This window comes from Myxine glutinosa, chromosome 8 (assembly GCF_964187855.1).
Source record: "Myxine glutinosa chromosome 8, kmMyxGlut1.1, whole genome shotgun sequence".
NCBI classification, from domain to species: domain Eukaryota; kingdom Metazoa; phylum Chordata; class Myxini; order Myxiniformes; family Myxinidae; genus Myxine; species Myxine glutinosa.
In genome coordinates this window covers 167,659,943-167,732,031 of record NC_136268.1, presented here as the reverse complement: position 1 = coordinate 167,732,031, position 72,089 = coordinate 167,659,943, and positions in this window count along the sequence as shown.

Genomic DNA, 72,089 nt, shown 5'->3' with positions numbered 1-72,089 from the left:
GATCATTGAATGGGGATCATTGAATTGGTATGATTGAATTTGGATCATTGAATTGGTATCATTGAATTGGTATCATTGAATTGGGATCATTGAATTGGTATCATTGAATTGGGATCATTGAATTGGGATCATTGAATTGGTATCATTGAATTGGTATCATTGAATTCGGATCATTGAAGTAGGATCATTGAATTGGGATCATTGAATTGGGATCATTGAATTGGGATCATTGAATTGGGATCATTGAATTGGTATCATTGAATTGGTATCATTGAATTCGGATCATTGAAGTAGGATCATTGAATTGGTATCATTGAATTGGTATCATTGAATTGGTATCATTGAATTCGGATCATTGAAGTAGGATCATTGAATTGGGATCATTGTATTGGGATCATTGAATTGGGATCATTGAATTCGGATCATTGAAGTAGGATCATTGAATTGGGATCATTGAATTGGTATCATTGAATTGGGATCATTGAATTCGGATCATTGAAGTAGGATCATTGAATTGGGATCATTGAATTGGTATGATTGAATTGGTCTCATTGAATTGGTGTCATTGAATTGGGATCATTGAATAGGGATCATTGAATTGGGATCATTGAATGGGGATCATTGAATTGGTGTCATTGAATTGGGATCATTGAATAGGGATCATTGAATTGGGATCATTGAATGGGGATCATTGAATTGGTATCATTGAATTGGGATCATTGAATTGGTGTCATTGAATTGGGATCATTGAATAGGGATCATTGAATTGGGATCATTGAATGGGGATCATTGAATTGGTGTCATTGAATTGGGATCATTGAATAGGGATCATTGAATTGGGATCATTGAATGGGGATCATTGAATTGGTATCATTGAATTGGGATCATTGAATTGGTGTCATTGAATTGGGATCATTGAATAGGGATCATTGAATTGGGATCATTGAATTGGTGTCATTGAATTGGTGTCATTGAATTGGGATCATTGAATTGGTGTCATTGAATTGGGATCATTGAATAGGGATCATTGAATTGGGATCATTGAATGGGGATCATTGAATTGGTGTCATTGAATTGGGATCATTGAATAGGGATCATTGAATTGGGATCATTGAATGGGGATCATTGAATTGGTATCATTGAATTGGGATCATTGAATTGGTGTCATTGAATTGGGATCATTGAATAGGGATCATTGAATTGGGATCATTGAATTGGGATGATTGAATTGGTGTCATTGAATTCGGATCATTGAATAGGGATCATTGAATTGGGATCATTGAATTGGGATAATTGCATTGGGATCATTGAATTGGTATCATCGAATTGGGATCATTGAATAGGGATCATTGAATTGGGATCATTGAATGGGGATCATTGAATTGGTGTCATTGAATTGGTATCATTGAATTGGTATCATTGAATTGGGATAATTGCATTGGGATCATTTAATTGGTATCATCGAATTGGGATCATTGAATAGGGATCATTGAATTGGGATCATTGAATTGGTATCATTGAATTGGTATCATCGAATTGGTATCATTGAATTGGGATCATTGAATAGGGATCATTGAATTGGTATAATTGAATTGGGATCATTGAATTGGTATCATCGAATTGGGATCATTGAATAGGGATCATTGAATTGGGATCATTGAATGGGGATCATTGAATTGGTGTCATTGAATTGGTATCATTGAATTGGTATCATTGAATTGGGATAATTGCATTGGGATCATTTAATTGGTATCATCGAATTGGGATCATTGAATAGGGATCATTGAATTGGTATCATCGAATTGGTATCATTGAATTGGGATCATTGAATAGGGATCATTGAATTGGGATAATTGCATTGGGATCATTGAAATGGTATCATCGAATTGGGATCATTGAATTGGTATCATTGAATTGGTATCATTTAATTGGGATAATTGCATTGGGATCATTGAATTGGTATCATTGAATTGGGATCATTGAATTGGGATCATTGAATTGGTATCATTGAATTGGTATCATTGAATTGGGATAATTGCATTGGGATCATTGAATTGGTATCATCGAATTGGGATCATTGAATAGGGATCATTGAATTGGGATCATTGAATTGGTATCACTGAATTGGTATAATCGAATTGGGATCATTGAATTGGTATCATCGAATTGGGATCATTGAATAGGGATCATCGAATTGGGATCATTGAATAGGGATCATTGAATTGGTATAATCGAATTGGTATCATTGAATTGGTATCATCGAATTGGGATCATTGAATAGGGATCATTGAATTGGGATCATTGAATTGGTATCACTGAATTGGTATCATCGAATTGGTATCATTGAATTGGGATCATTGAATTGGGATAATTGCATTGGGATCATTGAATAGGGATCATTGAATTGGGATCATTGAATGGGGATCATTGAATTGGTATCATTGAATTGGTATCATTGAATTGGTGTCATTGAATTGGGATCATTGAATAGGGATCATTGAATTGGGATCATTGAATGGGGATCATTGAATTGGTATCATTGAATTGGTATCATTGAATTGGTATCATTGAATTGGTATCATTGAATTGGGATCATTGAATTGGGATCATTGAATTGGTGTCATTGAATTGGGATCATTGAATAGGGATCATTGAATTGGGATCATTGAATTGGGATCATTGAATGGGGATCATTGAATTGGTATCATTGAATTGGTATCATTGAATTGGTATCATTGAATTGGTATCATTGAATTGGTATCATTGAATTGGGATCATTGAATTGGTGTCATTGAATTGGGATCATTGAATAGGGATCATTGAATTGGGATCATTGAATGGGGATCATTGAATTGGTGTCATTGAATTGGGATCATTGAATAGGGATCATTGAATTGGGATCATTGAATGGGGATCATTGAATTGGTATCATTGAATTGGGATCATTGAATTGGTGTCATTGAATTGGGATCATTGAATAGGGATCATTGAATTGGGATCATTGAATTGGGATCATTGAATTGGTGTCATTGAATTGGTGTCATTGAATTGGGATCATTGAATTGGTGTCATTGAATTGGGATCATTGAATAGGGATCATTGAATTGGGATCATTGAATGGGGATCATTGAATTGGTGTCATTGAATTGGGATCATTGAATAGGGATCATTGAATTGGGATCATTGAATGGGGATCATTGAATTGGTATCATTGAATTGGGATCATTGAATTGGTGTCATTGAATTGGGATCATTGAATAGGGATCATTGAATTGGGATCATTGAATTGGGATCATTGAATTGGTGTCATTGAATTCGGATCATTGAATAGGGATCATTGAATTGGGATCATTGAATTGGGATAATTGCATTGGGATCATTGAATTGGTATCATCGAATTGGGATCATTGAATAGGGATCATTGAATTGGGATCATTGAATGGGGATCATTGAATTGGTGTCATTGAATTGGTATCATTGAATTGGTATCATTGAATTGGGATAATTGCATTGGGATCATTTAATTGGTATCATCGAATTGGGATCATTGAATAGGAATCATTGAATTGGGATCATTGAATTGGTATCATTGAATTGGTATCATCGAATTGGTATCATTGAATTGGGATCATTGAATAGGGATCATTGAATTGGTATAATTGAATTGGGATCATTGAATTGGTATCATCGAATTGGGATCATTGAATAGGGATCATTGAATTGGGATCATTGAATGGGGATCATTGAATTGGTGTCATTGAATTGGTATCATTGAATTGGTATCATTGAATTGGGATAATTGCATTGGGATCATTTAATTGGTATCATCGAATTGGGATCATTGAATAGGGATCATTGAATTGGTATCATCGAATTGGTATCATTGAATTGGGATCATTGAATAGGGATCATTGAATTGGGATAATTGCATTGGGATCATTGAATTGGTATCATCGAATTGGGATCATTGAATTGGTATCATTGAATTGGTATCATTGAATTGGTATCATTGAATTGGGATAATTGCATTGGGATCATTGAATTGGTATCATTGAATTGGGATCATTGAATTGGGATCATTGAATTGGTATCATTGAATTGGTATCATTGAATTGGGATAATTGCATTGGGATCATTGAATTGGTATCATCGAATTGGGATCATTGAATAGGGATCATCGAATTGGGATCATTGAATAGGGATCATTGAATTGGTATAATCGAATTGGTATCATTGAATTGGTATCATCGAATTGGGATCATTGAATAGGGATCATTGAATTGGGATCATTGAATTGGTATCATTGAATTGGTATCATCGAATTGGTATCATTGAATTGGGATCATTGAATTGGGATAATTGCATTGGGATCATTGAATAAGGATCATTGAATTGGGATCATTGAATGGGGATCATTGAATTGGTATCATTGAATTGGTATCATTGAATTGGTGTCATTGAATTGGGATCATTGAATAGGGATCATTGAATTGGGATCATTGAATGGGGATCATTGAATTGGTATCATTGAATTGGTATCATTGAATTGGTATCATTGAATTGGTATCATTGAATTGGGATCATTGAATTGGTGTCATTGAATTGGGATCATTGAATTGGTATCATTGAATTGGTATCATTGAATTGGTATCATTGAATTGGTATCATTGAATTGGTATCATTGAATTGGGATCATTGAATTGGTATCATTGAATTGGGATCATTGAATTGGTGTCATTGAATTGGGATCATTGAATTGGTATCATTGAATTGGGATCATTGAATTGGTATCATTGAATTGGGATCATTGAATTGGTATCATTGAATTGGTATCATCGAATTGGTATCATTGAATTGGGATCATTGAATTGGTATCATTGAATTGGTATCATTGAATTGGGATCATTGAATTGGTATCATTGAATTGGTATCATTGAATTGGTATCATTGAATTGGTATCATTGAATTGGGATCATTGAATTGGTGTCATTGAATTGGGATCATTGAATTGGTATCATTGAATTGGGATCATTGAATTGGTATCATTGAATTGGTATCATCGAATTGGTATCATTGAATTGGTATCATCGAATTGGTGTCATTGAATTGGGATCATTGAATTGGTATCATTGAATTGGTATCATTGAATTGGGATCATTGAATTGGTATCATTGAATTGGTATCATTGAATTGGTATCATTGAATTGGTATCATTGAATTGGGATCATTGAATTGGTATCATTGAATTGGTATCATTGAATTGGTATCATTGAATTGGTATCATTGAATTGGTATCATTGAATTGGGATCATTGAATTGGTATCATTGAATTGGTATCATTGAATTGGTATCATTGAATTGGTATCATTGAATTGGTATCATTGAATTGGGATCATTGAATTGGTATCATTGAATTGGTATCATTGAATTGCTGTCATTGAATAGGGATCATTGAATTGGGATCATTGAATGGGGATCATTGAATTGGTATCATTGAATTGGTATCATTGAATTGGTATCATTGAAGTAGGATCATTGAATTGGTATCATTGAATTCGGATCATTGAAGTAGGATCATTGAATTGGGATCATTGAAGTAGGATCATTGAATTGGTATCATTGAATTGGTATCATTGAATTGGGATCATTGAATTGGTATCATTGAATTGGTATCATTGAATTGGTATCATTGAATTGGTATCATTGAATTCGGATCATTGAAGTAGGATCATTGAATTGGGATCATTGAAGTAGGATCATTGAATTGGTATCATTGAATTGGGATCATTGAAGTAGGATCATTGAATTGGTATCATTGAATTGGTATCATTGAATTGGGATCATTGAATTGGTATCATTGAATTGGTATCATTGAATTGGGATCATTGAATTGGTATCATTGAATTGGTATCATTGAATTGGGATCATTGAATTGGTATCATTGAATTGGTATCATTGAATTGGGATCATTGAATTGGTATCATTGAATTGGTATCATTGAATTGCTATCATTGAATTGGGATCATTGAATTGGTATCATTGAATTGGTATCATTGAATTGGGATCATTGAATTGGTATCATTGAATTGGTATCATTGAATTGGTATCATTGAATGGGGATCATTGAATTGGGATCATTGAATTGGTATCATTGAATTGGTATCATTGAATTGGGATCATTGAATTGGTATCATTGAATTGGGATCATTGAATTGGTATCATTGAATTGGTATCATTGAATTGGGATCATTGAATTGGTATCATTGAATTGGTATCATTGAATTGCTATCATTGAATTGGGATCATTGAATTGGTGTCATTGAATTGGGATCATTGAATTGGTATCATTGAATTGGGATCATTGAATTGGTATCATTGAATTGGGATCATTGAATTGGTATCATTGAATTGGTATCATTGAATTGGTATCATTGAATTGGGATCGTTGAATTGGTATCATTGAATTGGTATCATTGAATTGGGATCATTGAATTGGTATCATTGAATTGGGATCATTGAATTGGTATCATTGAATTGGTATCATTGAATTGGGATCATTGAATTGGGATCATTGAAGTAGGATCATTGAATTGGTATCATTGAAGTAGGATCATTGAAGTAGGATCATTGAATTGGTATCATTGAATTGGTATCATTGAATTGGGATCATTGAATTGGTATCATTGAATTGGTATCATTGAATTGGGATCATTGAATTGGTATCATTGAATTGGTATCATTGAATTGGTATCATTGAATTGGGATCATTGAATTGGTATCATTGAATTGGTATCATTGAATTGGGATCATTGAATTGGTATCATTGAATTGGTATCATTGAATTGGGATCATTGAATTGGTATCATTGAATTGGTATCATTGAATTGGTATCATTGAATTGGAATCATTGAATTGGGATCATTGAATTGGTATCATTGAATTGGTATCATTGAATTGCTATCATTGAATTGGGATCATTGAATTGGTATCATTGAATTGGTATCATTGAATTGGGATCATTGAATTGGTATCATTGAATTGGTATCATTGAATTGGGATCATTGAATTGGTATCATTGAATTGGGATCATTGAATTGGTATCATTGAATTGGTATCATTGAATTGGGATCATTGAATTGGTATCATTGAATTGGTATCATTGAATTGGGATCATTGAATTGGTATCATTGAATTGGGATCATTGAATTGGTATCATTGAATTGCGATCATTGAATTGGTATCATTGAATTGGGATCATTGAATTGGTGTCATTGAATTGGGATCATTGAATTGGTATCATTGAATTGGGATCATTGAATTGGTATCATTGAATTGGGATCATTGAATTGGGATCATTGAATTGGTATCATTGAATTGGGATCATTGAATTGGTATCATTGAATAGGGATCATTGAATTGGGATCATTGAATTGGGATCATTGAATTGGTGTCATTGAATTCGGATCATTGAATAGGGATCATTGAATTGGGATCATTGAATTGGGATAATTGCATTGGGATCATTGAATTGGTATCATCGAATTGGGATCATTGAATAGGGATCATTGAATTGGGATCATTGAATGGGGATCATTGAATTGGTGTCATTGAATTGGTATCATTGAATTGGTATCATTGAATTGGGATAATTGCATTGGGATCATTTAATTGGTATCATCGAATTGGGATCATTGAATAGGGATCATTGAATTGGGATCATTGAATTGGTATCATTGAATTGGGATCATTGAATAGGGATCATTGAATAGGGATCATTGAATAGGGATCATTGAATAGGGATCATCGAATTGGTATCATTGAATTGGGATCATTGAATAGGGATCATTGAATTGGTATAATTGAATTGGTATCATTGAATTGGGATAATTGCATTGGGATCATTGAATTGGTATCATCGAATTGGGATCATTGAATTGGTATCATTGAATTGGTATCATTGAATTGGGATAATTGCATTGGGATCATTGAATTGGTATCATTGAATTGGGATCATTGAATTGGGATCATTGAATTGGTATCATTGAATTGGTATCATTGAATTGGGATAATTGCATTGGGATCATTGAATTGGTATCATCGAATTGGGATCATTGAATAGGGATCATCGAATTGGGATCATTGAATAGGGATCATTGAATTGGTATAATCGAATTGGTATCATTGAATTGGTATCATCGAATTGGGATCATTGAATAGGGATCATTGAATTGGGATCATTGAATTGGTATCATTGAATTGGTATCATCGAATTGGTATCATTGAATTGGGATCATTGAATTGGGATAATTGCATTGGGATCATTGAATAGGGATCATTGAATTGGGATCATTGAATGGGGATCATTGAATTGGTATCATTGAATTGGTATCATTGAATTGGTGTCATTGAATTGGGATCATTGAATTGGTATCATCGAATTGGGATCATTGAATAGGGATCATTGAATTGGGATCATTGAATTGGTATCATTGAATTGGTATCATCGAATTGGTATCATTGAATTGGTATCATTGAATTGGTATCATTGAATTGGGATCATTGAATTGGTATCATTGAATTGGTATCATCGAATTGGGATCATTGAATAGGGATCATTGAATTGGGATCATTGAATTGGTATCATTGAATTGGTATCATCGAATTGGTATCATTGAATTGGTATCATTGAATTGGTATCATTGAATTGGGATCATTGAATTGGTATCATTGAATTGGGATCATTGAATTGGGATCATTGAATTGGTATCATTGAATTGGGATCATTGAATTGGTATCATTGAATTGGGATCATTGAATTGGTATCATTGAATTGGTATCATCGAATTGGTATCATTGAATTGGGATCATTGAATTGGTATCATTGAATTGGTATCATTGAATTGGGATCATTGAATTGGTATCATTGAATTGGTATCATTGAATTGGTATCATTGAATTGGTATCATTGAATTGGGATCATTGAATTGGTGTCATTGAATTGGGATCATTGAATTGGTATCATTGAATTGGGATCATTGAATTGGTGTCATTGAATTGGGATCATTGAATTGGGATCATTGAATTGGTATCATTGAATTGGGATCATTGAATTGGTATCATTGAATTGGGGTCATTGAATTGGGATCATTGAGTTGGTGTCATTGAATTGGGATCATTGAATTGGTATCATTTTAATTGGTATCATTGAATTCGGATCATTGAAGTAGGATCATTGAATTGGTATCATTGAATTGGTATCATTGAATTGGTATGATTGAATTGGGATCATTGAATTGGTATCATTGAATTGGGATCATTGAATTCGGATCATTGAAGTAGGATCATTGAATTGGGATCATTGTATTGGGATCATTGAATTGGGATCATTGAATTCGGATCATTGAAGTAGGATCATTGAATTGGGATCATTGAATTGGTATCATTGAATTGGGATCATTGAATTCGGATCATTGAAGTAGGATCATTGAATTGGGATCATTGAATTGGTATGATTGAATTGGGATCATTGAATTGGTATCATTGAATTGGTATCATTGAATTGGGATCATTGAATTGGTGTCATTGAATTGGGATCATTGAATAGGGATCATTGAATTGGGATCATTGAATGGGGATCATTGAATTGGTGTCATTGAATTGGGATCATTGAATAGGGATCATTGAATTGGGATCATTGAATGGGGATCATTGAATTGGTATGATTGAATTTGGATCATTGAATTGGTATCATTGAATTGGTATCATTGAATTGGGATCATTGAATTGGTATCATTGAATTGGGATCATTGAATTGGGATCATTGAATTGGTATCATTGAATTGGTATCATTGAATTCGGATCATTGAAGTAGGATCATTGAATTGGGATCATTGAATTGGGATCATTGAATTGGGATCATTGAATTGGGATCATTGAATTGGTATCATTGAATTGGTATCATTGAATTCGGATCATTGAAGTAGGATCATTGAATTGGTATCATTGAATTGGTATCATTGAATTGGTATCATTGAATTCGGATCATTGAAGTAGGATCATTGAATTGGGATCATTGTATTGGGATCATTGAATTGGGATCATTGAATTCGGATCATTGAAGTAGGATCATTGAATTGGGATCATTGAATTGGTATCATTGAATTGGGATCATTGAATTCGGATCATTGAAGTAGGATCATTGAATTGGGATCATTGAATTGGTATGATTGAATTGGTCTCATTGAATTGGTGTCATTGAATTGGGATCATTGAATAGGGATCATTGAATTGGGATCATTGAATGGGGATCATTGAATTGGTGTCATTGAATTGGGATCATTGAATAGGGATCATTGAATTGGGATCATTGAATGGGGATCATTGAATTGGTATCATTGAATTGGGATCATTGAATTGGTGTCATTGAATTGGGATCATTGAATAGGGATCATTGAATTGGGATCATTGAATGGGGATCATTGAATTGGTGTCATTGAATTGGGATCATTGAATAGGGATCATTGAATTGGGATCATTGAATGGGGATCATTGAATTGGTATCATTGAATTGGGATCATTGAATTGGTGTCATTGAATAGGGATCATTGAATAGGGATCATTGAATTGGGATCATTGAATTGGTGTCATTGAATTGGTGTCATTGAATTGGGATCATTGAATTGGTGTCATTGAATTGGGATCATTGAATAGGGATCATTGAATTGGGATCATTGAATGGGGATCATTGAATTGGTGTCATTGAATTGGGATCATTGAATAGGGATCATTGAATTGGGATCATTGAATGGGGATCATTGAATTGGTATCATTGAATTGGGATCATTGAATTGGTGTCATTGAATTGGGATCATTGAATAGGGATCATTGAATTGGGATCATTGAATTGGGATGATTGAATTGGTGTCATTGAATTCGGATCATTGAATAGGGATCATTGAATTGGGATCATTGAATTGGGATAATTGCATTGGGATCATTGAATTGGTATCATCGAATTGGGATCATTGAATAGGGATCATTGAATTGGGATCATTGAATGGGGATCATTGAATTGGTGTCATTGAATTGGTATCATTGAATTGGTATCATTGAATTGGGATAATTGCATTGGGATCATTTAATTGGTATCATCGAATTGGGATCATTGAATAGGGATCATTGAATTGGGATCATTGAATTGGTATCATTGAATTGGTATCATCGAATTGGTATCATTGAATTGGGATCATTGAATAGGGATCATTGAATTGGTATAATTGAATTGGGATCATTGAATTGGTATCATCGAATTGGGATCATTGAATAGGGATCATTGAATTGGGATCATTGAATGGGGATCATTGAATTGGTGTCATTGAATTGGTATCATTGAATTGGTATCATTGAATTGGGATAATTGCATTGGGATCATTTAATTGGTATCATCGAATTGGGATCATTGAATAGGGATCATTGAATTGGTATCATCGAATTGGTATCATTGAATTGGGATCATTGAATAGGGATCATTGAATTGGGATAATTGCATTGGGATCATTGAATTGGTATCATCGAATTGGGATCATTGAATTGGTATCATTGAATTGGTATCATTGAATTGGGATAATTGCATTGGGATCATTGAATTGGTATCATTGAATTGGGATCATTGAATTGGGATCATTGAATTGGTATCATTGAATTGGTATCATTGAATTGGGATAATTGCATTGGGATCATTGAATTGGTATCATCGAATTGGGATCATTGAATAGGGATCATTGAATTGGGATCATTGAATTGGTATCACTGAATTGGTATAATCGAATTGGGATCATTGAATTGGTATCATCGAATTGGGATCATTGAATAGGGATCATCGAATTGGGATCATTGAATAGGGATCATTGAATTGGTATAATCGAATTGGTATCATTGAATTGGTATCATCGAATTGGGATCATTGAATAGGGATCATTGAATTGGGATCATTGAATTGGTATCACTGAATTGGTATCATCGAATTGGTATCATTGAATTGGGATCATTGAATTGGGATAATTGCATTGGGATCATTGAATAGGGATCATTGAATTGGGATCATTGAATGGGGATCATTGAATTGGTATCATTGAATTGGTATCATTGAATTGGTGTCATTGAATTGGGATCATTGAATAGGGATCATTGAATTGGGATCATTGAATGGGGATCATTGAATTGGTATCATTGAATTGGTATCATTGAATTGGTATCATTGAATTGGTATCATTGAATTGGGATCATTGAATTGGGATCATTGAATTGGTGTCATTGAATTGGGATCATTGAATAGGGATCATTGAATTGGGATCATTGAATTGGGATCATTGAATGGGGATCATTGAATTGGTATCATTGAATTGGTATCATTGAATTGGTATCATTGAATTGGTATCATTGAATTGGTATCATTGAATTGGGATCATTGAATTGGTGTCATTGAATTGGGATCATTGAATAGGGATCATTGAATTGGGATCATTGAATGGGGATCATTGAATTGGTGTCATTGAATTGGGATCATTGAATAGGGATCATTGAATTGGGATCATTGAATGGGGATCATTGAATTGGTATCATTGAATTGGGATCATTGAATTGGTGTCATTGAATTGGGATCATTGAATAGGGATCATTGAATTGGGATCATTGAATTGGGATCATTGAATTGGTGTCATTGAATTGGTGTCATTGAATTGGGATCATTGAATTGGTGTCATTGAATTGGGATCATTGAATAGGGATCATTGAATTGGGATCATTGAATGGGGATCATTGAATTGGTGTCATTGAATTGGGATCATTGAATAGGGATCATTGAATTGGGATCATTGAATGGGGATCATTGAATTGGTATCATTGAATTGGGATCATTGAATTGGTGTCATTGAATTGGGATCATTGAATAGGGATCATTGAATTGGGATCATTGAATTGGGATCATTGAATTGGTGTCATTGAATTCGGATCATTGAATAGGGATCATTGAATTGGGATCATTGAATTGGGATAATTGCATTGGGATCATTGAATTGGTATCATCGAATTGGGATCATTGAATAGGGATCATTGAATTGGGATCATTGAATGGGGATCATTGAATTGGTGTCATTGAATTGGTATCATTGAATTGGTATCATTGAATTGGGATAATTGCATTGGGATCATTTAATTGGTATCATCGAATTGGGATCATTGAATAGGAATCATTGAATTGGGATCATTGAATTGGTATCATTGAATTGGTATCATCGAATTGGTATCATTGAATTGGGATCATTGAATAGGGATCATTGAATTGGTATAATTGAATTGGGATCATTGAATTGGTATCATCGAATTGGGATCATTGAATAGGGATCATTGAATTGGGATCATTGAATGGGGATCATTGAATTGGTGTCATTGAATTGGTATCATTGAATTGGTATCATTGAATTGGGATAATTGCATTGGGATCATTTAATTGGTATCATCGAATTGGGATCATTGAATAGGGATCATTGAATTGGTATCATCGAATTGGTATCATTGAATTGGGATCATTGAATAGGGATCATTGAATTGGGATAATTGCATTGGGATCATTGAATTGGTATCATCGAATTGGGATCATTGAATTGGTATCATTGAATTGGTATCATTGAATTGGGATAATTGCATTGGGATCATTGAATTGGTATCATTGAATTGGGATCATTGAATTGGGATCATTGAATTGGTATCATTGAATTGGTATCATTGAATTGGGATAATTGCATTGGGATCATTGAATTGGTATCATCGAATTGGGATCATTGAATAGGGATCATCGAATTGGGATCATTGAATAGGGATCATTGAATTGGTATAATCGAATTGGTATCATTGAATTGGTATCATCGAATTGGGATCATTGAATAGGGATCATTGAATTGGGATCATTGAATTGGTATCATTGAATTGGTATCATCGAATTGGTATCATTGAATTGGGATCATTGAATTGGGATAATTGCATTGGGATCATTGAATTGGGATCATTGAATAAGGATCATTGAATTGGGATCATTGAATAAGGATCATTGAATTGGGATCATTGAATTGGTATCATTGAATGGGGATCATTGAATTGGTATCATTGAATTGGTATCATTGAATTGGTGTCATTGAATTGGGATCATTGAATTGGGATCATTGAATGGGGATCATTGAATTGGTATCATTGAATTGGTATCATTGAATTGGTGTCATTGAATTGGGATCATTGAATAGGGATCATTGAATTGGGATCATTGAATGGGGATCATTGAATTGGTATCATTGAATTGGTATCATTGAATTGGTATCATTGAATTGGTATCATTGAATTGGGATCATTGAATTGGTGTCATTGAATTGGGATCATTGAATTGGTATCATTGAATTGGTATCATTGAATTGGTATCATTGAATTGGTATCATTGAATTGGTATCATTGAATTGGGATCATTGAATTGGTATCATTGAATTGGGATCATTGAATTGGTGTCATTGAATTGGGATCATTGAATTGGTATCATTGAATTGGGATCATTGAATTGGTATCATTGAATTGGGATCATTGAATTGGTATCATTGAATTGGTATCATCGAATTGGTATCATTGAATTGGGATCATTGAATTGGTATCATTGAATTGGTATCATTGAATTGGGATCATTGAATTGGTATCATTGAATTGGTATCATTGAATTGGTATCATTGAATTGGTATCATTGAATTGGGATCATTGAATTGGTGTCATTGAATTGGGATCATTGAATTGGTATCATTGAATTGGGATCATTGAATTGGTATCATTGAATTGGTATCATCGAATTGGTATCATTGAATTGGTATCATCGAATTGGTGTCATTGAATTGGGATCATTGAATTGGTATCATTGAATTGGTATCATTGAATTGGGATCATTGAATTGGTATCATTGAATTGGTATCATTGAATTGGTATCATTGAATTGGTATCATTGAATTGGGATCATTGAATTGGTATCATTGAATTGGTATCATTGAATTGGTATCATTGAATTGGTATCATTGAATTGGTATCATTGAATTGGGATCATTGAATTGGTATCATTGAATTGGTATCATTGAATTGGTATCATTGAATTGGTATCATTGAATTGGTATCATTGAATTGGGATCATTGAATTGGTATCATTGAATTGGTATCATTGAATTGCTGTCATTGAATAGGGATCATTGAATTGGGATCATTGAATGGGGATCATTGAATTGGTATCATTGAATTGGTATCATTGAATTGGTATCATTGAAGTAGGATCATTGAATTGGTATCATTGAATTCGGATCATTGAAGTAGGATCATTGAATTGGGATCATTGAAGTAGGATCATTGAATTGGTATCATTGAATTGGTATCATTGAATTGGGATCATTGAATTGGTATCATTGAATTGGTATCATTGAATTGGTATCATTGAATTGGTATCATTGAATTCGGATCATTGAAGTAGGATCATTGAATTGGGATCATTGAAGTAGGATCATTGAATTGGTATCATTGAATTGGGATCATTGAAGTAGGATCATTGAATTGGTATCATTGAATTGGTATCATTGAATTGGGATCATTGAATTGGTATCATTGAATTGGTATCATTGAATTGGGATCATTGAATTGGTATCATTGAATTGGTATCATTGAATTGGGATCATTGAATTGGTATCATTGAATTGGTATCATTGAATTGGGATCATTGAATTGGTATCATTGAATTGGTATCATTGAATTGCTATCATTGAATTGGGATCATTGAATTGGTATCATTGAATTGGTATCATTGAATTGGGATCATTGAATTGGTATCATTGAATTGGTATCATTGAATTGGTATCATTGAATGGGGATCATTGAATTGGGATCATTGAATTGGTATCATTGAATTGGTATCATTGAATTGGGATCATTGAATTGGTATCATTGAATTGGGATCATTGAATTGGTATCATTGAATTGGTATCATTGAATTGGGATCATTGAATTGGTATCATTGAATTGGTATCATTGAATTGCTATCATTGAATTGGGATCATTGAATTGGTGTCATTGAATTGGGATCATTGAATTGGTATCATTGAATTGGGATCATTGAATTGGTATCATTGAATTGGGATCATTGAATTGGTATCATTGAATTGGTATCATTGAATTGGTATCATTGAATTGGGATCGTTGAATTGGTATCATTGAATTGGTATCATTGAATTGGGATCATTGAATTGGTATCATTGAATTGGGATCATTGAATTGGTATCATTGAATTGGTATCATTGAATTGGGATCATTGAATTGGGATCATTGAAGTAGGATCATTGAATTGGTATCATTGAAGTAGGATCATTGAAGTAGGATCATTGAATTGGTATCATTGAATTGGTATCATTGAATTGGGATCATTGAATTGGTATCATTGAATTGGTATCATTGAATTGGGATCATTGAATTGGTATCATTGAATTGGTATCATTGAATTGGTATCATTGAATTGGGATCATTGAATTGGTATCATTGAATTGGTATCATTGAATTGGGATCATTGAATTGGTATCATTGAATTGGTATCATTGAATTGGGATCATTGAATTGGTATCATTGAATTGGTATCATTGAATTGGTATCATTGAATTGGAATCATTGAATTGGGATCATTGAATTGGTATCATTGAATTGGTATCATTGAATTGCTATCATTGAATTGGGATCATTGAATTGGTATCATTGAATTGGTATCATTGAATTGGGATCATTGAATTGGTATCATTGAATTGGTATCATTGAATTGGGATCATTGAATTGGTATCATTGAATTGGGATCATTGAATTGGTATCATTGAATTGGTATCATTGAATTGGGATCATTGAATTGGTATCATTGAATTGGTATCATTGAATTGGGATCATTGAATTGGTATCATTGAATTGGGATCATTGAATTGGTATCATTGAATTGCGATCATTGAATTGGTATCATTGAATTGGGATCATTGAATTGGTGTCATTGAATTGGGATCATTGAATTGGTATCATTGAATTGGGATCATTGAATTGGTATCATTGAATTGGGATCATTGAATTGGGATCATTGAATTGGTATCATTGAATTGGGATCATTGAATTGGTATCATTGAATAGGGATCATTGAATTGGGATCATTGAATTGGGATCATTGAATTGGTGTCATTGAATTCGGATCATTGAATAGGGATCATTGAATTGGGATCATTGAATTGGGATAATTGCATTGGGATCATTGAATTGGTATCATCGAATTGGGATCATTGAATAGGGATCATTGAATTGGGATCATTGAATGGGGATCATTGAATTGGTGTCATTGAATTGGTATCATTGAATTGGTATCATTGAATTGGGATAATTGCATTGGGATCATTTAATTGGTATCATCGAATTGGGATCATTGAATAGGGATCATTGAATTGGGATCATTGAATTGGTATCATTGAATTGGGATCATTGAATAGGGATCATTGAATAGGGATCATTGAATAGGGATCATTGAATAGGGATCATCGAATTGGTATCATTGAATTGGGATCATTGAATAGGGATCATTGAATTGGTATAATTGAATTGGTATCATTGAATTGGGATAATTGCATTGGGATCATTGAATTGGTATCATCGAATTGGGATCATTGAATTGGTATCATTGAATTGGTATCATTGAATTGGGATAATTGCATTGGGATCATTGAATTGGTATCATTGAATTGGGATCATTGAATTGGGATCATTGAATTGGTATCATTGAATTGGTATCATTGAATTGGGATAATTGCATTGGGATCATTGAATTGGTATCATCGAATTGGGATCATTGAATAGGGATCATCGAATTGGGATCATTGAATAGGGATCATTGAATTGGTATAATCGAATTGGTATCATTGAATTGGTATCATCGAATTGGGATCATTGAATAGGGATCATTGAATTGGGATCATTGAATTGGTATCATTGAATTGGTATCATCGAATTGGTATCATTGAATTGGGATCATTGAATTGGGATAATTGCATTGGGATCATTGAATAGGGATCATTGAATTGGGATCATTGAATGGGGATCATTGAATTGGTATCATTGAATTGGTATCATTGAATTGGTGTCATTGAATTGGGATCATTGAATAGGGATCATTGAATTGGGATCATTGAATGGGGATCATTGAATTGGTATCATTGAATTGGTATCATTGAATTGGTATCATTGAATTGGGATCATTGAATTGGTGTCATTGAATTGGGATCATTGAATTGGTATCATTGAATTGGTATCATTGAATTGGTATCATTGAATTGGGATCATTGAATTGGTATCATTGAATTGGGATCATTGAATTGGTGTCATTGAATTGGGATCATTGAATTGGTATCATTGAATTGGGATCATTGAATTGGTATCATTGAATTGGGATCATTGAATTGGTATCATTGAATTGGTATCATCGAATTGGTATCATTGAATTGGGATCATTGAATTGGTATCATTGAATTGGTATCATTGAATTGGGATCATTGAATTGGTATCATTGAATTGGTATCATTGAATTGGTATCATTGAATTGGTATCATTGAATTGGGATCATTGAATTGGTGTCATTGAATTGGGATCATTGAATTGGTATCATTGAATTGGGATCATTGAATTGGTGTCATTGAATTGGGATCATTGAATTGGGATCATTGAATTGGTATCATTGAATTGGGATCATTGAATTGGTATCATTGAATTGGGGTCATTGAATTGGGATCATTGAGTTGGTGTCATTGAGTTGGGATCATTGAATTGGTATCATTGAATTGGGATCATTGAATTGGTATCATTGAATTGGTATCATTGAATTGGGATCATTGAATTGGGATCATTGAATTGGTGTCATTGAATTGGGATCATTGAATTGGTATCATTGAATTGGGATCATTGAATTGGTGTCATTGAATTGGGATCATTGAATTGGGATCATTGAATTGGGATCATTGAATTGGGATCATTGAATTGGGATCATTGAATTGGTGTCATTGAATTGGGATCATTGAATTGGTATCATTGAATTGGTATCATTGAATTGGGATCATTGAATTGGTGTCATTGAATTGGGATCATTGAATTGGTATCATTGAATTGGGATCATTGAATTGGTATCATTGAATTGGGATCATTGAATTGGTATCATTGAATTGGTATCATCGAATTGGTATCATTGAATTGGTATCATCGAATTGGTATCATTGAATTGGGATCATTGAATTGGTATCATTGAATTGGTATCATTGAATTGGGATCATTGAATTGGTATCATTGAATTGGTATCATTGAATTGGTATCATTGAATTGGGATCATTGAATTGGTATCATTGAATTGGTATCATTGAATTGGTATCATTGAATTGGTATCATTGAATTGGTATCATTGAATTGGGATCATTGAATTGGTATCATTGAATTGGTATCATTGAATTGGTATCATTGAATTGGTATCATTGAATTGGTATCATTGAATTGGGATCATTGAATTGGTATCATTGAATTGGTATCATTGAATTGGTATCATTGAATTGCTGTCAATGAATAGGGATCATTGAATTGGGATCATTGAATGGGGATCATTGAATTGGTATCATTGAATTGGTATCATTGAATTGGTATCATTGAAGTAGGATCATTGAATTGGTATCATTGAATTCGGATCATTGAAGTAGGATCATTGAATTGGGATCATTGAAGTAGGATCATTGAATTGGTATCATTGAATTGGTATCATTGAATTGGGATCATTGAATTGGTATCATTGAATTGGTATCATTGAATTGGTATCATTGAATTGGTATCATTGAATTCGGATCATTGAAGTAGGATCATTGAATTGGGATCATTGAAGTAGGATCATTGAATTGGTATCATTGAATTGGGATCATTGAAGTAGGATCATTGAATTGGTATCATTGAATTGGTATCATTGAATTGGGATCATTGAATTGGTATCATTGAATTGGTATCATTGAATTGGGATCATTGAATTGGTATCATTGAATTGGTATCATTGAATTGGGATCATTGAATTGGTATCATTGAATTGGTATCATTGAATTGGGATCATTGAATTGGTATCATTGAATTGGTATCATTGAATTGCTATCATTGAATTGGGATCATTGAATTGGTATCATTGAATTGGTATCATTGAATTGGGATCATTGAATTGGTATCATTGAATTGGTATCATTGAATTGGTATCATTGAATTGGGATCATTGAATTGGGATCATTGAATTGGTATCATTGAATTGGTATCATTGAATTGGGATCATTGAATTGGTATCATTGAATTGGTATCATTGAATTGGGATCATTGAATTGGTATCATTGAATTGGTATCATTGAATTGCTATCATTGAATTGGGATCATTGAATTGGTGTCATTGAATTGGGATCATTGAATTGGTATCATTGAATTGGGATCATTGAATTGGTATCATTGAATTGGGATCATTGAATTGGTATCATTGAATTGGTATCATTGAATTGGTATCATTGAATTGGGATCATTGAATTGGTATCATTGAATTGGTATCATTGAATTGGGATCATTGAATTGGTATCATTGAATTGGGATCATTGAATTGGTATCATTGAATTGGTATCATTGAATTGGGATCATTGAATTTGGATCATTGAAGTAGGATCATTGAATTGGTATCATTGAAGTAGGATCATTGAAGTAGGATCATTGAATTGGTATCATTGAATTGGTATCATTGAATTGGGATCATTGAATTGGTATCATTGAATTGGTATCATTGAATTGGGATCATTGAATTGGTATCATTGAATTGGTATCATTGAATTGGTATCATTGAATTGGGATCATTGAATTGGTATCATTGAATTGGTATCATTGAATTGGGATCATTGAATTGGTATCATTGAATTGGTATCATTGAATTGGGATCATTGAATTGGTATCATTGAATTGGTATCATTGAATTGGTATCATTGAATTGGTATCATTGAATTGGGATCATTGAATTGGTATCATTGAATTGGTATCATTGAATTGGTATCATTGAATTGGTATCATTGAATTGCTATCATTGAATTGGGATCATTGAATTGGTATCATTGAATTGGTATCATTGAATTGGGATCATTGAATTGGTATCATTGAATTGGTATCATTGAATTGGGATCATTGAATTGGTATCATTGAATTGGTATCATTGAATTGGGATCATTGAATTGGTATCATTGAATTGGGATCATTGAATTGGTATCATTGAATTGGTATCATTGAATTGGGATCATTGAATTGGTATCATTGAATTGGTATCATTGAATTGGGATCATTGAATTGGTATCATTGAATTGGGATCATTGAATTGGTATCATTGAATTGGGCTCATTGAATTGGTATCATTGAATTGGGATCATTGAATTGGTGTCATTGAATTGGGATCATTGAATTGGTATCATTGAATTGGGATCATTGAATAGGGATCATTGAATTGGGATCATTGAATTGGGATCATTGAATTGGTGTCATTGAATTCGGATCATTGAATAGGGATCATTGAATTGGGATCATTGAATTGGGATAATTGCATTGGGATCATTGAATTGGTATCATCGAATTGGGATCATTGAATAGGGATCATTGAATTGGGATCATTGAATGGGGATCATTGAATTGGTGTCATTGAATTGGTATCATTGAATTGGTATCATTGAATTGGGATAATTGCATTGGGATCATTTAATTGGTATCATCGAATTGGGATAATTGCATTGGGATCATTGAATTGGTATCATCGAATTGGGATCATTGAATTGGTATCATTGAATTGGGATCATTGAATTGGGATAATTGCATTGGGATCATTGAATTGGTATCATTGAATTGGGATCATTGAATAGGGATCATTGAATTGGGATCATTGAATTGGTATCATTGAATTGGTATCATCGAATTGGTATCATTGAATTGGGATCATTGAATAGGGATCATTGAATTGGTATAATTGAATTGGTATCATTGAATTGGGATAATTGCATTGGGATCATTGAATTGGTATCATCGAATTGGGATCATTGAATTGGTATCATTGAATTGGTATCATTGAATTGGGATAATTGCATTGGGATCATTGAATTGGTATCATTGAATTGGGATCATTGAATTGGGATCATTGAATTGGTATCATTGAATTGGTATCATTGAATTGGGATAATTGCATTGGGATCATTGAATTGGTATCATCGAATTGGGATCATTGAATAGGGATCATCGAATTGGGATCATTGAATAGGGATCATTGAATTGGTATAATCGAATTGGTATCATTGAATTGGTATCATCGAATTGGGATCATTGAATAGGGATCATTGAATTGGGATCATTGAATTGGTATCATTGAATTGGTATCATCGAATTGGTATCATTGAATTGGGATCATTGAATTGGGATAATTGCATTGGGATCATTGAATAGGGATCATTGAATTGGGATCATTGAATGGGGATCATTGAATTGGTATCATTGAATTGGTATCATTGAATTGGTGTCATTGAATTGGGATCATTGAATAGGGATCATTGAATTGGGATCATTGAATGGGGATCATTGAATTGGTATCATTGAATTGGTATCATTGAATTGGTATCATTGAATTGGTATCATTGAATTGGGATCATTGAATTGGTGTCATTGAATTGGGATCATTGAATTGGTATCATTGAATTGGTATCATTGAATTGGTATCATTGAATTGGTATCATTGAATTGGTATCATTGAATTGGGATCATTGAATTGGTATCATTGAATTGGGATCATTGAATTGGTGTCATTGAATTGGGATCATTGAATTGGTATCAATGAATTGGGATCATTGAATTGGTATCATTGAATTGGGATCATTGAATTGGTATCATTGAATTGGTATCATCGAATTGGTATCATTGAATTGGGATCATTGAATTGGTATCATTGAATTGGTATCATTGAATTGGGATCATTGAATTGGTATCATTGAATTGGTATCATTGAATTGGTATCATTGAATTGGTATCATTGAATTGGGATCATTGAATTGGTGTCATTGAATTGGGATCATTGAATTGGTATCATTGAATTGGGATCATTGAATTGGTATCATTGAATTGGTATCATTGAATTGGGATCATTGAATTGGGATCATTGAATTGGTGTCATTGAATTGGGATTATTGAATTGGGATCATTGAATTGGTATCATTGAATTGGGATCATTGAATTGGGATCATTGAATTGGTGTCATTGAATTGGGATCATTGAATTGGTATCATTGAATTGGGATCATTGAATTGGTATCATTGAATTGGTATCATTGAATTGGGATCATTGAATTGGGATCATTGAATTGGTGTCATTGAATTGGGATCATTGAATTGGTATCATTGAATTGGGATCATTGAATTGGTGTCATTGAATTGGGATCATTGAATTGGGATCATTGAATTGGGATCATTGAATTGGGATCATTGAATTGGGATCATTGAATTGGTGTCATTGAATTGGGATCATTGAATTGGTATCATTGAATTGGTATCATTGAATTGGGATCATTGAATTGGTGTCATTGAATTGGGATCATTGAATTGGTATCATTGAATTGGGATCATTGAATTGGTATCATTGAATTGGGATCATTGAATTGGTATCATTGAATTGGTATCATCGAATTGGTATCATTGAATTGGTATCATCGAATTGGTATCATTGAATTGGGATCATTGAATTGGTATCATTGAATTGGTATCATTGAATTGGGATCATTGAATTGGTATCATTGAATTGGTATCATTGAATTGGTATCATTGAATTGGTATCATTGAATTGGGATCATTGAATTGGTATCATTGAATTGGTATCATTGAATTGGTATCATTGAATTGGTATCATTGAATTGCTATCATTGAATTGGGATCATTGAATTGGTATCATTGAATTGGTATCATTGAATTGGTATCATTGAATTGGTATCATTGAATTGGTATCATTGAATTGGTATCATTGAATTGGGATCATTGAATTGGTATCATTGAATTGGTATCATTGAATTGGTATCATTGAATTGCTGTCATTGAATAGGGATCATTGAATTGGGATCATTGAATGGGGATCATTGAATTGGTATCATTGAATTGGTATCATTGAATTGGTATCATTGAAGTAGGATCATTGAATTGGTATCATTGAATTCGGATCATTGAAGTAGGATCATTGAATTGGGATCATTGAAGTAGGATCATTGAATTGGTATCATTGAATTGGTATCATTGAATTGGGATCATTGAATTGGTATCATTGAATTGGTATCATTGAATTGGTATCATTGAATTGGGATCATTGAAGTAGGATCATTGAATTGGGATCATTGAAGTAGGATCATTGAATTGGTATCATTGAATTGGGATCATTGAAGTAGGATCATTGAATTGGTATCATTGAATTGGTATCATTGAATTGGGATCATTGAATTGGTATCATTGAATTGGTATCATTGAATTGGGATCATTGAATTGGTATCATTGAATTGGTATCATTGAATTGGGATCATTGAATTGGTATCATTGAATTGGTATCATTGAATTGGGATCATTGAATTGGTATCATTGAATTGGTATCATTGAATTGCTATCATTGAATTGGGATCATTGAATTGGTATCATTGAATTGGTATCATTGAATTGGGATCATTGAATTGGTATCATTGAATTGGTATCATTGAATTGGTATCATTGAATTGGGATCATTGAATTGGGATCATTGAATTGGTATCATTGAATTGGTATCATTGAATTGGGATCATTGAATTGGTATCATTGAATTGGGATCATTGAATTGGTATCATTGAATTGGTATCATTGAATTGGGATCATTGAATTGGTATCATTGAATTGGTATCATTGAATTGCTATCATTGAATTGGGATCATTGAATTGGTGTCATTGAATTGGGATCATTGAATTGGTATCATTGAATTGGGATCATTGAATTGGTATCATTGAATTGGGATCATTGAATTGGTATCATTGAATTGGTATCATTGAAATGGTATCATTGAATTGGGATCATTGAATTGGTATCATTGAATTGGTATCATTGAATTGGGATCATTGAATTGGTATCATTGAATTGGGATCATTGAATTGGTATCATTGAATTGGTATCATTGAATTGGGATCATTGAATTGGGATCATTGAAGTAGGATCATTGAATTGGTATCATTGAAGTAGGATCATTGAAGTAGGATCATTGAATTGGTATCATTGAATTGGTATCATTGAATTGGGATCATTGAATTGGTATCATTGAATTGGTATCATTGAATTGGGATCATTGAATTGGTATCATTGAATTGGTATCATTGAATTGGTATCATTGAATTGGGATCATTGAATTGCTATCATTGAATTGGTATCATTGAATTGGGATCATTGAATTGGTATCATTGAATTGGTATCATTGAATTGGGATCATTGAATTGGTATCATTGAATTGGTATCATTGAATTGGTATCATTGAATTGGTATCTTTGAATTGGGATCATTGAATTGGTATCATTGAATTGGTATCATTGAATTGGTATCATTGAATTGGTATCATTGAATTGCTATCATTGAATTGGGATCATTGAATTGGTATCATTGAATTGGGATCATTGAATTGGTATCATTGAATTGGTATCATTGAATTGGGATCATTGAATTGGTATCATTGAATTGGTATCATTGAATTGGGATCATTGAATTGGTATCATTGAATTGGGATCATTGAATTGGTATCATTGAATTGGGATCATTGTATTGGTATCATTGAATTGGGATCATTGAATTGGTGTCATTGAATTGGGATCATTGAATTGGTATCATTGAATTGGGATCATTGAATTGGTATCATTGAATTGGGATCATTGAATTGGTATCATTGAATTGGTATCATTGAATTGGTATCATTGAATTGGGATCATTGAATTGGTATCATTGAATTGGGATCATTGAATTGCTATCATTGAATTGGGATCATTGAATGGGGATCATTGAATTGGTATCATTGAATTGGTATCATTGAATGGGGATCATTGAATTGGGATCATTGAATGGGGATCATTGAATTGGTATCATTGAATTGGTATCATTGAATTGGTATCATTGAAGTAGGATCATTGAATTGGTATCATTGAATTCGGATCATTGAAGTAGGATCATTGAATTGGTATCATTGAATTCGGATCATTGAAGTAGGATCATTGAATTGGGATCATTGAAGTAGGATCATTGAATTGGTATCATTGAATTGGTATCATTGAATTGGTATCATTGAATTCGGATCATTGAAGTAGGATCATTGAATTGGGATCATTGAAGTAGGATCATTGAATTGGTATCATTGAATTGGGATAATTGAATTCGGATCATTGAAGTAGGATCATTGAATTGGTATCATTGAATTCGGATCATTGAAGTAGGATCATTGAATTGGTATCATTGAATTGGGATCATTGAATTGGTATCATTGAATTCGGATCATTGAAGTAGGATCATTGAATTGGTATCATTGAATTCGGTTCATTGAAGTAGGATCATTGAATTGGGCTCATTGAATTGGGAGCATTGTATTGGGATCATTTAATTGGGATCATTGAATTAGGATCATTTAATTGGGATCATTGCATTGGGATCATTTAATTGGGATCATTGAATTAGGATCATTTAATTGGGATCATTGAATTAGGATCATTTAATTGGGAGCATTGTATTGGGATCATTTAATTGGGATCATTGAAGTAGGATCATTGAATTGGTATCATTGAATTCGGTTCATTGAAGTAGGATCATTGAATCGGGATCATTGAATTCGGATCATTGAAGTAGGATCATTGAATTGGGCTCATTGAATTGGGAGCATTGTATTGGGATCATCTAATTGGTATCATTCAATTGGGGTCATTGAATTGGGATCATTGCATTGGGATCTTTGAATTGGGATCTATGCATTGGGATCATCGAATGGGGATCATTGAATTGGTATCATTGAATTGGTATCATTGAATTGGTATCATTGAATTGGTATCATTGAATTGGTATCATTGAATTGGGATCATTGAAGTAGGATCATTGAATTGGGATCATTGAATTGGGATCATTGCATTGGGATCTTTGAATTGGGATCTATGCATTGGGATCATTGAATTGGGATCAATGCATTGGGATCATTGAATTGGGATCTATGCATTGGGATCATCGAATTGGTATCATTGAATAGGGATCATTGAATTGGGATCATTGAATTGGGATCATTGAATTGGTATCATTGAATTGGTATCATTGAATTGAGATCATTGAATTGGGATCATTGAATTGGGATCATTGAATTGGTATCATTGAATTGGTATCATTGAATAGGGATCATTGAATTGGGATCATTGAATGGGGATCATTGAATTGGTATCATTGAATTGGTATCATTGAATTGGTATCATTGAATTCGGATCATTGAAGTAGGATCATTGAATTGGTATCATTGAATTCGGATCATTGAAGTAGGATCATTGAATTGGTATCATTGAATTGGGAGCATTGTATTGGGATCATTGAATTGGGATCATTGAATTAGGATCATTTAATTGGTATCATTGAATTGGGGTCATTGAATTGGGATCATTGCATTGGGATCTTTGAATTGGGATCTATGCATTGGGATCATTGAATTGGGATCAATGCATTGGGATCATTGAATTGGGATCTATGCATTGTGATCATTGAATTCGGATCATTGAATTGAGATCACTGCATTGGGATGATTGAATTGGGATCATTGAAAGCGGATCATTGGAATGGGATCATTGAATTTGGATAATTGAATTGGTATCATTGAATTGGGATCATTGAATTGGGATCATTGAATTGGGATCATTGAATTGAGATCATTGAATTGGGATCATTGAATTGGTATCATTGAATTGGGATCATTGAATTGAGATCATTGAATTGGGATCATTGAATTGGGATCATTGAATTTGTATCATTGAATTGGGATCATTGAATTGGGATCATTGAATGGGGATCATTGCATTGGGATGATTGCACTGGGATCATTGCATTGGGATCATTTAATTGAGATCATTGAATGGGGATCATTGAATTGAGATAATTGCATTGGGATCATTGAATTGGGATCATTGCATTGGGATCATTGAATTGGTATCATTGAATTGGTATCATTGAATTGGGATCATTGAATTGGGATCATTGAATTGAGATCATTGAATTGGGATCATTGAATTTGTATCATTGAATTGGTATCATTGAATTGGGATCATTGAATTGGGATCATTGAATTGGGATCATTGAATTGGGATCATTGAATTTGTATCATTGAATTGGGATCATTGAATTGGGATCATTGAATTGAGATCATTGAATTGGGATCATTGAATTGGTATCATTGAATTGGGATCATTGAATTGAGATCATTGAATTGGGATCATTGAATTGGGATCATTGAATTGTTATCATTGAATTGGGATCATTGAATTGGGATCATTGAATTTGTATCATTGAATTGGGATCATTGAATTGGTGTCATTGAATTGGGATCATTGAATTGGGATCATTGAATTGGTATCATTGAATTGGGATCATTGAATGGGGATCATTGAATTGGTATCATTGAATTGGGATCATTGAATTAGGATCATTGAATGGGGATCATTGAATTGGTATCATTGAATTGGGATCATTGAATTGGGGTCATTGAATGGGGATCATTGAATGGGGATCATTGAATTGGTATCATTGAATGGGGATCATTGAATGGGGATCATTGAATTGGGATAATTGAATTGGTATCATTGAATGGGGATCATTGAATTGGTATCATTGAATTGGGATCATTGAATGGGGATCATTGAATGGGGATCATTGAATGGGGATCATTGAATTTGGATCATTGAATCGGGATCATTGCATTAGGATCATTGCATTGGGATCATTACATTGGGATCATTGATTTGGGATCATTGAATTGGGATCACTGAATTGGGATCACTGAATTGGGATCACTGAATTGGGATCACTGAATTGGGATCATTGAATTGGGATCACTGAATTGGGAACATTGAATTTGTATCATTGAATTGGTATCATTGAATTTGTATCATTGAATTGGTATCAATGAATGGGGATCATTGAATTTGTATCATTGAATGGGGATCATTGAATGGGGATCATTGAATGGGGATCATTGAATTTGGATCATTGAATCGGGATCATTGCATTAGGATCATTGCATTGGGATCATTACATTGGGATCATTGAATTGGGATCATTACATTGGGATCATTGAATTGGGATCATTGAATTGGGATCACTGAATTGGGATCACTGAATTGGGATCACTGAATTGGGATCACTGAATTGGGTCATTGAATTGGGATCATTGAATTGGGATCATTGAATTTGTATCATTGAATTGGGATCATTGAATTGGGATCATTGAATTGGGATCATTGAATTGGGATCATTGAATTGGGATCATTGAATTGGGATCATTGAATTGGGATCATTGAATTGGGATCATTGAATTGGGATCATTGAATTGGGATCATTGAATTTGTATCATTGAATTGGGATCATTGAATTGGGATCATTGAATTGGGATCATTGAATTGGGATCATTGAATTGGGATCATTGAATTTGTATCATTGAATTGGGATCATTGAATTGGGATCATTGAATTGAGATCATTGAATTGGGATCATTGAATTGGGATCATTGAATTGTTATCATTGAATTGGGATCATTGAATTTGTATCATTGAATTGGGATCATTGAATTGAGATCATTGAATTGGGATCAATGAATTGGGATCATTGAATTTGTATCATTGAATTGGTATCATTGAATTGGTATCATTGAATTGGGATCATTGAATTGATATCATTGAATTGGTATCATTGAATTGGGATCATTGAATTGGTATCATTGAATTGGTATCATTGAATTGGGATCATTGAATTGGTATCATTGAATTGGTATCATTGAATTGGTATCATTGAATTGGTATCATTGAATTGGGATCATTGAATTGGTATCATTGAATTGGTATCATTGAATTGGTATCATTGAATTGGTATCATTGAATTGCTATCATTGAATTGGGATCATTGAATTGGTATCATTGAATTGGTATCATTGAATTGGGATCATTGAATTGGTATCATTGAATTGGTATCATTGAATTGGGATCATTGAATTGGTATCATTGAATTGGTATCATTGAATTGGGATCATTGAATTGGTATCATTGAATTGGGATCATTGAATTGGTATCATTGAATTGGTATCATTGAATTGGGATCATTGAATTGGTATCATTGAATTGGTATCATTGAATTGGGATCATTGAATTGGTATCATTGAATTGGGATCATTGAATTGGTATCATTGAATTGGGATCATTGTATTGGTATCATTGAATTGGGATCATTGAATTGGTATCATTGAATTGGGATCATTGAATTGGGATCATTGAATTGGTATCATTGAATTGGTATCATTGAATTGGGATCATTGAATTGGTATCATTGAATTGGTATCATTGAATTGGGATCATTGAATTGGTATCATTGAATTGGGATCATTGAATTGCTATCATTGAATTGGGATCATTGAATGGGGATCATTGAATTGGTATCATTGAATTGGTATCATTGAATGGGGATCATTGAATTGGGATCATTGAATGGGGATCATTGAATTGGTATCATTGAATTGGTATCATTGAATTGGTATCATTGAAGTAGGATCATTGAATTGGTATCATTGAATTCGGATCATTGAAGTAGGATCATTGAATTGGTATCATTGAATTCGGATCATTGAAGTAGGATCATTGAATTGGGATCATTGAAGTAGGATCATTGAATTGGTATCATTGAATTGGTATCATTGAATTGGTATCATTGAATTGGGATCATTGAATTCGGATCATTGAAGTAGGATCATTGAATTGGTATCATTGAATTCGGATCATTGAAGTAGGATCATTGAATTGGTATCATTGAATTGGGATCATTGAATTGGTATCATTGAATTCGGATCATTGAAGTAGGATCATTGAATTGGTATCATTGAATTCGGTTCATTGAAGTAGGATCATTGAATTGGGCTCATTGAATTGGGAGCATTGTATTGCGATCATTTAATTGGGATCATTGAATTAGGATCATTTAATTGGGATCATTGCATTGGGATCATTTAATTGGGATCATTGAATTAGGATCATTTAATTGGGATCATTGAATTAGGATCATTTAATTGGGAGCATTGTATTGGGATCATTTAATTGGGATCATTGAAGTAGGATCATTGAATTGGGCTCATTGAATTGGGAGTATTGTATTGGGATCATTGAATTGGGATCTATGCATTGGGATCATCGAATGGGGATCATTGAATTGGTATCATTGAATTGGTATCATTGAATTGGTATCATTGAATTGGTATCATTGAATTGGTATCATTGAATTGGGATCATTGAAGTAGGATCATTGAATTGGGATCATTGAATTGGGATCATTGTATTGGGATCTTTGAATTGGGATCTATGCATTGGGATCATTGAATTGGGATCAATGCATTGGGATCATTGAATTGGGATCTATGCATTGGGATCATCGAATTGGTATCATTGAATAGGGATCATTGAATTGGGATCATTGAATTGGGATCATTGAATTGGTATCATTGAATTGGTATCATTGAATTGAGATCATTGAATTGGGATCATTGAATTGGGATCATTGAATGGGGATCATTGAATTGGTATCATTGAATTGGTATCATTGAATTGGGATCATTGAATTGGTATCATTGAATTGGTATCATTGAATAGGGATCATTGAATTGGGATCATTGAATGGGGATCATTGAATTGGTATCATTGAATTGGTATCATTGAATTGGTATCATTGAATTCGGATCATTGAAGTAGGATCATTGAATTGGTATCATTGAATTGGTATCATTGAATTGGGATCATTGAATGGGGATCATTGAATTGGTATCATTGAATTGGGATCATTGAATTAGGATCATTGAATGGGGATCATTGAATTGGTATCATTGAATTGGGATCATTGAATTGGGGTCATTGAATGGGGATCATTGAATGGGGATCATTGAATTGGTATCATTGAATTGGGATCATTGAATTGGGGTCATTGAATGGGGATCATTGAATGGGGATCATTGAATTGGTATCATTGAATGGGGATCATTGAATGGGGATCATTGAATTGGGATAATTGAATTGGTATCATTGAATGGGGATCATTGAATTGGTATCATTGAATTGGGATCATTGAATGGGGATCATTGAATGGGGATCATTGAATGGGGATCATTGAATTTGGATCATTGAATCGGGATCATTGCATTAGGATCATTGCATTGGGATCATTACATTGGGATCATTGATTTGGGATCATTGAATTGGGATCACTGAATTGGGATCACTGAATTGGGATCACTGAATTGGGATCACTGAATTGGGATCATTGAATTGGGATCACTGAATTGGGAACATTGAATTTGTATCATTGAATTGGTATCATTGAATTTGTATCATTGAATTGGTATCAATGAATGGGGATCATTGAATTTGTATCATTGAATGGGGATCATTGAATGGGGATCATTGAATGGGGATCATTGAATTTGGATCATTGAATCGGGATCATTGCATTAGGATCATTGCATTGGGATCATTACATTGGGATCATTGAATTGGGATCATTACATTGGGATCATTGAATTGGGATCATTGAATTGGGATCACTGAATTGGGATCACTGAATTGGGATCACTGAATTGGGATCACTGAATTGGGTCATTGAATTGGGATCATTGAATTGGGATCATTGAATTTGTATCATTGAATTGGGATCATTGAATTGGGTTCATTGAATTGGGATCATTGAATTGGGATCATTGAATTGGGATCATTGAATTGGGATCATTGAATTGGGATCATTGAATTGGGATCATTGAATTGGGATCATTGAATTTGTATCATTGAATTGGGATCATTGAATTGGGATCATTGAATTGGGATCATTGAATTGGGATCATTGAATTGGGATCATTGAATTTGTATCATTGAATTGGGATCATTGAATTGGGATCATTGAATTGAGATCATTGAATTGGGATCATTGAATTGGGATCATTGAATTGTTATCATTGAATTGGGATCATTGAATTTGTATCATTGAATTGGGATCATTGAATTGAGATCATTGAATTGGGATCAATGAATTGGGATCATTGAATTTGTATCATTGAATTGGTATCATTGAATTGGTATCATTGAATTGGGATCATTGAATTGATATCATTGAATTGGTATCATTGAATTGGGATCATTGAATTGGTATCATTGAATTGGTATCATTGAATTGGGATCATTGAATTGGTATCATTGAATTGGTATCATTGAATTGGTATCATTGAATTGGTATCATTGAATTGGGATCATTGAATTGGTATCATTGAATTGGTATCATTGAATTGGTATCATTGAATTGGTATCATTGAATTGCTATCATTGAATTGGGATCATTGAATTGGTATCATTGAATTGGTATCATTGAATTGGGATCATTGAATTGGTATCATTGAATTGGTATCATTGAATTGGGATCATTGAATTGGTATCATTGAATTGGTATCATTGAATTGGGATCATTGAATTGGGATCACTGAATTGGGATCACTGAATTGGGATCACTGAATTGGGATCACTGAATTGGGTCATTGAATTGGGATCATTGAATTGGGATCATTGAATTTGTATCATTGAATTGGGATCATTGAATTGGGATCATTGAATTGGGATCATTGAATTGGGATCATTGAATTGGGATCATTGAATTGGGATCATTGAATTGGGATCATTGAATTGGGATCATTGAATTGGGATCATTGAATTTGTATCATTGAATTGGGATCATTGAATTGGGATCATTGAATTGGGATCATTGAATTGGGATCATTGAATTGGGATCATTGAATTTGTATCATTGAATTGGGATCATTGAATTGGGATCATTGAATTGAGATCATTGAATTGGGATCATTGAATTGGGATCATTGAATTGTTATCATTGAATTGGGATCATTGAATTTGTATCATTGAATTGGGATCATTGAATTGAGATCATTGAATTGGGATCAATGAATTGGGATCATTGAATTTGTATCATTGAATTGGTATCATTGAATTGGTATCATTGAATTGGGATCATTGAATTGATATCATTGAATTGGTATCATTGAATTGGGATCATTGAATTGGTATCATTGAATTGGTATCATTGAATTGGGATCATTGAATTGGTATCATTGAATTGGTATCATTGAATTGGTATCATTGAATTGGTATCATTGAATTGGGATCATTGAATTGGTATCATTGAATTGGTATCATTGAATTGGTATCATTGAATTGGTATCATTGAATTGCTATCATTGAATTGGGATCATTGAATTGGTATCATTGAATTGGTATCATTGAATTGGGATCATTGAATTGGTATCATTGAATTGGTATCATTGAATTGGGATCATTGAATTGGTATCATTGAATTGGTATCATTGAATTGGGATCATTGAATTGGTATCATTGAATTGGGATCATTGAATTGGTATCATTGAATTGGTATCATTGAATTGGGATCATTGAATTGGTATCATTGAATTGGTATCATTGAATTGGGATCATTGAATTGGTATCATTGAATTGGGATCATTGAATTGGTATCATTGAATTGGGATCATTGTATTGGTATCATTGAATTGGGATCATTGAATTGGTATCATTGAATTGGGATCATTGAATTGGTATCATTGAATTGGTATCATTGAATTGGTATCATTGAATTGGGATCATTGAATTGGTATCATTGAATTGGGATCATTGAATTGCTATCATTGAATTGGGATCATTGAATGGGGATCATTGAATTGGTATCATTGAATTGGTATCATTGAATGGGGATCATTGAATTGGGATCATTGAATGGGGATCATTGAATTGGTATCATTGAATTGGTATCATTGAATTGGTATCATTGAAGTAGGATCATTGAATTGGTATCATTGAATTCGGATCATTGAAGTAGGATCATTGAATTGGTATCATTGAATTCGGATCATTGAAGTAGGATCATTGAATTGGGATCATTGAAGTAGGATCATTGAATTGGTATCATTGAATTGGTATCATTGAATTGGTATCATTGAATTGGGATCATTGAATTCGGATCATTGAAGTAGGATCATTGAATTGGTATCATTGAATTCGGATCATTGAAGTAGGATCATTGAATTGGTATCATTGAATTGGGATCATTGAATTGGTATCATTGAATTCGGATCATTGAAGTAGGATCATTGAATTGGTATCATTGAATTCGGTTCATTGAAGTAGGATCATTGAATTGGGCTCATTGAATTGGGAGCATTGTATTGCGATCATTTAATTGGGATCATTGAATTAGGATCATTTAATTGGGATCATTGCATTGGGATCATTTAATTGGGATCATTGAATTAGGATCATTTAATTGGGATCATTGAATTAGGATCATTTAATTGGGAGCATTGTATTGGGATCATTTAATTGGGATCATTGAAGTAGGATCATTGAATTGGGCTCATTGAATTGGGAGTATTGTATTGGGATCATTGAATTGGGATCTATGCATTGGGATCATCGAATGGGGATCATTGAATTGGTATCATTGAATTGGTATCATTGAATTGGTATCATTGAATTGGTATCATTGAATTGGTATCATTGAATTGGGATCATTGAAGTAGGATCATTGAATTGGGATCATTGAATTGGGATCATTGTACTGGGATCTTTGAATTGGGATCTATGCATTGGGATCATTGAATTGGGATCAATGCATTGGGATCATTGAATTGGGATCTATGCATTGGGATCATCGAATTGGTATCATTGAATAGGGATCATTGAATTGGGATCATTGAATTGGGATCATTGAATTGGTATCATTGAATTGGTATCATTGAATTGAGATCATTGAATTGGGATCATTGAATTGGGATCATTGAATGGGGATCATTGAATTGGTATCATTGAATTGGTATCATTGAATTGGGATCATTGAATTGGTATCATTGAATTGGTATCATTGAATAGGGATCATTGAATTGGGATCATTGAATGGGGATCATTGAATTGGTATCATTGAATTGGTATCATTGAATTGGTATCATTGAATTCGGATCATTGAAGTAGGATCATTGAATTGGTATCATTGAATTCGGATCATTGAAGTAGGATCATTGAATTGGTATCATTGAATTGGGAGCATTGTATTGGGATCATTGAATTGGGATCATTGAATTAGGATCATTTAATTGGTATCATTGAATTGGGGTCATTGAATTGGGATCATTGCATTGGGATCTTTGAATTGGGATCTATGCATTGGGATCATTGAATTGGGATCAATGCATTGGGATCATTGAATTGGGATCTATGCATTGTGATCATTGAATTCGGATCATTGAATTGAGATCACTGCATTGGGATGATTGAATTGGGATCATTGAATGCGGATCATTGGAATGGGATCATTGAATTTGGATAATTGAATTGGTATCATTGCATTGGGATCATTGAATTGGTATCATTGAATTGGGATCATTGAATTGGTATCATTGAATGGGGATCATTGAATTGGGATCATTGAATTGGGATCATTGAATTGAGATCATTGAATTGGGATCATTGAATTGGTATCATTGAATTGGGATCATTGAATTGAGATCATTGAATTGGGATCATTGAATTGGGATCATTGAATTTGTATCATTGAATTGGGATCATTGAATTGGGATCATTGAATGGGGATCATTGCATTGGGATGATTGCACTGTGATCATTGCATTGGGATCATTTAATTGAGATCATTGAATGGGGATCATTGAATTGAGATAATTGCATTGGGATCATTGAATTGGGATCATTGCATTGGGATCATTGAATTGGTATCATTGAATTGGTATCATTGAATTGGGATCATTGAATTGGGATCATTGAATTGAGATCATTGAATTGGGATCATTGAATTTGTATCATTGAATTGGTATCATTGAATTGGGATCATTGAATTGGGATCATTGAATTGGGATCATTGAATTGGGATCATTGAATTGGGATCATTGAATTTGTATCATTGAATTGGGATCATTGAATTGGGATCATTGAATTGAGATCATTGAATTGGGATCATTGAATTGGTATCATTGAATTGGGATCATTGAATTGAGATCATTGAATTGGGATCATTGAATTGGGATCATTGAATTGTTATCATTGAATTGGGATCATTGAATTGGGATCATTGAATTTGTATCATTGAATTGGGATCATTGAATTGGTGTCATTGAATTGGGATCATTGAATTGTTATCATTGAATTGGGATCATTGAATTGGGATCATTGAATTGAGATCATTGAATTGGGATCATTGAATTGGGATCATTGAATTGTTATCATTGAATTGGGATCATTGAATTGGGATCATTGAATTGTTATCATTGAATTGGGATCATTGAATTGAGATCATTGAATTGGGATCAATGAATTGGGATCATTGAATTTGTATCATTGAATTGGTATCATTGAATTGGGATCATTGAATTGTTATCATTGAATTGGGATCATTGAATTGGTATCATTGAATGGGGATCATTGAATTGGTATCATTGAATTGGGATCATTGAATTGGGATCATTGAATGGGGATCATTGAATTGGTATCATTGAATTGGGATCATTGAATTGGGGTCATTGAATGGGGATCATTGAATGGGGATCATTGAATTGGTATCATTGAATGGGGATCATTGAATGGGGATCATTGAATTGGGATAATTGAATTGGTATCATTGAATGGGGATCATTGAATTGGTATCATTGAATTGGGATCATTGAATGGGGATCATTGAATGGGGATCATTGAATGGGGATCATTGAATTTGGATCATTGAATCGGGATCATTGCATTAGGATCATTGCATTGGGATCATTACATTGGGATCATTGATTTGGGATCATTGAATTGGGATCACTGAATTGGGATCACTGAATTGGGATCACTGAATTGGGATCACTGAATTGGGATCATTGAATTGGGATCACTGAATTGGGAACATTGAATTTGTATCATTGAATTGGTATCATTGAATTTGTATCATTGAATTGGTATCAATGAATGGGGATCATTGAATTTGTATCATTGAATGGGGATCATTGAATGGGGATCATTGAATGGGGATCATTGAATTTGGATCATTGAATCGGGATCATTGCATTAGGATCATTGCATTGGGATCATTACATTGGGATCATTGAATTGGGATCATTACATTGGGATCATTGAATTGGGATCATTGAATTGGGATCACTGAATTGGGATCACTGAATTGGGATCATTGAATTGGGATCATTGAATTTGTATCATTGAATTGGTATCATTGAATTGGGATCATTGAATTGGGATCATTGAATTGGGATCATTGAATTGGGATCATTGAATTGGGATCATTGAATTTGTATCATTGAATTGGGATCATTGAATTGGGATCATTGAATTGAGATCATTGAATTGGGATCATTGAATTGGGATCATTGAATTGTTATCATTGAATTGGGATCATTGAATTGGGATCATTGAATTTGTATCATTGAATTGGGATCATTGAATTGAGATCATTGAATTGGGATCAATGAATTGGGATCATTGAATTTGTATCATTGAATTGGTATCATTGAATTGGGATCATTGAATTGTTATCATTGAATTGGGATCATTGAATTGGTATCATTGAATTGTTATCATTGAATGGGGATCATTGAATTGGTATCATTGAATTGGGATCATTGAATTGGGATCATTGAATGGGGATCATTGAATTGGTATCATTGAATTGGGATCATTGAATTGGGGTCATTGAATGGGGATCATTGAATGGGGATCATTGAATTGGTATCATTGAATGGGGATCATTGAATGGGGATCATTGAATTGGGATCATTGAATTGGTATCATTGAATGGGGATCATTGAATGGGGATCATTGAATTGGTATCATTGAATTGGGATCATTGAATGGGGATCATTGAATGGGGATCATTGAATGGGGATCATTGAATTTGGATCATTGAATCGGGATCATTGCATTAGGATCATTGCATTGGGATCATTACATTGGGATCATTGAATTGGGATCATTGAATTGGGATCACTGAATTGGGATCACTGAATTGGGATCACTGAATTGGGATCACTGAATTGGGATCATTGAATTGGGATCACTGAATTGGGAACATTGAATTGGGATCATTGGATTGGGATCATTGAATTGGGATCACTGAATTGGGATCACTGAATTGGAATCATTGAATTGGGATCACTGAATTGGGATCATTGAATTGGGATCAATGAATTGGGATCATTGAATCGGGATCATTGCATTAGGATCATTGCATTGGGATCATTACATTGGGATCATTGAATTGGGATCATTGATTTGGGATCATTGCATTGGGATCATTGCATTGGGATCATTGCATTGAGATCATTGATTTGGGATCATTGAATTGGGATCATTGAATTGGGATCATTGAATTGGGATCATTGCATTGGGATCATTGAATTGGGGTCATTGAATCGGGATCATTGCATTAGGACCATTGCATTGGGATCATTGCATTGGGATCATTGAATTGGGATCATTGCATTGGGATCATTGAATTGGGGTCATTGAATTTGGATCATTGAATTAGGATCATTGCATTGGGATCATTGCATTGGGATCATTGAATTGGGGTCATTGAATCGGGATCATTGCATTAGGACCATTGCATTGGGATCATTGCATTGGGATCATTGAATTGGGATCATTGAACTGGGATCATTGCATTAAGATCACTGAATTGGGATCATTGCATTGGGATCATTGCATTGGGATCAATGCATTGGTATCATTGAATCGTGATCATTTTTCAGGATCATTGCATTGGGATCATTGCATTGGGATCATTGCATTGGGATCAATGCATTGGGATCATTGAATCGGGATCATTTTATAAGGATCATTGCATTGGGATCATTGCATTGGGATCATTGAATTGGGATCATTGCATTGGGATCATTGAATTGGGATCATTGCATTGGGATCATTGAATTGGGATCACTGAATTGGGATCATTGAATTGAGATCATTGCATTGGGATCATTGCATTGGGATCATTGAATTGGGATCATTGCATTGGGATCATTGAATTGGGATCATTGAACTGGGATCATTGCATTAAGATCACTGAATTGGGATCATTGAATTGGGATCATTTTTCAGGATCATTGCATTGGGATCATTGCATTGGGATCATTGCATTGGGATCATTGCATTGGGATCAATGCATTGGGATCATTGCATTGGGATCAATGCATTGGGATCATTGAATCGGGATCATTTTACAAGGATCATTGCATTGGGATCATTGCATTGGGATCATTGAATTGGGATCATTGCATTGGGATCATTGAATTGGGATCATTGCATTGGGATCATTGAATTGGGATCACTGAATTGGGATCATTGAATTGAGATCATTGCATTGGGATCATTGCATTGGGATCATTGCATTGGGAACATTGAATTGGGATCATTGAATTGGGATCAGTGAATTGGGATCATTGCATTGGGATCATTGCATTGGGAACATTGAAGTGGGATCATTGAATTGGGATCATTGAATGGGGATCATTGCATTGGGATGATTGAATTGGGATCATTGAATTGGGATCAATGAATTGAGATCATTGCATTTGGATCATTGCATAGTGCCTCATTGCATGAGGATCATTGCATTGGGGTCATTGCATTGGGATCATTGCATTGGGATCATTGAATTGGGATCATTGCATTGGGATCATTGCATTGGGATCATTGAATTGGGATCATTGAATTGAGATCATTGCATTGGGATCATTGCATAGTTCCTCATTGAATTGGGATCATTGAATTGGGATCATTGAATTGGGATCATTGAATTGAGATCATTACGTTGGGATCATTGCATTGGTATCATTGAATTGGGATCATTGCATTGCGATCAATGAATTGGGATCATTGAATTGGGATCATTGAATTGGGATAATTGAATTGGGATAATTGAATTGAGATCATTGAATTGAGATAATTGCATTGGGATCATTGCATTGGGATCATTGAATTGGGATCATTGCATTGGGATCATTGAATTGGGATCATTGCATTGGGATCAATGAATTGGGATCATTGCATTGGGTGATTGAATTGGGATCATTGAATTGGGATCATTGCATTGGGATCATTGAATTGGGATCATTGAATTGGGATCATTGAATTGCGATCATTGATTTGAGATCATTGCATTGGGATCATTGATTTCGGATCATTGAAATGAGATCATTGCATTGGGATCATTGAATTGGGATCATTGAAATAGGATCCTTGAATTTGGATCACTGAGTTGGGATCATTGCATTGGGATTATTGAATTGGGATCATTGAATGCGGATCATTGGAATGGGCTCATTGAATTGGGATCATTGAATTGGGATCATTGAATTGCGATCATTGCATTGGGATCATTGAATTGCGATCATTGCATTGGGATCATTGTATTGGGATCATTGAATGGGGATCATTGCATTGGGATGATTGCACTGGGATCTTTGAATTGGGATCATTGCATGAGGACCATTGAATTGGGATCATTGCATTGGGATCATTTAATTGAGATCATTGAATGGGGATCATTGAATTGAGATAATTGCATTGGGATCATTGAAGTGAGATAATTGCATTGGGATCATTGAATTGGGATCATTGAATTGGGATCATTGAATTGGGATCATTGAATTGAGATCATTGCATTGGGATCATTGCATAGTGCCTCATTGAATTGGGATCATTGAATTAGGATCATTGAATTGGGATCATTGTGTTGAGATCATTGATTTGGGATCATTGAATTGGGATCATAGCATTGGTATCATTGAATTGGGATCATTGCATTGGGATCATTGAATTGGGATCATTGCATTGTGATCATTGCATTGGGATCATTGAATTGGGATCATAGCATTGGGATCATTGAATTGGGATCATTGAATTGGGATCATTGCATTGGGATCATTGAATTGGGATCATTGCATTGGGATCATTGAATTGGGATCATTGATCGAGGATCATTGAATTGAGATCATTGAATTGTGATCATTGCATTGGGATCATTGAATTGGCATCATTGAATTGAGATCATTGCATTGGGATCATTGCATTGGGATCATTGAAATGGGATCATTGCATTGGGATCATTGAATTTGCATCAATGAATGTGGATCATTGCATTGGGATCATTGACTCGGGATCTTTGCATTAGGATCATTGCATTGGGATCATTGCATTGGGATCATTGAATTGGGATCATTGCATTGGGATCATTGCATTGGGATCTTTGAATTGGGATCATTGCATTGGGATCATTGCATTGGGATCATTGCATTGGGATCATTGAATTGGGATCAATGCATTGTGATCTTTGGTTTGGGATCATTGAATGGGGATCATTGCATTGGGATCATTGAATTGGGATCATTGAATTGAGATCATTGAATTTGTATCATTGAATGGGGATCATTGAATGGGGATCATTGAATGGGGATCATTGAATTTGGATCATTGAATCGGGATCATTGCATTAGGATCATTGCATTGGGATCATTACATTGGGATCATTGAATTGGGATCATTACATTGGGATCATTGAATTGGGATCATTGAATTGGGATCACTGAATTGGGATCACTGAATTGGGATCACTGAATTGGGATCACTGAATTGGGTCATTGAATTGGGATCATTGAATTGGGATCATTGAATTTGTATCATTGAATTGGGATCATTGAATTGGGATCATTGAATTGGGATCATTGAATTGGGATCATTGAATTGGGATCATTGAATTGGGATCATTGAATTGGGATCATTGAATTGGGATCATTGAATTGGGATCATTGAATTGGGATCATTGAATTTGTATCATTGAATTGGGATCATTGAATTGGGATCATTGAATTGGGATCATTGAATTGGGATCATTGAATTGGGATCATTGAATTTGTATCATTGAATTGGGATCATTGAATTGGGATCATTGAATTGAGATCATTGAATTGGGATCATTGAATTGGGATCATTGAATTGTTATCATTGAATTGGGATCATTGAATTTGTATCATTGAATTGGGATCATTGAATTGAGATCATTGAATTGGGATCAATGAATTGGGATCATTGAATTTGTATCATTGAATTGGTATCATTGAATTGGTATCATTGAATTGGGATCATTGAATTGATATCATTGAATTGGTATCATTGAATTGGGATCATTGAATTGGTATCATTGAATTGGTATCATTGAATTGGGATCATTGAATTGGTATCATTGAATTGGTATCATTGAATTGGTATCATTGAATTGGTATCATTGAATTGGGATCATTGAATTGGTATCATTGAATTGGTATCATTGAATTGGTATCATTGAATTGGTATCATTGAATTGCTATCATTGAATTGGGATCATTGAATTGGTATCATTGAATTGGTATCATTGAATTGGGATCATTGAATTGGTATCATTGAATTGGTATCATTGAATTGGGATCATTGAATTGGTATCATTGAATTGGTATCATTGAATTGGGATCATTGAATTGGTATCATTGAATTGGGATCATTGAATTGGTATCATTGAATTGGTATCATTGAATTGGGATCATTGAATTGGTATCATTGAATTGGTATCATTGAATTGGGATCATTGAATTGGTATCATTGAATTGGGATCATTGAATTGGTATCATTGAATTGGGATCATTGTATTGGTATCATTGAATTGGGATCATTGAATTGGTATCATTGAATTGGGATCATTGAATTGGGATCATTGAATTGGTATCATTGAATTGGTATCATTGAATTGGGATCATTGAATTGGTATCATTGAATTGGTATCATTGAATTGGGATCATTGAATTGGTATCATTGAATTGGGATCATTGAATTGCTATCATTGAATTGGGATCATTGAATGGGGATCATTGAATTGGTATCATTGAATTGGTATCATTGAATGGGGATCATTGAATTGGGATCATTGAATGGGGATCATTGAATTGGTATCATTGAATTGGTATCATTGAATTGGTATCATTGAAGTAGGATCATTGAATTGGTATCATTGAATTCGGATCATTGAAGTAGGATCATTGAATTGGTATCATTGAATTCGGATCATTGAAGTAGGATCATTGAATTGGGATCATTGAAGTAGGATCATTGAATTGGTATCATTGAATTGGTATCATTGAATTGGTATCATTGAATTGGGATCATTGAATTCGGATCATTGAAGTAGGATCATTGAATTGGTATCATTGAATTCGGATCATTGAAGTAGGATCATTGAATTGGTATCATTGAATTGGGATCATTGAATTGGTATCATTGAATTCGGATCATTGAAGTAGGATCATTGAATTGGTATCATTGAATTCGGTTCATTGAAGTAGGATCATTGAATTGGGCTCATTGAATTGGGAGCATTGTATTGCGATCATTTAATTGGGATCATTGAATTAGGATCATTTAATTGGGATCATTGCATTGGGATCATTTAATTGGGATCATTGAATTAGGATCATTTAATTGGGATCATTGAATTAGGATCATTTAATTGGGAGCATTGTATTGGGATCATTTAATTGGGATCATTGAAGTAGGATCATTGAATTGGGCTCATTGAATTGGGAGTATTGTATTGGGATCATTGAATTGGGATCTATGCATTGGGATCATCGAATGGGGATCATTGAATTGGTATCATTGAATTGGTATCATTGAATTGGTATCATTGAATTGGTATCATTGAATTGGTATCATTGAATTGGGATCATTGAAGTAGGATCATTGAATTGGGATCATTGAATTGGGATCATTGTATTGGGATCTTTGAATTGGGATCTATGCATTGGGATCATTGAATTGGGATCAATGCATTGGGATCATTGAATTGGGATCTATGCATTGGGATCATCGAATTGGTATCATTGAATAGGGATCATTGAATTGGGATCATTGAATTGGGATCATTGAATTGGTATCATTGAATTGGTATCATTGAATTGAGATCATTGAATTGGGATCATTGAATTGGGATCATTGAATGGGGATCATTGAATTGGTATCATTGAATTGGTATCATTGAATTGGGATCATTGAATTGGTATCATTGAATTGGTATCATTGAATAGGGATCATTGAATTGGGATCATTGAATGGGGATCATTGAATTGGTATCATTGAATTGGTATCATTGAATTGGTATCATTGAATTCGGATCATTGAAGTAGGATCATTGAATTGGTATCATTGAATTGGTATCATTGAATTGGGATCATTGAATGGGGATCATTGAATTGGTATCATTGAATTGGGATCATTGAATTAGGATCATTGAATGGGGATCATTGAATTGGTATCATTGAATTGGGATCATTGAATTGGGGTCATTGAATGGGGATCATTGAATGGGGATCATTGAATTGGTATCATTGAATTGGGATCATTGAATTGGGGTCATTGAATGGGGATCATTGAATGGGGATCATTGAATTGGTATCATTGAATGGGGATCATTGAATGGGGATCATTGAATTGGGATAATTGAATTGGTATCATTGAATGGGGATCATTGAATTGGTATCATTGAATTGGGATCATTGAATGGGGATCATTGAATGGGGATCATTGAATGGGGATCATTGAATTTGGATCATTGAATCGGGATCATTGCATTAGGATCATTGCATTGGGATCATTACATTGGGATCATTGATTTGGGATCATTGAATTGGGATCACTGAATTGGGATCACTGAATTGGGATCACTGAATTGGGATCACTGAATTGGGATCATTGAATTGGGATCACTGAATTGGGAACATTGAATTTGTATCATTGAATTGGTATCATTGAATTTGTATCATTGAATTGGTATCAATGAATGGGGATCATTGAATTTGTATCATTGAATGGGGATCATTGAATGGGGATCATTGAATGGGGATCATTGAATTTGGATCATTGAATCGGGATCATTGCATTAGGATCATTGCATTGGGATCATTACATTGGGATCATTGAATTGGGATCATTACATTGGGATCATTGAATTGGGATCATTGAATTGGGATCACTGAATTGGGATCACTGAATTGGGATCACTGAATTGGGATCACTGAATTGGGTCATTGAATTGGGATCATTGAATTGGGATCATTGAATTTGTATCATTGAATTGGGATCATTGAATTGGGATCATTGAATTGGGATCATTGAATTGGGATCATTGAATTGGGATCATTGAATTGGGATCATTGAATTGGGATCATTGAATTGGGATCATTGAATTGGGATCATTGAATTTGTATCATTGAATTGGGATCATTGAATTGGGATCATTGAATTGGGATCATTGAATTGGGATCATTGAATTGGGATCATTGAATTTGTATCATTGAATTGGGATCATTGAATTGGGATCATTGAATTGAGATCATTGAATTGGGATCATTGAATTGGGATCATTGAATTGTTATCATTGAATTGGGATCATTGAATTTGTATCATTGAATTGGGATCATTGAATTGAGATCATTGAATTGGGATCAATGAATTGGGATCATTGAATTTGTATCATTGAATTGGTATCATTGAATTGGTATCATTGAATTGGGATCATTGAATTGATATCATTGAATTGGTATCATTGAATTGGGATCATTGAATTGGTATCATTGAATTGGTATCATTGAATTGGGATCATTGAATTGGTATCATTGAATTGGTATCATTGAATTGGTATCATTGAATTGGTATCATTGAATTGGGATCATTGAATTGGTATCATTGAATTGGTATCATTGAATTGGTATCATTGAATTGGTATCATTGAATTGCTATCATTGAATTGGGATCATTGAATTGGTATCATTGAATTGGTATCATTGAATTGGGATCATTGAATTGGTATCATTGAATTGGTATCATTGAATTGGGATCATTGAATTGGTATCATTGAATTGGTATCATTGAATTGGGATCATTGAATTGGGATCACTGAATTGGGATCACTGAATTGGGATCACTGAATTGGGATCACTGAATTGGGTCATTGAATTGGGATCATTGAATTGGGATCATTGAATTTGTATCATTGAATTGGGATCATTGAATTGGGATCATTGAATTGGGATCATTGAATTGGGATCATTGAATTGGGATCATTGAATTGGGATCATTGAATTGGGATCATTGAATTGGGATCATTGAATTGGGATCATTGAATCTGTATCATTGAATTGGGATCATTGAATTGGGATCATTGAATTGGGATCATTGAATTGGGATCATTGAATTGGGATCATTGAATTTGTATCATTGAATTGGGATCATTGAATTGGGATCATTGAATTGAGATCATTGAATTGGGATCATTGAATTGGGATCATTGAATTGTTATCATTGAATTGGGATCATTGAATTTGTATCATTGAATTGGGATCATTGAATTGAGATCATTGAATTGGGATCAATGAATTGGGATCATTGAATTTGTATCATTGAATTGGTATCATTGAATTGGTATCATTGAATTGGGATCATTGAATTGATATCATTGAATTGGTATCATTGAATTGGGATCATTGAATTGGTATCATTGAATTGGTATCATTGAATTGGGATCATTGAATTGGTATCATTGAATTGGTATCATTGAATTGGTATCATTGAATTGGTATCATTGAATTGGGATCATTGAATTGGTATCATTGAATTGGTATCATTGAATTGGTATCATTGAATTGGTATCATTGAATTGCTATCATTGAATTGGGATCATTGAATTGGTATCATTGAATTGGTATCATTGAATTGGGATCATTGAATTGGTATCATTGAATTGGTATCATTGAATTGGGATCATTGAATTGGTATCATTGAATTGGTATCATTGAATTGGGATCATTGAATTGGTATCATTGAATTGGGATCATTGAATTGGTATCATTGAATTGGTATCATTGAATTGGGATCATTGAATTGGTATCATTGAATTGGTATCATTGAATTGGGATCATTGAATTGGTATCATTGAATTGGGATCATTGAATTGGTATCATTGAATTGGGATCATTGTATTGGTATCATTGAATTGGGATCATTGAATTGGTATCATTGAATTGGGATCATTGAATTGGTATCATTGAATTGGTATCATTGAATTGGTATCATTGAATTGGGATCATTGAATTGGTATCATTGAATTGGGATCATTGAATTGCTATCATTGAATTGGGATCATTGAATGGGGATCATTGAATTGGTATCATTGAATTGGTATCATTGAATGGGGATCATTGAATTGGGATCATTGAATGGGGATCATTGAATTGGTATCATTGAATTGGGATCATTGAATTGGTATCATTGAAGTAGGATCATTGAATTGGTATCATTGAATTCGGATCATTGAAGTAGGATCATTGAATTGGTATCATTGAATTCGGATCATTGAAGTAGGATCATTGAATTGGGATCATTGAAGTAGGATCATTGAATTGGTATCATTGAATTGGTATCATTGAATTGGTATCATTGAATTGGGATCATTGAATTCGGATCATTGAAGTAGGATCATTGAATTGGTATCATTGAATTCGGATCATTGAAGTAGGATCATTGAATTGGTATCATTGAATTGGGATCATTGAATTGGTATCATTGAATTCGGATCATTGAAGTAGGATCATTGAATTGGTATCATTGAATTCGGTTCATTGAAGTAGGATCATTGAATTGGGCTCATTGAATTGGGAGCATTGTATTGCGATCATTTAATTGGGATCATTGAATTAGGATCATTTAATTGGGATCATTGCATTGGGATCATTTAATTGGGATCATTGAATTAGGATCATTTAATTGGGATCATTGAATTAGGATCATTTAATTGGGAGCATTGTATTGGGATCATTTAATTGGGATCATTGAAGTAGGATCATTGAATTGGGCTCATTGAATTGGGAGTATTGTATTGGGATCATTGAATTGGGATCTATGCATTGGGATCATCGAATGGGGATCATTGAATTGGTATCATTGAATTGGTATCATTGAATTGGTATCATTGAATTGGTATCATTGAATTGGTATCATTGAATTGGGATCATTGAAGTAGGATCATTGAATTGGGATCATTGAATTGGGATCATTGTATTGGGATCTTTGAATTGGGATCTATGCATTGGGATCATTGAATTGGGATCAATGCATTGGGATCATTGAATTGGGATCTATGCATTGGGATCATCGAATTGGTATCATTGAATAGGGATCATTGAATTGGGATCATTGAATTGGGATCATTGAATTGGTATCATTGAATTGGTATCATTGAATTGAGATCATTGAATTGGGATCATTGAATTGGGATCATTGAATGGGGATCATTGAATTGGTATCATTGAATTGGTATCATTGAATTGGGATCATTGAATTGGTATCATTGAATTGGTATCATTGAATAGGGATCATTGAATTGGGATCATTGAATGGGGATCATTGAATTGGTATCATTGAATTGGTATCATTGAATTGGTATCATTGAATTCGGATCATTGAAGTAGGATCATTGAATTGGTATCATTGAATTCGGATCATTGAAGTAGGATCATTGAATTGGTATCATTGAATTGGGAGCATTGTATTGGGATCATTGAATTGGGATCATTGAATTAGGATCATTTAATTGGTATCATTGAATTGGGGTCATTGAATTGGGATCATTGCATTGGGATCTTTGAATTGGGATCTATGCATTGGGATCATTGAATTGGGATCAATGCATTGGGATCATTGAATTGGGATCTATGCATTGTGATCATTGAATTCGGATCATTGAATTGAGATCACTGCATTGGGATGATTGAATTGGGATCATTGAATGCGGATCATTGGAATGGGATCATTGAATTTGGATAATTGAATTGGTATCATTGCATTGGGATCATTGAATTGGTATCATTGAATTGGGATCATTGAATTGGTATCATTGAATGGGGATCATTGAATTGGGATCATTGAATTGGGATCATTGAATTGAGATCATTGAATTGGGATCATTGAATTGGTATCATTGAATTGGGATCATTGAATTGAGATCATTGAATTGGGATCATTGAATTGGGATCATTGAATTTGTATCATTGAATTGGGATCATTGAATTGGGATCATTGAATGGGGATCATTGCATTGGGATGATTGCACTGGGATCATTGCATTGGGATCATTTAATTGAGATCATTGAATGGGGATCATTGAATTGAGATAATTGCATTGGGATCATTGAATTGGGATCATTGCATTGGGATCATTGAATTGGTATCATTGAATTGGTATCATTGAATTGGGATCATTGAATTGGGATCATTGAATTGAGATCATTGAATTGGGATCATTGAATTTGTATCATTGAATTGGTATCATTGAATTGGGATCATTGAATTGGGATCATTGAATTGGGATCATTGAATTGGGATCATTGAATTGGGATCATTGAATTTGTATCATTGAATTGGGATCATTGAATTGGGATCATTGAATTGAGATCATTGAATTGGGATCATTGAATTGGTATCATTGAATTGGGATCATTGAATTGAGATCATTGAATTGGGATCATTGAATTGGGATCATTGAATTGTTATCATTGAATTGGGATCATTGAATTGGGATCATTGAATTTGTATCATTGAATTGGGATCATTGAATTGGTGTCATTGAATTGGGATCATTGAATTGTTATCATTGAATTGGGATCATTGAATTGGGATCATTGAATTGAGATCATTGAATTGGGATCATTGAATTGGGATCATTGAATTGTTATCATTGAATTGGGATCATTGAATTGGGATCATTGAATTGTTATCATTGAATTGGGATCATTGAATTGAGATCATTGAATTGGGATCAATGAATTGGGATCATTGAATTTGTATCATTGAATTGGTATCATTGAATTGGGATCATTGAATTGTTATCATTGAATTGGGATCATTGAATTGGTATCATTGAATGGGGATCATTGAATTGGTATCATTGAATTGGGATCATTGAATTGGGATCATTGAATGGGGATCATTGAATTGGTATCATTGAATTGGGATCATTGAATTGGGGTCATTGAATGGGGATCATTGAATGGGGATCATTGAATTGGTATCATTGAATGGGGATCATTGAATGGGGATCATTGAATTGGGATAATTGAATTGGTATCATTGAATGGGGATCATTGAATTGGTATCATTGAATTGGGATCATTGAATGGGGATCATTGAATGGGGATCATTGAATGGGGATCATTGAATTTGGATCATTGAATCGGGATCATTGCATTAGGATCATTGCATTGGGATCATTACATTGGGATCATTGATTTGGGATCATTGAATTGGGATCACTGAATTGGGATCACTGAATTGGGATCACTGAATTGGGATCACTGAATTGGGATCATTGAATTGGGATCACTGAATTGGGAACATTGAATTTGTATCATTGAATTGGTATCATTGAATTTGTATCATTGAATTGGTATCAATGAATGGGGATCATTGAATTTGTATCATTGAATGGGGATCATTGAATGGGGATCATTGAATGGGGATCATTGAATTTGGATCATTGAATCGGGATCATTGCATTAGGATCATTGCATTGGGATCATTACATTGGGATCATTGAATTGGGATCATTACATTGGGATCATTGAATTGGGATCATTGAATTGGGATCACTGAATTGGGATCACTGAATTGGGATCATTGAATTGGGATCATTGAATTTGTATCATTGAATTGGTATCATTGAATTGGGATCATTGAATTGGGATCATTGAATTGGGATCATTGAATTGGGATCATTGAATTGGGATCATTGAATTTGTATCATTGAATTGGGATCATTGAATTGGGATCATTGAATTGAGATCATTGAATTGGGATCATTGAATTGGGATCATTGAATTGTTATCATTGAATTGGGATCATTGAATTGGGATCATTGAATTTGTATCATTGAATTGGGATCATTGAATTGAGATCATTGAATTGGGATCAATGAATTGGGATCATTGAATTTGTATCATTGAATTGGTATCATTGAATTGGGATCATTGAATTGTTATCATTGAATTGGGATCATTGAATTGGTATCATTGAATTGTTATCATTGAATGGGGATCATTGAATTGGTATCATTGAATTGGGATCATTGAATTGGGATCATTGAATGGGGATCATTGAATTGGTATCATTGAATTGGGATCATTGAATTGGGGTCATTGAATGGGGATCATTGAATGGGGATCATTGAATTGGTATCATTGAATGGGGATCATTGAATGGGGATCATTGAATTGGGATCATTGAATTGGTATCATTGAATGGGGATCATTGAATGGGGATCATTGAATTGGTATCATTGAATTGGGATCATTGAATGGGGATCATTGAATGGGGATCATTGAATGGGGATCATTGAATTTGGATCATTGAATCGGGATCATTGCATTAGGATCATTGCATTGGGATCATTACATTGGGATCATTGAATTGGGATCATTGAATTGGGATCACTGAATTGGGATCACTGAATTGGGATCACTGAATTGGGATCACTGAATTGGGATCATTGAATTGGGATCACTGAATTGGGAACATTGAATTGGGATCATTGGATTGGGATCATTGAATTGGGATCACTGAATTGGGATCACTGAATTGGAATCATTGAATTGGGATCACTGAATTGGGATCATTGAATTGGGATCAATGAATTGGGATCATTGAATCGGGATCATTGCATTAGGATCATTGCATTGGGATCATTACATTGGGATCATTGAATTGGGATCATTGATTTGGGATCATTGCATTGGGATCATTGCATTGGGATCATTGCATTGAGATCATTGATTTGGGATCATTGAATTGGGATCATTGAATTGGGATCATTGAATTGGGATCATTGCATTGGGATCATTGAATTGGGGTCATTGAATCGGGATCATTGCATTAGGACCATTGCATTGGGATCATTGCATTGGGATCATTGAATTGGGATCATTGCATTGGGATCATTGAATTGGGGTCATTGAATTTGGATCATTGAATTAGGATCATTGCATTGGGATCATTGCATTGGGATCATTGAATTGGGGTCATTGAATCGGGATCATTGCATTAGGACCATTGCATTGGGATCATTGCATTGGGATCATTGAATTGGGATCATTGAACTGGGATCATTGCATTAAGATCACTGAATTGGGATCATTGCATTGGGATCATTGCATTGGGATCAATGCATTGGTATCATTGAATCGTGATCATTTTTCAGGATCATTGCATTGGGATCATTGCATTGGGATCATTGCATTGGGATCAATGCATTGGGATCATTGAATCGGGATCATTTTATAAGGATCATTGCATTGGGATCATTGCATTGGGATCATTGAATTGGGATCATTGCATTGGGATCATTGAATTGGGATCATTGCATTGGGATCATTGAATTGGGATCACTGAATTGGGATCATTGAATTGAGATCATTGCATTGGGATCATTGCATTGGGATCATTGAATTGGGATCATTGCATTGGGATCATTGAATTGGGATCATTGAACTGGGATCATTGCATTAAGATCACTGAATTGGGATCATTGAATTGGGATCATTTTTCAGGATCATTGCATTGGGATCATTGCATTGGGATCATTGCATTGGGATCATTGCATTGGGATCAATGCATTGGGATCATTGCATTGGGATCAATGCATTGGGATCATTGAATCGGGATCATTTTACAAGGATCATTGCATTGGGATCATTGCATTGGGATCATTGAATTGGGATCATTGCATTGGGATCATTGAATTGGGATCATTGCATTGGGATCATTGAATTGGGATCACTGAATTGGGATCATTGAATTGAGATCATTGCATTGGGATCATTGCATTGGGATCATTGCATTGGGAACATTGAATTGGGATCATTGAATTGGGATCAGTGAATTGGGATCATTGCATTGGGATCATTGCATTGGGAACATTGAAGTGGGATCATTGAATTGGGATCATTGAATGGGGATCATTGCATTGGGATGATTGAATTGGGATCATTGAATTGGGATCAATGAATTGAGATCATTGCATTTGGATCATTGCATAGTGCCTCATTGCATGAGGATCATTGCATTGGGGTCATTGCATTGGGATCATTGAATTGGGATCAATGAATTGAGATCATTGCATTTGGATCATTGCATAGTGCCTCATTGCATGAGGATCATTGCATTGGGATCATTGAATTGGGATCATTGCATTGGGATCACTGAATTGGGATCATTGAATTGAGATCATTGCATTGGGATCATTGCATTGGGATCATTGAATTGGGATCATTGCATTGGGATCATTGAATTGGGATCATTGCATTGGGATCATTGCATTGGGATCATTGAATTGGGATCATTGAATTGAGATCATTGCATTGGGATCATTGCATAGTTCCTCATTGAATTGGGATCATTGAATTGGGATCATTGAATTGGGATCATTGAATTGAGATCATTACGTTGGGATCATTGCATTGGTATCATTGAATTGGGATCATTGCATTGCGATCAATGAATTGGGATCATTGAATTGGGATCATTGAATTGGGATAATTGAATTGGGATAATTGAATTGAGATCATTGAATTGAGATAATTGCATTGGGATCATTGCATTGGGATCATTGAATTGGGATCATTGCATTGGGATCACTGAATTGGGATCACTGAATTGGGATCATTGAATTGGGATCACTGAATTGGGAACATTGAATTTGTATCATTGAATTGGTATCATTGAATGGGGATCATTGAATTTGGATCATTGAATCGGGATCATTGCATTAGGATCATTGCATTGGGATCATTACATTGGGATCATTGATTTGGGATCATTGAATTGGGATCACTGAATTGGGATCACTGAATTGGGATCACTGAATTGGGATCACTGAATTGGGATCATTGAATTGGGATCACTGAATTGGGAACATTGAATTTGTATCATTGAATTGGTATCATTGAATTTGTATCATTGAATTGGTATCAATGAATGGGGATCATTGAATTTGTATCATTGAATGGGGATCATTGAATGGGGATCATTGAATGGGGATCATTGAATTTGGATCATTGAATCGGGATCATTGCATTAGGATCATTGCATTGGGATCATTACATTGGGATCATTGAATTGGGATCATTACATTGGGATCATTGAATTGGGATCATTGAATTGGGATCACTGAATTGGGATCACTGAATTGGGATCATTGAATTGGGATCATTGAATTGGGATCATTGAATTGGGATCATTGAATTGGGATCATTGAATTTGTATCATTGAATTGGGATCATTGAATTGGGATCATTGAATTGAGATCATTGAATTGGGATCATTGAATTGGGATCATTGAATTGTTATCAATGAATGGGGATCATTGAATTTGTATCATTGAATGGGGATCATTGAATGGGGATCATTGAATGGGGATCATTGAATTTGGATCATTGAATCGGGATCATTGCATTAGGATCATTGCATTGGGATCATTACATTGGGATCATTGAATTGGGATCATTACATTGGGATCATTGAATTGGGATCATTGAATTGGGATCACTGAATTGGGATCACTGAATTGGGATCATTGAATTGGGATCATTGAATTTGTATCATTGAATTGGTATCATTGAATTGGGATCATTGAATTGGGATCATTGAATTGGGATCATTGAATTGGGATCATTGAATTGGGATCATTGAATTTGTATCATTGAATTGGGATCATTGAATTGGGATCATTGAATTGAGATCATTGAATTGGGATCATTGAATTGGGATCATTGAATTGTTATCATTGAATTGGGATCATTGAATTGGGATCATTGAATTTGTATCATTGAATTGGGATCATTGAATTGAGATCATTGAATTGGGATCAATGAATTGGGATCATTGAATTTGTATCATTGAATTGGTATCATTGAATTGGGATCATTGAATTGTTATCATTGAATTGGGATCATTGAATTGGTATCATTGAATTGTTATCATTGAATGGGGATCATTGAATTGGTATCATTGAATTGGGATCATTGAATTGGGATCATTGAATGGGGATCATTGAATTGGTATCATTGAATTGGGATCATTGAATTGGGGTCATTGAATGGGGATCATTGAATGGGGATCATTGAATTGGTATCATTGAATGGGGATCATTGAATGGGGATCATTGAATTGGGATCATTGAATTGGTATCATTGAATGGGGATCATTGAATGGGGATCATTGAATTGGTATCATTGAATTGGGATCATTGAATGGGGATCATTGAATGGGGATCATTGAATGGGGATCATTGAATTTGGATCATTGAATCGGGATCATTGCATTAGGATCATTGCATTGGGATCATTACATTGGGATCATTGAATTGGGATCATTGAATTGGGATCACTGAATTGGGATCACTGAATTGGGATCACTGAATTGGGATCACTGAATTGGGATCATTGAATTGGGATCACTGAATTGGGAACATTGAATTGGGATCATTGGATTGGGATCATTGAATTGGGATCACTGAATTGGGATCACTGAATTGGAATCATTGAATTGGGATCACTGAATTGGGATCATTGAATTGGGATCAATGAATTGGGATCATTGAATCGGGATCATTGCATTAGGATCATTGCATTGGGATCATTACATTGGGATCATTGAATTGGGATCATTGATTTGGGATCATTGCATTGGGATCATTGCATTGGGATCATTGCATTGAGATCATTGATTTGGGATCATTGAATTGGGATCATTGAATTGGGATCATTGAATTGGGATCATTGCATTGGGATCATTGAATTGGGGTCATTGAATCGGGATCATTGCATTAGGACCATTGCATTGGGATCATTGCATTGGGATCATTGAATTGGGATCATTGCATTGGGATCATTGAATTGGGGTCATTGAATTTGGATCATTGAATTAGGATCATTGCATTGGGATCATTGCATTGGGATCATTGAATTGGGGTCATTGAATCGGGATCATTGCATTAGGACCATTGCATTGGGATCATTGCAATGGGATCATTGAATTGGGATCATTGAACTGGGATCATTGCATTAAGATCACTGAATTGGGATCATTGCATTGGGATCATTGCATTGGGATCAATGCATTGGTATCATTGAATCGTGATCATTTTTCAGGATCATTGCATTGGGATCATTGCATTGGGATCATTGCATTGGGATCAATGCATTAGGATCATTGAATCGGGATCATTTTATAAGGATCATTGCATTGGGATCATTGCATTGGGATCATTGAATTGGGATCATTGCATTGGGATCATTGAATTGGGATCATTGCATTGGGATCATTGAATTGGGATCACTGAATTGGGATCATTGAATTGAGATCATTGCATTGGGATCATTGCATTGGGATCATTGAATTGGGATCATTGCATTGGGATCATTGAATTGGGATCATTGAACTGGGATCATTGCATTAAGATCACTGAATTGGGATCATTGAATTGGGATCATTTTTCAGGATCATTGCATTGGGATCATTGCATTGGGATCATTGCATTGGGATCATTGCATTGGGATCAATGCATTGGGATCATTGCATTGGGATCAATGCATTGGGATCATTGAATCGGGATCATTTTACAAGGATCATTGCATTGGGATCATTGCATTGGGATCATTGAATTGGGATCATTGCATTGGGATCATTGAATTGGGATCATTGCATTGGGATCATTGAATTGGGATCACTGAATTGGGATCATTGAATTGAGATCATTGCATTGGGATCATTGCATTGGGATCATTGCATTGGGAACATTGAATTGGGATCATTGAATTGGGATCAGTGAATTGGGATCATTGCATTGGGATCATTGCATTGGGAACATTGAAGTGGGATCATTGAATTGGGATCATTGAATGGGGATCATTGCATTGGGATGATTGAATTGGGATCATTGAATTGGGATCAATGAATTGAGATCATTGCATTTGGATCATTGCATAGTGCCTCATTGCATGAGGATCATTGCATTGGGGTCATTGCATTGGGATCATTGCATTGGGATCATTGAATTGGGATCATTGCATTGGGATCATTGCATTGGGATCATTGAATTGGGATCATTGAATTGAGATCATTGCATTGGGATCATTGCATAGTTCCTCATTGAATTGGGATCATTGAATTGGGATCATTGAATTGGGATCATTGAATTGAGATCATTACGTTGGGATCATTGCATTGGTATCATTGAATTGGGATCATTGCATTGCGATCAATGAATTGGGATCATTGAATTGGGATCATTGAATTGGGATAATTGAATTGGGATAATTGAATTGAGATCATTGAATTGAGATAATTGCATTGGGATCATTGCATTGGGATCATTGAATTGGGATCATTGCATTGGGATCATTGAATTGGGATCATTGCATTGGGATCAATGAATTGGGATCATTGCATTGGGTGATTGAATTGGGATCATTGAATTGGGATCATTGCATTGGGATCATTGAATTGGGATCATTGAATTGGGATCATTGAATTGCGATCATTGATTTGAGATCATTGCATTGGGATCATTGATTTCGGATCATTGAAATGAGATCATTGCATTGGGATCATTGAATTGGGATCATTGAAATAGGATCCTTGAATTTGGATCACTGAGTTGGGATCATTGCATTGGGATTATTGAATTGGGATCATTGAATGCGGATCATTGGAATGGGCTCATTGAATTGGGATCATTGAATTGGGATCATTGAATTGCGATCATTGCATTGGGATCATTGAATTGCGATCATTGCATTGGGATCATTGTATTGGGATCATTGAATGGGGATCATTGCATTGGGATGATTGCACTGGGATCTTTGAATTGGGATCATTGCATGAGGACCATTGAATTGGGATCATTGCATTGGGATCATTTAATTGAGATCATTGAATGGGGATCATTGAATTGAGATAATTGCATTGGGATCATTGAAGTGAGATAATTGCATTGGGATCATTGAATTGGGATCATTGAATTGGGATCATTGAATTGGGATCATTGAATTGAGATCATTGCATTGGGATCATTGCATAGTGCCTCATTGAATTGGGATCATTGAATTAGGATCATTGAATTGGGATCATTGTGTTGAGATCATTGATTTGGGATCATTGAATTGGGATCATAGCATTGGTATCATTGAATTGGGATCATTGCATTGGGATCATTGAATTGGGATCATTGCATTGTGATCATTGCATTGGGATCATTGAATTGGGATCATAGCATTGGGATCATTGAATTGGGATCATTGAATTGGGATCATTGCATTGGGATCATTGAATTGGGATCATTGCATTGGGATCATTGAATTGGGATCATTGATCGAGGATCATTGAATTGAGATCATTGAATTGTGATCATTGCATTGGGATCATTGAATTGGCATCATTGAATTGAGATCATTGCATTGGGATCATTGCATTGGGATCATTGAATTGGGATCATTGCATTGGGATCATTGAATTTGCATCAATGAATGTGGATCATTGCATTGGGATCATTGACTCGGGATCTTTGCATTAGGATCATTGCATTGGGATCATTGCATTGGGATCATTGAATTGGGATCATTGCATTGGGATCATTGCATTGGGATCTTTGAATTGGGATCATTGCATTGGGATCATTGCATTGGGATCATTGCATTGGGATCATTGAATTGGGATCAATGCATTGTGATCTTTGGTTTGGGATCATTGAATGGGGATCATTGCATTGGGATCATTGAATTGGGATCATTGAATTGAGATCATTGAATTTGTATCATTGAATGGGGATCATTGAATGGGGATCATTGAATGGGGATCATTGAATTTGGATCATTGAATCGGGATCATTGCATTAGGATCATTGCATTGGGATCATTACATTGGGATCATTGAATTGGGATCATTACATTGGGATCATTGAATTGGGATCATTGAATTGGGATCACTGAATTGGGATCACTGAATTGGGATCACTGAATTGGGATCACTGAATTGGGTCATTGAATTGGGATCATTGAATTGGGATCATTGAATTTGTATCATTGAATTGGGATCATTGAATTGGGATCATTGAATTGGGATCATTGAATTGGGATCATTGAATTGGGATCATTGAATTGGGATCATTGAATTGGGATCATTGAATTGGGATCATTGAATTGGGATCATTGAATTTGTATCATTGAATTGGGATCATTGAATTGGGATCATTGAATTGGGATCATTGAATTGGGATCATTGAATTGGGATCATTGAATTTGTATCATTGAATTGGGATCATTGAATTGGGATCATTGAATTGAGATCATTGAATTGGGATCATTGAATTGGGATCATTGAATTGTTATCATTGAATTGGGATCATTGAATTTGTATCATTGAATTGGGATCATTGAATTGAGATCATTGAATTGGGATCAATGAATTGGGATCATTGAATTTGTATCATTGAATTGGTATCATTGAATTGGTATCATTGAATTGGGATCATTGAATTGATATCATTGAATTGGTATCATTGAATTGGGATCATTGAATTGGTATCATTGAATTGGTATCATTGAATTGGGATCATTGAATTGGTATCATTGAATTGGTATCATTGAATTGGTATCATTGAATTGGTATCATTGAATTGGGATCATTGAATTGGTATCATTGAATTGGTATCATTGAATTGGTATCATTGAATTGGTATCATTGAATTGCTATCATTGAATTGGGATCATTGAATTGGTATCATTGAATTGGTATCATTGAATTGGGATCATTGAATTGGTATCATTGAATTGGTATCATTGAATTGGGATCATTGAATTGGTATCATTGAATTGGTATCATTGAATTGGGATCATTGAATTGGTATCATTGAATTGGGATCATTGAATTGGTATCATTGAATTGGTATCATTGAATTGGGATCATTGAATTGGTATCATTGAATTGGTATCATTGAATTGGGATCATTGAATTGGTATCATTGAATTGGGATCATTGAATTGGTATCATTGAATTGGGATCATTGTATTGGTATCATTGAATTGGGATCATTGAATTGGTATCATTGAATTGGGATCATTGAATTGGGATCATTGAATTGGTATCATTGAATTGGTATCATTGAATTGGGATCATTGAATTGGTATCATTGAATTGGTATCATTGAATTGGGATCATTGAATTGGTATCATTGAATTGGGATCATTGAATTGCTATCATTGAATTGGGATCATTGAATGGGGATCATTGAATTGGTATCATTGAATTGGTATCATTGAATGGGGATCATTGAATTGGGATCATTGAATGGGGATCATTGAATTGGTATCATTGAATTGGTATCATTGAATTGGTATCATTGAAGTAGGATCATTGAATTGGTATCATTGAATTCGGATCATTGAAGTAGGATCATTGAATTGGTATCATTGAATTCGGATCATTGAAGTAGGATCATTGAATTGGGATCATTGAAGTAGGATCATTGAATTGGTATCATTGAATTGGTATCATTGAATTGGTATCATTGAATTGGGATCATTGAATTCGGATCATTGAAGTAGGATCATTGAATTGGTATCATTGAATTCGGATCATTGAAGTAGGATCATTGAATTGGTATCATTGAATTGGGATCATTGAATTGGTATCATTGAATTCGGATCATTGAAGTAGGATCATTGAATTGGTATCATTGAATTCGGTTCATTGAAGTAGGATCATTGAATTGGGCTCATTGAATTGGGAGCATTGTATTGCGATCATTTAATTGGGATCATTGAATTAGGATCATTTAATTGGGATCATTGCATTGGGATCATTTAATTGGGATCATTGAATTAGGATCATTTAATTGGGATCATTGAATTAGGATCATTTAATTGGGAGCATTGTATTGGGATCATTTAATTGGGATCATTGAAGTAGGATCATTGAATTGGGCTCATTGAATTGGGAGTATTGTATTGGGATCATTGAATTGGGATCTATGCATTGGGATCATCGAATGGGGATCATTGAATTGGTATCATTGAATTGGTATCATTGAATTGGTATCATTGAATTGGTATCATTGAATTGGTATCATTGAATTGGGATCATTGAAGTAGGATCATTGAATTGGGATCATTGAATTGGGATCATTGTATTGGGATCTTTGAATTGGGATCTATGCATTGGGATCATTGAATTGGGATCAATGCATTGGGATCATTGAATTGGGATCTATGCATTGGGATCATCGAATTGGTATCATTGAATAGGGATCATTGAATTGGGATCATTGAATTGGGATCATTGAATTGGTATCATTGAATTGGTATCATTGAATTGAGATCATTGAATTGGGATCATTGAATTGGGATCATTGAATGGGGATCATTGAATTGGTATCATTGAATTGGTATCATTGAATTGGGATCATTGAATTGGTATCATTGAATTGGTATCATTGAATAGGGATCATTGAATTGGGATCATTGAATGGGGATCATTGAATTGGTATCATTGAATTGGTATCATTGAATTGGTATCATTGAATTCGGATCATTGAAGTAGGATCATTGAATTGGTATCATTGAATTGGTATCATTGAATTGGGATCATTGAATGGGGATCATTGAATTGGTATCATTGAATTGGGATCATTGAATTAGGATCATTGAATGGGGATCATTGAATTGGTATCATTGAATTGGGATCATTGAATTGGGGTCATTGAATGGGGATCATTGAATGGGGATCATTGAATTGGTATCATTGAATTGGGATCATTGAATTGGGGTCATTGAATGGGGATCATTGAATGGGGATCATTGAATTGGTATCATTGAATGGGGATCATTGAATGGGGATCATTGAATTGGGATAATTGAATTGGTATCATTGAATGGGGATCATTGAATTGGTATCATTGAATTGGGATCATTGAATGGGGATCATTGAATGGGGATCATTGAATGGGGATCATTGAATTTGGATCATTGAATCGGGATCATTGCATTAGGATCATTGCATTGGGATCATTACATTGGGATCATTGATTTGGGATCATTGAATTGGGATCACTGAATTGGGATCACTGAATTGGGATCACTGAATTGGGATCACTGAATTGGGATCATTGAATTGGGATCACTGAATTGGGAACATTGAATTTGTATCATTGAATTGGTATCATTGAATTTGTATCATTGAATTGGTATCAATGAATGGGGATCATTGAATTTGTATCATTGAATGGGGATCATTGAATGGGGATCATTGAATGGGGATCATTGAATTTGGATCATTGAATCGGGATCATTGCATTAGGATCATTGCATTGGGATCATTACATTGGGATCATTGAATTGGGATCATTACATTGGGATCATTGAATTGGGATCATTGAATTGGGATCACTGAATTGGGATCACTGAATTGGGATCACTGAATTGGGATCACTGAATTGGGTCATTGAATTGGGATCATTGAATTGGGATCATTGAATTTGTATCATTGAATTGGGATCATTGAATTGGGATCATTGAATTGGGATCATTGAATTGGGATCATTGAATTGGGATCATTGAATTGGGATCATTGAATTGGGATCATTGAATTGGGATCATTGAATTGGGATCATTGAATTTGTATCATTGAATTGGGATCATTGAATTGGGATCATTGAATTGGGATCATTGAATTGGGATCATTGAATTGGGATCATTGAATTTGTATCATTGAATTGGGATCATTGAATTGGGATCATTGAATTGAGATCATTGAATTGGGATCATTGAATTGGGATCATTGAATTGTTATCATTGAATTGGGATCATTGAATTTGTATCATTGAATTGGGATCATTGAATTGAGATCATTGAATTGGGATCAATGAATTGGGATCATTGAATTTGTATCATTGAATTGGTATCATTGAATTGGTATCATTGAATTGGGATCATTGAATTGATATCATTGAATTGGTATCATTGAATTGGGATCATTGAATTGGTATCATTGAATTGGTATCATTGAATTGGGATCATTGAATTGGTATCATTGAATTGGTATCATTGAATTGGTATCATTGAATTGGTATCATTGAATTGGGATCATTGAATTGGTATCATTGAATTGGTATCATTGAATTGGTATCATTGAATTGGTATCATTGAATTGCTATCATTGAATTGGGATCATTGAATTGGTATCATTGAATTGGTATCATTGAATTGGGATCATTGAATTGGTATCATTGAATTGGTATCATTGAATTGGGATCATTGAATTGGTATCATTGAATTGGTATCATTGAATTGGGATCATTGAATTGGGATCACTGAATTGGGATCACTGAATTGGGATCACTGAATTGGGATCACTGAATTGGGTCATTGAATTGGGATCATTGAATTGGGATCATTGAATTTGTATCATTGAATTGGGATCATTGAATTGGGATCATTGAATTGGGATCATTGAATTGGGATCATTGAATTGGGATCATTGAATTGGGATCATTGAATTGGGATCATTGAATTGGGATCATTGAATTGGGATCATTGAATTTGTATCATTGAATTGGGATCATTGAATTGGGATCATTGAATTGGGATCATTGAATTGGGATCATTGAATTGGGATCATTGAATTTGTATCATTGAATTGGGATCATTGAATTGGGATCATTGAATTGAGATCATTGAATTGGGATCATTGAATTGGGATCATTGAATTGTTATCATTGAATTGGGATCATTGAATTTGTATCATTGAATTGGGATCATTGAATTGAGATCATTGAATTGGGATCAATGAATTGGGATCATTGAATTTGTATCATTGAATTGGTATCATTGAATTGGTATCATTGAATTGGGATCATTGAATTGATATCATTGAATTGGTATCATTGAATTGGGATCATTGAATTGGTATCATTGAATTGGTATCATTGAATTGGGATCATTGAATTGGTATCATTGAATTGGTATCATTGAATTGGTATCATTGAATTGGTATCATTGAATTGGGATCATTGAATTGGTATCATTGAATTGGTATCATTGAATTGGTATCATTGAATTGGTATCATTGAATTGCTATCATTGAATTGGGATCATTGAATTGGTATCATTGAATTGGTATCATTGAATTGGGATCATTGAATTGGTATCATTGAATTGGTATCATTGAATTGGGATCATTGAATTGGTATCATTGAATTGGTATCATTGAATTGGGATCATTGAATTGGTATCATTGAATTGGGATCATTGAATTGGCATCATTGAATTGGTATCATTGAATTGGGATCATTGAATTGGTATCATTGAATTGGTATCATTGAATTGGGATCATTGAATTGGTATCATTGAATTGGGATCATTGAATTGGTATCATTGAATTGGGATCATTGTATTGGTATCATTGAATTGGGATCATTGAATTGGTATCATTGAATTGGGATCATTGAATTGGTATCATTGAATTGGTATCATTGAATTGGTATCATTGAATTGGGATCATTGAATTGGTATCATTGAATTGGGATCATTGAATTGCTATCATTGAATTGGGATCATTGAATGGGGATCATTGAATTGGTATCATTGAATTGGTATCATTGAATGGGGATCATTGAATTGGGATCATTGAATGGGGATCATTGAATTGGTATCATTGAATTGGTATCATTGAATTGGTATCATTGAAGTAGGATCATTGAATTGGTATCATTGAATTCGGATCATTGAAGTAGGATCATTGAATTGGTATCATTGAATTCGGATCATTGAAGTAGGATCATTGAATTGGGATCATTGAAGTAGGATCATTGAATTGGTATCATTGAATTGGTATCATTGAATTGGTATCATTGAATTGGGATCATTGAATTCGGATCATTGAAGTAGGATCATTGAATTGGTATCATTGAATTCGGATCATTGAAGTAGGATCATTGAATTGGTATCATTGAATTGGGATCATTGAATTGGTATCATTGAATTCGGATCATTGAAGTAGGATCATTGAATTGGTATCATTGAATTCGGTTCATTGAAGTAGGATCATTGAATTGGGCTCATTGAATTGGGAGCATTGTATTGCGATCATTTAATTGGGATCATTGAATTAGGATCATTTAATTGGGATCATTGCATTGGGATCATTTAATTGGGATCATTGAATTAGGATCATTTAATTGGGATCATTGAATTAGGATCATTTAATTGGGAGCATTGTATTGGGATCATTTAATTGGGATCATTGAAGTAGGATCATTGAATTGGGCTCATTGAATTGGGAGTATTGTATTGGGATCATTGAATTGGGATCTATGCATTGGGATCATCGAATGGGGATCATTGAATTGGTATCATTGAATTGGTATCATTGAATTGGTATCATTGAATTGGTATCATTGAATTGGTATCATTGAATTGGGATCATTGAAGTAGGATCATTGAATTGGGATCATTGAATTGGGATCATTGTATTGGGATCTTTGAATTGGGATCTATGCATTGGGATCATTGAATTGGGATCAATGCATTGGGATCATTGAATTGGGATCTATGCATTGGGATCATCGAATTGGTATCATTGAATACGGATCATTGAATTGGGATCATTGAATTGGGATCATTGAATTGGTATCATTGAATTGGTATCATTGAATTGAGATCATTGAATTGGGATCATTGAATTGGGATCATTGAATGGGGATCATTGAATTGGTATCATTGAATTGGTATCATTGAATTGGGATCATTGAATTGGTATCATTGAATTGGTATCATTGAATAGGGATCATTGAATTGGGATCATTGAATGGGGATCATTGAATTGGTATCATTGAATTGGTATCATTGAATTGGTATCATTGAATTCGGATCATTGAAGTAGGATCATTGAATTGGTATCATTGAATTCGGATCATTGAAGTAGGATCATTGAATTGGTATCATTGAATTGGGAGCATTGTATTGGGATCATTGAATTGGGATCATTGAATTAGGATCATTTAATTGGTATCATTGAATTGGGGTCATTGAATTGGGATCATTGCATTGGGATCTTTGAATTGGGATCTATGCATTGGGATCATTGAATTGGGATCAATGCATTGGGATCATTGAATTGGGATCTATGCATTGTGATCATTGAATTCGGATCATTGAATTGAGATCACTGCATTGGGATGATTGAATTGGGATCATTGAATGCGGATCATTGGAATGGGATCATTGAATTTGGATAATTGAATTGGTATCATTGCATTGGGATCATTGAATTGGTATCATTGAATTGGGATCATTGAATTGGTATCATTGAATGGGGATCATTGAATTGGGATCATTGAATTGGGATCATTGAATTGAGATCATTGAATTGGGATCATTGAATTGGTATCATTGAATTGGGATCATTGAATTGAGATCATTGAATTGGGATCATTGAATTGGGATCATTGAATTTGTATCATTGAATTGGGATCATTGAATTGGGATCATTGAATGGGGATCATTGCATTGGGATGATTGCACTGGGATCATTGCATTGGGATCATTTAATTGAGATCATTGAATGGGGATCATTGAATTGAGATAATTGCATTGGGATCATTGAATTGGGATCATTGCATTGGGATCATTGAATTGGTATCATTGAATTGGTATCATTGAATTGGGATCATTGAATTGGGATCATTGAATTGAGATCATTGAATTGGGATCATTGAATTTGTATCATTGAATTGGTATCATTGAATTGGGATCATTGAATTGGGATCATTGAATTGGGATCATTGAATTGGGATCATTGAATTGGGATCATTGAATTTGTATCATTGAATTGGGATCATTGAATTGGGATCATTGAATTGAGATCATTGAATTGGGATCATTGAATTGGTATCATTGAATTGGGATCATTGAATTGAGATCATTGAATTGGGATCATTGAATTGGGATCATTGAATTGTTATCATTGAATTGGGATCATTGAATTGGGATCATTGAATTTGTATCATTGAATTGGGATCATTGAATTGGTGTCATTGAATTGGGATCATTGAATTGTTATCATTGAATTGGGATCATTGAATTGGGATCATTGAATTGAGATCATTGAATTGGGATCATTGAATTGGGATCATTGAATTGTTATCATTGAATTGGGATCATTGAATTGGGATCATTGAATTGTTATCATTGAATTGGGATCATTGAATTGAGATCATTGAATTGGGATCAATGAATTGGGATCATTGAATTTGTATCATTGAATTGGTATCATTGAATTGGGATCATTGAATTGTTATCATTGAATTGGGATCATTGAATTGGTATCATTGAATGGGGATCATTGAATTGGTATCATTGAATTGGGATCATTGAATTGGGATCATTGAATGGGGATCATTGAATTGGTATCATTGAATTGGGATCATTGAATTGGGGTCATTGAATGGGGATCATTGAATGGGGATCATTGAATTGGTATCATTGAATGGGGATCATTGAATGGGGATCATTGAATTGGGATAATTGAATTGGTATCATTGAATGGGGATCATTGAATTGGTATCATTGAATTGGGATCATTGAATGGGGATCATTGAATGGGGATCATTGAATGGGGATCATTGAATTTGGATCATTGAATCGGGATCATTGCATTAGGATCATTGCATTGGGATCATTACATTGGGATCATTGATTTGGGATCATTGAATTGGGATCACTGAATTGGGATCACTGAATTGGGATCACTGAATTGGGATCACTGAATTGGGATCATTGAATTGGGATCACTGAATTGGGAACATTGAATTTGTATCATTGAATTGGTATCATTGAATTTGTATCATTGAATTGGTATCAATGAATGGGGATCATTGAATTTGTATCATTGAATGGGGATCATTGAATGGGGATCATTGAATGGGGATCATTGAATTTGGATCATTGAATCGGGATCATTGCATTAGGATCATTGCATTGGGATCATTACATTGGGATCATTGAATTGGGATCATTACATTGGGATCATTGAATTGGGATCATTGAATTGGGATCACTGAATTGGGATCACTGAATTGGGATCATTGAATTGGGATCATTGAATTTGTATCATTGAATTGGTATCATTGAATTGGGATCATTGAATTGGGATCATTGAATTGGGATCATTGAATTGGGATCATTGAATTGGGATCATTGAATTTGTATCATTGAATTGGGATCATTGAATTGGGATCATTGAATTGAGATCATTGAATTGGGATCATTGAATTGGGATCATTGAATTGTTATCATTGAATTGGGATCATTGAATTGGGATCATTGAATTTGTATCATTGAATTGGGATCATTGAATTGAGATCATTGAATTGGGATCAATGAATTGGGATCATTGAATTTGTATCATTGAATTGGTATCATTGAATTGGGATCATTGAATTGTTATCATTGAATTGGGATCATTGAATTGGTATCATTGAATTGTTATCATTGAATGGGGATCATTGAATTGGTATCATTGAATTGGGATCATTGAATTGGGATCATTGAATGGGGATCATTGAATTGGTATCATTGAATTGGGATCATTGAATTGGGGTCATTGAATGGGGATCATTGAATGGGGATCATTGAATTGGTATCATTGAATGGGGATCATTGAATGGGGATCATTGAATTGGGATCATTGAATTGGTATCATTGAATGGGGATCATTGAATGGGGATCATTGAATTGGTATCATTGAATTGGGATCATTGAATGGGGATCATTGAATGGGGATCATTGAATGGGGATCATTGAATTTGGATCATTGAATCGGGATCATTGCATTAGGATCATTGCATTGGGATCATTACATTGGGATCATTGAATTGGGATCATTGAATTGGGATCACTGAATTGGGATCACTGAATTGGGATCACTGAATTGGGATCACTGAATTGGGATCATTGAATTGGGATCACTGAATTGGGAACATTGAATTGGGATCATTGGATTGGGATCATTGAATTGGGATCACTGAATTGGGATCACTGAATTGGAATCATTGAATTGGGATCACTGAATTGGGATCATTGAATTGGGATCAATGAATTGGGATCATTGAATCGGGATCATTGCATTAGGATCATTGCATTGGGATCATTACATTGGGATCATTGAATTGGGATCATTGATTTGGGATCATTGCATTGGGATCATTGCATTGGGATCATTGCATTGAGATCATTGATTTGGGATCATTGAATTGGGATCATTGAATTGGGATCATTGAATTGGGATCATTGCATTGGGATCATTGAATTGGGGTCATTGAATCGGGATCATTGCATTAGGACCATTGCATTGGGATCATTGCATTGGGATCATTGAATTGGGATCATTGCATTGGGATCATTGAATTGGGGTCATTGAATTTGGATCATTGAATTAGGATCATTGCATTGGGATCATTGCATTGGGATCATTGAATTGGGGTCATTGAATCGGGATCATTGCATTAGGACCATTGCATTGGGATCATTGCATTGGGATCATTGAATTGGGATCATTGAACTGGGATCATTGCATTAAGATCACTGAATTGGGATCATTGCATTGGGATCATTGCATTGGGATCAATGCATTGGTATCATTGAATCGTGATCATTTTTCAGGATCATTGCATTGGGATCATTGCATTGGGATCATTGCATTGGGATCAATGCATTGGGATCATTGAATCGGGATCATTTTATAAGGATCATTGCATTGGGATCATTGCATTGGGATCATTGAATTGGGATCATTGCATTGGGATCATTGAATTGGGATCATTGCATTGGGATCATTGAATTGGGATCACTGAATTGGGATCATTGAATTGAGATCATTGCATTGGGATCATTGCATTGGGATCATTGAATTGGGATCATTGAATTGGTATCATTGAATTGGTATCATTGAATTGAGATCATTGAATTGGGATCATTGAATTGGGATCATTGAATGGGGATCATTGAATTGGTATCATTGAATTGGTATCATTGAATTGGGATCATTGAATTGGTATCATTGAATTGGTATCATTGAATAGGGATCATTGAATTGGGATCATTGAATGGGGATCATTGAATTGGTATCATTGAATTGGTATCATTGAATTGGTATCATTGAATTCGGATCATTGAAGTAGGATCATTGAATTGGTATCATTGAATTCGGATCATTGAAGTAGGATCATTGAATTGGTATCATTGAATTGGGAGCATTGTATTGGGATCATTGAATTGGGATCATTGAATTAGGATCATTTAATTGGTATCATTGAATTGGGGTCATTGAATTGGGATCATTGCATTGGGATCTTTGAATTGGGATCTATGCATTGGGATCATTGAATTGGGATCAATGCAT